Source organism: Sciurus carolinensis, chromosome 17 (assembly GCF_902686445.1).
Source record: "Sciurus carolinensis chromosome 17, mSciCar1.2, whole genome shotgun sequence".
Classification (NCBI taxonomy): Eukaryota; Metazoa; Chordata; class Mammalia; order Rodentia; family Sciuridae; genus Sciurus; species Sciurus carolinensis.
This window is the reverse complement of record NC_062229.1, coordinates 12,667,902-12,728,849: the sequence shown is the minus strand read 5'-3', so window position 1 is coordinate 12,728,849 and position 60,948 is coordinate 12,667,902. Positions and strand designations below refer to the sequence as shown.

Here is a 60,948-nt window from a genome sequence, read left to right as displayed (position 1 = left end):
TAAGGCCTAAATTTATTTCTCTCTCCCTCACCTAGGTGGATAGTATCTTTCCATGCTGAGCTGCTTAGAGATGAGGAGAAATGATGCTGGCAACTCTTTTTTGTATTTTCTCCAACCATCTTTTCTTTCTGTTCTACTAACAGCAGGCACTATGATCTCTCAACTAGGTTTCTTAACCCCCCCACTGCTTTCCTACTGGGGGATGAACCCGGGCTGGGAAAATGCCCTACTACTGAGCTAAATCTTCAGTTCGTTTTGGAAATTTTGATTTTTGATTTTTTAATTTTTTGTACCGGGGATTGAATTCAGGGGCCTTAACTACTAAGCCACATCCCCAGCCCTATTTTGTCTTTTTAATTTACAGACAGGCTCTCATTGAGTTGCTTAGCAGCTCACTGTTGCTGAGGCTGGCTTTGAATTTGCAATCCTCCTGCCTCAGTCTCCCAAGCAGTTGGGATTACAGGCATGCGCTCCCACGCCCGAATAGAAATTTTTATCTTGAGATAGGGTCTTGCTAAGTTGCCCAGGTTGGCTTTGAACTTCCTGTCTCAGCCTACCGAATAACTGGGATTACAAGGGTGCACACCAGGCTTGGTTTCCTCGGCTTTTCTGAAGGTGGTTGGGGAGCGGGTATAGCCATTCAACTTCCTATGTGTGAGCCTCAGTCGCCAGAAGAGAGTCGCCATCATTCTCGGCCTCTGCAAACGGTCAGATTCTTCTTTCTTTTTCCGCAACCCTGGCAAAATCCACCACTTGTCAGAAACAGGCCTCTCCCCTGCAGAGATGTACTACCCCAAATCCCCAGGCCCCGGGGCCCTGCCCCTTGCTTGTGGGCGGTGCATAAACCGGAAGCGGAAGTGTGCCTCTGCATAGGCACCTCGGGGCTTCCGGGTACATGGCACCCGCTCGGCGTCCCGCGGCCTGGTGTCTGGTTTACGTGGCGTTTCCTCAGTCGGTTTCCCACCTCTCCTGTCCCGAGTCCCCGGCCCCGGGAGGCGAGGGCCGGCCTGGGGCGCATCCCCGCCTCGTCCCGCCGCCCCTGGGCCTCCCTCAGCCACGCGGCCCCAGAGCCCTGGTGGGCTCCGCCGGTGCCGGGCTGGTCCCGGTGACCGCAGCGGGGACTCGGGGCTGCGCCGGCGGCTGCCGCGTCTCCTGCAGGCCCGAGCCCGAGAGCCGCGCGGCGGCGTCCTCTCCCCGCAGAACGCAGAGCCTCGCTGGCGTCGGGTCCCGGGGCCCGAGCCTCGCGCTGCCTCTGTGCTGGTCCTTTCCTTCCAGGCGGGCTTAATTATAATGGCCCGGGCACGTATATTGAAACCGATTTGTCATTTTATGGCTAAGGGGACGAGCCAAATAATCTTTCTCTATTAATGCTGTGAATTTTACTAATCAGGGATTCAGTTTTCTTGTTTGTTTTTGTGATGCTGGAGATTGAACCAAGAATCTCACACAACATCCCCAGCCTTTTTAAACGTATTTTTAAAATTTGAGACTGGGTTCTCGCTGAGTTGTCCAGACTGGCCTGGAATTTGTGATCCCCTTGCTTCTTCCTTCCAAGTGGCTGGGGTTACAGGTGTGCAGCACTGGCCCTGGCACTTGGGATTTTTATATTCAGTGCTTTATTCCCCATGACTGCATGTGATAGGGTGAGCATAAATATTACCTAAATAAATATGAAATTAAGGAGTGGGAAGTGAGGGTACTAAGGAAAACACCTTGCCAAAGGCCTATGGCTTAGTCGGGAAAAGGAGCTTAGCGTTTGCACATTTGAATAAGTCTCTCATCTGATTCTACAGTGCTCAACAGTGTTCTAGGTTAAATTCTGGTAATGTTAGGGGAAAAGGGCTCTATAACAACTAAATTGCAAGGCATGCTTCAGAAATGCACTCATTAGGCATTTGTGGGCGGTGCATGAATCTACTTTGAAGACAAGTAGATTTGCCATACCTTGGTTTGGCAATTTCGTAATTGTAATTCTCCTGCCTCCCCTCCCAAGTAACTGGGATTTCCGTGCCTACCAATGTGTCTGACTTTCTAGCTATTTTATGTATTTATTAAAAGGAAGATGTGGCTTTCAATTGAAATGTTATTACAAAGGTTTCACAGAAGAGGTTCCTGTTTTACATACTTGGCTTCATGTAATACATCCATTCTTCCATTAGCACTTTTCATTCATCAGATATTCAAGTGTTTTTATATTCTAGGCAGTGAGGAAACAATTCTGGTTCTTGTGATGGGTATTTTCTGGCTGGTTTAGAACACAGGTTGGCCATCTGTTTCTTTATTGGATCATGTAGTAAATATTCTAGGCTTTGATTTTGCCAAACCCTGGCCTAGAATAAAGAAAATATGGCCACTTGTGGGCCTGCCATACAGATGTGCCTGTGTAGGCTCCTAGGTCTCTCAAGTTTGTGAGGAGAAGAAAGGAAAAGTTCCCATTCCCTCAGTGTGTTTTTATTCATTAAAATCTCGTCACATACTTGTAATGCCAGGTACTTGGAAGACTGAGGCAAGAGGTTCCTGAGTTTAAGGGCATCTTAGGCAACTTAGGAAGACTGTCTTAAATTAAAATATGAAAAGGGTTGGGGATGTACCTTAGTGATAGAGCATTCCTGGATTCAGTCCCCAGGGAGGTGGGGAAGGAACAAACAAAAACACAGTGCAATTTAATCTTGTGTTTCATGTTGTGCAGAGTGCTATGATGTAAATAAGGTAGCAGCAGTTGAAATAGTTTCTGTAACAAGGAATTAATGGTGTCATTATGGAAATTATTTCTTAAGAGTATTTCTCTTGTTTCTGCCATATGTTCTGGAGTAATATGGAACTGGACTTGGTCACCTTGTGTGATGTTGTGTGGTCTCTATTTGGTCCTAGTCCAGTGTCCGAGCACAGAGTTTCTAAGACCTGTGGAATATCTGGAGTGATAAGAATATCTTTATTTGCTAATAAGATGACCGGTGACTGGTAGGCTCTAGATAATCTCAGGATTGGTGCTGGTCCAGAAATACTGAGGCATAATTAAAGGATTGGAACTTTCACACTCCCACACACCAAGCTCTGGGGGAGGGAGAGGGACTGAAATTTAAGTTGATAACCAGTGACTACAAGTAAAGCCTCCATGAGAGCCCAAAAAAGTGTGGGTTTGGGGAACTTCAGGATAGTGGAACATGTTGAGGTCCTCAGGCATGGAAGCTCTGCACCTCTTTCCACCATTCTGTGCCCTATCTATCTTTTCATCTGTCTTCATCTATGTACTTCATAATATCCTTTATAAGAAACTAGTAAACATAGGAAAGTATCTCCTTGCTTTCTTTGAGTGGTCCCAGCAAATTAATTGAACTCAAGGAAGATGTAGCCAGTTGGTCAGAGGTACATGTGACTGGCTTCTGGACTTGGGGAAGTGTTGTGGGACTGAGCCCTCAACCTGTGGAATGACACTATTTCCAGCTAGATGGTAAAATAGTTTTGTTGAATTATAGGATACTCAGTTGGTATCTGCCAAACTGCTTGTGTGTGTGGATCCCCCTGACATCTGGTATCACTCGAATGGTATGAATCTACATCGTGCACATAGAAACAAAAAATGTACCCCATTTGTGTACAGTGAATCAAAATGCAGTCTGTAAAAATAAAAAAAAATTAAAAATGTATTCTGTGCTACACTAGGTGATTAAGAGCGATTGTGTATGACCTCATTATCACACTGTGAAGAGATAAATTTACTCTTTTATAATTGCTAAGTTCTATCAGACAGAATTTGTTCAACCAGAAAGTATGCAGAAAGGGAGAGAGATCTGTTATCTGAGTACTAACTAATATAAATTTTGGGAGACCACAGAGTCTTCTGAACTTCTCTGAATTGATTCTCAGGTCCCCAGTGCTGTCAGCCTCACCCATCCTCTTGCACACATTGGAGGAGTTGTACCTATCTGAACAGAATTTGTGGCATCTTTTAGGACTTGGTGACATTTGAGGATGTGGCTGTGGACTTCACCCAACAGGAGTGGGCTTTGCTGGATCTTGCTCAGAGGAGCCTCTACAGAGATGTGATGCTGGAAACCTTCCAGAACCTGGCCTCACTAGGTAAGATGGGCAACATTAGTTCACATAGTGGTTTAGAAAACAATTTTATCTCACTGGTTGACCTTGTTCCAGGATTTGAACTGAGGAATGGGCGTGTGTTGGTAAATAAGACAGATGTGGTCACAGACTGCAGGGTGCTCACAGTCTGGAGGCTTCATCATGAAAATGAACATTGTTTTTTCCTTTTTCTTTTTGTGGTTGAAAGCCTTGAGGCTCATTAAGTGTTGCAAGTGTGGGCACTGAGGGGTCACTCTGGGGCACAGGGAGAGTTTGTGGTGTGAGACCTTTAGGATTGTACTGCTGTGAATGCCCTTTACTCAGAGGTCACCAGGATCACACCCATAAGTTAAACAAGTGGGTTTATTTTGCAGTGTATCATGGGAGAATGTACCCCATGGGGAGTGTAGGGCATCTTAGTAAGAGGGCATTAGAAAGTAGCTATTGGAGGATTTGTGCTTTGGTTGGATGATTTGGAGATTAGTCTGTGGGGTCGATTGTATTAGTTCCTTAGGCCTTGTGTGAACAAGTGCCACAGACTGGTGGGTAAAAAGCATAGAAATTTATTCTTTCTTTTTTTTTTTTTTTGCGGTACTGGGGATCGAGCATCAGGGCCTTGTGCTTGCGAGGCAAGCACTCTACCAGCTGAACTATCTCCCCAGCCCATTCTTTCTTATTTCTGGTGTGTGGGAGTGTGAAATCAAGGTGTCAGCGGACCTATATATTTTTTTTTTTTTTTTTGCGGTGCTAGGGATCGAACCCAGGGCCTTGTGCTTGCAAGCACTCTATCGACTGAGCTATCTCCCCAGCCCGAGCTATGTTCTTTCTAAAGGCTCTGAGGAAAAAGTCCCTCCCTGTCTCTTCCTAGCTTCTGGTGGTTGCTGGCAGTGCTTGGTGTTTCTTGGTTTATATATGCATCACTCAGTCTCTGCCTCTGCCATCCCTGCATACCTGTTTCTAATCTCTCTCTGTATAGGGACATTGGTCATTGGATTCAGCGTCCACCTTAACCCAGAATAACCTCATCTTAACTTGACTATATTGACGAAGACCTTGTTTTCCTGTAAGGCAACATTCTGAGATTCTGGGTGGATATTTTTTTGAAAAATAGTCAATCTATTTTTAGATGAAGTTTCAGTTAATAGCAAAATTGAGTGGAAGGTAGAGAGATTTTTCTTATAACCCCTGTCCCCAAACCTGGATAGCCTCACCAGAATGATAATTTTTTAAAATAATTGATGAACCTATGATGATATATCATCATCACTGAGAATTCATGCTTTGTATTTAGATTTTTTTTTTTGTACCAGGGATTGAACCTATGGGCACTTAACCACTGAGCCGCCTCCCAGCCTTTTTTGTTTTTATTTTGAGTCAGGGTCTTGCTAAATTGCTTAGGGCCTCACTAAGTTGTTGATGCTGGCTTTGAACTTTTGATCCTCCTGCCTTAGCCTCCTGAACTGCTGGGATTTTAGGCATGTGCCATCGCACCTGGTCATTCCTTTGTTAAGATTATTTTACTTTTATTTATTTATTTATATTTTTTATTCTTACAGACTGCATTTTAATACATTGTACACAAACGGGGTACCACTTTGTGTTTCTATGGTTGTACACGATGTAGATTCACACCATTTGTTTAATCATTCATGTACATAATACCTGTCTCATTCCACTATCTTTCCTACCCCCACCCCCTGCCCCTCTCATTTCCTCTACACAATCCAAAGTTTGTTCATTTCTTTTTAGTGCTAAATAACATTCTATAGTCTGGTGTGCTATCATTTATTTATCATCTCACCTATTGAGGGACATCTTGGGGATTTCCATGTTTTGGCAATTATGAATAAATGTATATGTATCATAAATATGTATGTACTTTTTTATGTGGACTAAGTTTTCAAATCCTTGCTTGGATAGCAAAAGTAATAATTTGTTGCTAGATCAAATGGAAGAATATATTTAATTTTATAAGAAACCACCAAATTGTCTTCCAAAATTGCTGTATCATTTTGCATTTCCACTAACAATAAATGAGAGTTCCTGTTGCTCCACATGGTTTCCAGCATTTGACATTGTCAATGTTCTAAATTTTGGTCATTCTAATAGGTGTGTAGTGGTGTGTTGTTTTAATTTGCATTTCCTGGGTAACATGTCATTTAAACCCAAGATTGCTTAACCACTAGGCTATATCCTGTGCCCTTTTTATTTTTATTTTGAGACATGGTGTTGCTAAGTTGCTTAGGGTCTCATTAAATTGCTGAGGCTGGCTTTGAATTTGCATCTTCCTGCCTCAGCCTCCTGAGCCACTGGGATTACGGGTGTGTGCCAGTGTGCTGGACCATCTCTTAATATGCTTATTTACCATTTGTACATCTTTTTTGGTGAGATATTTGTTTAGGATTTTGGCCTATTTGTTTTTATATTGTTGAGCCTTATGAGTTCTTTTTGTGTTCTGGAAAACAGCTTCACTTAACCCATAAGTCTATTGCAAGTGTTTTCTTTTACACTGTGGCTTGTCTTTTTATTCTTCCTTTCTTTCTTTCTTTTTTTTTTTTTTTGGTGGAATGCCTCTTTTCTAAAAAAATTTAAAAAAAAAATTTTAAATTTTATTTTTACAGACTGCATTTTGATTCATTTTACACAAATGAGGTACAACCTTTTGTTTCTATAGTTGTACACAATGTTGAGTCACACCATTCGTGTAATCATACATATACATAGAGTAATAATGTCTGTCTCAGTCCACTGTCTTTCCTTCCCCCACCCTCTCCCACCCCATTTCCCTCTATGTAATCTAAAGTTCCTCCATTCTTCTCTAACCTCCCCTGCATTTCCCCCATGATGTATCATCATCCACTTATCAGAGAAAACATTTGGTCTTTGGTATTTTGGGATTGACTTATTTCACTTAGCATGATATTCTCCAATTCTATCCATTTACCTGCAAATGCCATAGTTTTTAAATTTTTTATGATTGAATAACATCCCATTGTATATACATACCACAGTTTCTTTATCCATTCATCTATTGAAGGGCATCTAGTTGGTTCCACAATCTATTGTGAATTGAGCTGCTATAAACATTGATGTGGCTGTGTTACTGTAGTATGCTGATTTTAAGTCCTTTGGGTATAAACTGAGGAGTGGGATAAATGGGTAAATGGCAGGTCCATTCCAGGTTTTCTGAAGCATCTCCATACTGCTTTCCAGATTGACTACACCAATTTGCAACTCCACTAGCAATGTATGAGTGTGCCTTTTTCCCCACATCCATACCAACTCCTATTATTGCTTGTGTTCTTGATAATAGCCATTCTGACTGGGGCAAGATGAAATCCTAGGGTAGTTTTGTTTTTGTTTTTGTTTGCAGTGCTGGGGATTGAACTCAGGGCCTTGTGCTTAGGAGGTAAGCATGCTACCAACTGAGCTATCTCTCCAGCTCCCCTAGGGTAGTTTTGATTTGCATTTCTCTATTTACTAGAGATGTTGGACAATTTTTCATACATTTGTTGATCACCTGTATATCTTCTTCTGTGAAGTGTCTGCCCAGTTCCTCAGCCCATTTATTGACTGGGTTCTTTATATTTTGGGTGTAAAATTTTTTAAGTTCTTTATAAATTTTGGAGATTAGTGCTCTATCTGAAGTACACGTGGAGAAGATTTTCTCCCACTCTGTAGGCTCTCTTTTCACATTATTGTTTTCTTTACTGAGAAAAAGCTTCTTAGTTTTAATTCATCCCATTTATTGATTCTTGCTTTAATTTCTTGAACTTTGGGAGTCTTGTTAAGGAAGTCTGGTCCTAAGCTGATGTGATGAAGACTTGGGCCTACTTTTTCTTCTATTTGGTGCAGGGCCTCTGGTTAATTCCTAGGTCCTTGATCCATTTTGAGTTGAGTTTTGTTTAGGTTGAGAGATAGGGGTTTAATTTCATTTTGTTATATACAGATTTCCAGTTTTCTCAGCACCATTTGTTGAAGAGGTATCTTTTCTCCCTTGTATTTTTTGGCACCTTTGTCTAGTATAAGATAACTGTATTTATGTGGGTTTGTCTCTGTGTCTTCTATTTTGTACCATTGGTCTACCTATCTGTTTTGGTGCCAATACCATTCTATTTTTGTTACTATTGCTCTGTAGTATAGTTTAATTTCTGGTATTGCGATACCTCCTGCATCACTCTTCCTGCTCAGGATTGCGTTGGCTATTCTGAGTCTCTTATTCTTCCAGATGAATTTTATGATTTGTTGAGGGCCGTCTTGGACAAGATGGCGCCTGGCAGTGAGCCAAAGGGCACTGGATACCAAAATAAGGAAGTACCCAAAAAGGCTGCTTGCTTACTAGTTCCTTGGAGACTTATGGCGTGTTAACGCCAAGCTCGAGGATTGGCTATTTAATATCATGTTGCACGTGGACAGCTCGTGATATATATAGTATTATGCTGGCATTCCTCTGCATGCTCTCCTGCGTGAGAAAAAGCTTTGCTATAATTGGTTGATAAGCTAGGAGCCTGGGAAAGGAGAGAGAGAGAAGGAATAAGAAGGAAGATAGTGGGAGAACAAAGGAGGTAGGAAAACAGGAAGGACACAATAAACCTCATCAACTAAAGATTGGTGGTGTCTCTTTTCACTGCGCCGGTTCCACTGGACGGAACAAGTGGTGGCCCATACGGGGAACTTCTTTCTCCTTCTGTGTCCTCCCAGGTAAGTAACTTAAGGTAAGCTATAGGAAAACTAAGTAACTTAAGGTAAGCTATAGGAAAACTGTAGGATAACCTCCCGGGAATCTCTGGCCAGAGTGTATAAGGGGGAGGTCACATAACTCCGGTGAAGGGTCACATAACCCCGGGAAAGGGGTCACATAACCCTGGCGGAGGGGTCACATAACCCTGGGAAAGGGATCACATAACCCCGTTGGAGGGGTCACACAACCCCGGGAAAAGGGTCACATAACCCTGGTGGAGGGGTCACATAACCCCGGGAAAGGGGTCACATAACCCTGGCGGAGGAGTCACATAACCTCGGGAAATGGGTCACATAACCCCGTTGGAGGGGTCACACAACCCCGGGAAAGGGGTCACATAACCCTGGCGGAGGGGTCACATAACCCCGGGAAAGGGGTCACATAACCCTGGCGGAGGAGTCACATAACCTCGGGAAATGGGTCACATAACCCCGTTGGAGGGGTCACACAACCCCGGGAAAGGGGTCACATAACCCTGGCGGAGGGGTCACATAACCCCGGGAAAGGGGTCACATAACCCTGGCGGAGGAGTCACATAACCTCGGGAAAGGGGTCACATAACCCCGTTGGAGGGGTCACATAACCCTGGGGGAGGGGTCACATAACTCCAGAATGGGGTCACAAGTGTCTAGAAATCAGATGATAAGAATCTTGCAAGATGTGCTTAAGGCTAATGGGACTGCCGTAAAACAATCTACTGTAGCAGCATATGTAACCACACTGGCCAAGGTGACTCCTTGGTTTTTGGAAGAGGGAGTCCTAAATATTCCACAATGGGAACATCATAAAGAGGATCTTATCAAAGCAGAAAAGCAATCCCCGTTACCTAGAAGATACTTTTCCTATGTGGTAGCTCATTAAGGAATGTCTAACATCTGAGAAAGGCAGAATAAAAACTTTAGTAGAAGAAAAAAATGTGTTTGGAAGAGATAAAGGAACAACTAAGTGTAACTTCTCAAAAAGAGGAAAAAGAGGAGGAGAGGCTTACCTGGGAGGAATTAGAAAGAGCATCAGGGACACGGTCACCCCCACCAGTTATGTCAGGAAGGAACACCAATCCCTCCCTGGAGGCAGCAGCTCCCCCGCAAGCAGCCTGCCCCCTGTATCCCCCAAGGTATCCTTGAGAGGAGTTATCTCATGCTATAAATCAGATGGGTTTTTCACCATGGGGGAAGAAACCCCCATTAAAGAAACCTCAGCAGTCCCACAATTCTTCCCTGTGCTAGAGGACCTAAATTGACAAAGATTCCACCAACCTCTAGATTTCAAAACAGTAAAAAATTTTAAGGAAGCAGTGGCTACATACGGTCCTCAAGCTCCATTTACAATTAGTATGTTGGAATCAGTATTGGGACTAAATCTAGTGCCGGAAGATTGGAAAAGGCTATGTAAAGCTGTATTATCAAGGGGGCAGTACCTAGTGTGGAAAACTGCGTGGCAGGAAGCCTCATTAAAAACGGCATGCTGTAATGCTGCTACAGGCTTTCCCCAAAGAAATGTAGAAATGCTAACAGGAGAAGGAAACTATGAAGGTATTCAACAGCAGATTATTTACGATCTTGGGGTGTACGCACAAATTGCTGCTGCTGCCACTAAAGCCTAAAAATTAATTCAAGGGACAGGAGACTTAGAGACAGTTGTCCAAGGTGATTCAGGGAACTAATGAACCATTTGCAGATTTTGTTGATAGATTAATCCAAACTGCTGCTAGAGTATTTGGGGATTCAGAATAAGCAATGCCCTTAATAAAACAATTAGCTTATGAGCAAGCAAATAGATGGTGTAAAGAAACTATAAGACCATGGAAAAATAAAGATTTAAGTACCTATGTAAAGGTCTGCAGGGATATCGATGCAGTCATAACAGGACAAGTAATAGCTGCTGCTCTTCATGGGCCAAATCGGGGGCCACTGAACCATTAAAGATAACATGGAAATCCAATAATCCTATCTGGGTCCCCCAGTGGCCCCTTTCTAAAGAGAAAATAGAGGCAGCCCAGGAAACATTTAGTCAACAATTAAAGAAAAACCATATCATTCTTCCAGTTCCCCTTGGAATACACCCATTTTTGTCATAAAAAAGAAGTCTGGGAAATGGTGACTCTTGCAAGATCTGAGAGCCATAAATTCCAGTATGCAGATTATGGGCCCGGTGCAACTGGGCCTCATTAGCTGCTATTCCAAAACATTGTCATATCATCTCTATAGACATAAAAGATTGTTTCTTTTCCATTCCTGTTCATCCCGAGGATAGTCCTCAATTTGCCTTTTCCGTTCCTTCTTTAAATAATGAAGGGCCTAATACTAGATACCAGTGGGTGGTCCTTCCCCAGGGAATGGCAAATAGTCCCACTATGTGTCAAATATATATTGGTAAGGCTATATCACAGATTAGACAGAATTATAAAGAACTTCATTGTCTCCATTATATGGATGATATTCTTTTGGCTCATAGGGAACAGGAGACTTTATTAGGGGTATTTGATAATATTGAAACCCTAGAAAAATGGGGATTACATGTGACCCCAAAAAAGGTATAAACCTGCAGCCCTATTACCTTTCTAGGGCATCAAATATTAGATACCTGTGTTAGGCCACAAAAGATTCAATTAACCACAGAAAAGCTTAAGACTCTAAATGATTTCCAAAAATTATTAGGTGATATAAATTTGATAAGGCCAAAATTGGGAATCAGACCCTACATCCCCCAGAAATTTAACTCCTGAAGGTAGAAAAGTCTTAAAGTTAGTAGAATAAGCTTTAGAAAATGCTCATAGTGATAGAGTTGATCTAGCCTTGCCTTTTAATCTCATAGTATTAGATTCTAAATATACTCCTACAGGTCTGTTGTGGCAAACTGGACCCCTGATATGGATCCATTTGCCAGTGTCCCCCCAAAATGTTTCCCCGTATCCTGTAAGGGTGGCAAATCTAGTTGCATTAGGACTTAAGACTGCCCTTCGAGTTTTTGGAGTTCATCCTCAGACAGTTATTGTCCCGTACACAGCAAAACAGATTGAAATACTAGTTAACAATAATGAAGATTGGGCAATTGTCTATTGTTCCACCATGGCCACATTTGATAATCACTTGCCAAGTTCACCTATTGTCAGCTTCTTCAAAAGACATCCTGTTATTTTCCCTCAGGTTGTTAAGGCTCAACCTATCCCAGCAGCAAAAACAATCTTTACAGATGGCTCCTCCTCTGGTACAGCTACAGTAGTTTCTGATAAAGTACAGACTATTATTACTTCTCATAAGTCTGCTCAAAAACCTGAACTAGAAGCAATAATAACTGCCTTACAAACATTTCCTGAGGAACCTGTAAATATTTATACTGACAGTCTCTATATTGCCCAGCTTGTGCCCCGGCTTGAGATAGCTGGACCCATTAGTCCTCGATCTACCTTACAACAATGCTTTTATCAAGTACAAACTCTTCTGTGGGCTCGCAAAGAACCTTTATATATAGGCCATATCAGAGCACATTCAGGTTTACCTGGGCCTTTAGCTCAAGGAAATTCTACTGCAGACTCAGCTACTCCAGAGCCTCATATATTTAATATTGTAAAAGAAGCAATTAATTTCCATAAAGATTTTCATGTCAATACTACTACTCTCAAAATAAAATATAACATTACAAAAGAACAAGCCAGAAATATAGTAAAACAGGGTCCTGCCTGTGTGCCTCATTTATCTGTTCCTCATTTTGGAGTCAATCCTAGAGGACTCCTTCCAAATGATTTATAGCAGACAGATGTCACCCATATTCCTGAATTTGGTACTTTAAGATTTGTACATGTAACTGTAGATACCTACTCAGGATATATATTTGCTACTGCCCATACAGGGGAAAAGACAAAAGATGTAATCAGTCATTGCCTTCAAGCCTTTGCTACTATGGGAAAGCCAAAATCAGTTAAAACAGATAATGGACCTGCATATACTTCTTCATTTCAACAGTTTTGCTCAAAGTTTAATATCTATCATTCTACAGGATTGCCCTACAATCCACAAGGACATGCTATCATAGAAAGGGCTAATCAAACATTAAAAGTCTGCTTAACTAAACAAAAAGGGGGGCTAGGAGCATTAGCCCCTCCCAAGAACAGACTTAACCTTGCTTTATTCACCCTCAATTTTTAAAATTTAGATACTATGGACCGTACTGTGGCTAATAGACATTTTAGTGGAAAGTCTGGTGGTCATCCATAAGCAATGTGGAAAGACATCTTGACTGGGTCCTGGAAAGGACCTGACTCAGTATTAATTTGGGGGAGAGGATCTGTTTGTGTTTTTCCTCAGGACCAAGAACAACCTATCTGAGTCCTGGAGCGCTTGGTAAGAACTATCCATAAGAAAGAAAATGGCACTGAAACACAAAATGATGGTGGTGGTGGTAAGCCTGCTGTTGTTAGCTCGTCCTAAAACTTTTGGGGATATATCACTCATGGCACACAAGTTTTCCCTCAATTATTTCCTAGTACAGAACTTCTAGGTATCCCTTACCTACCAGCTGGTTCCACTGTAAAGCCACTTATTACTAGTCTGAACTTCAAGTTAAGAGATAGTCTTTGCTTCTTCTGGTTAACCACCTCAGAAACCGCCATGATACAGGGAGGCTATCTCTCTCTCATTCAATAAAGGTGCAATCAAGCCTATATAGAGGGAAGTTATACACCTGTTTATAGTTATACAGGGTGCAAGGCCAATTTCACTTCCTTTAATCAATCTTTCCCCCCTACTCCTGTATGTGTCATGTCTCCATTTGTGTTCATTCTGTCTAACAGTTCTAAGTTTAATATTAACATTACTAATAACAATGATAATGATACTGAGGTCCTTAACTGCACTAACCAAGAGTGTTATGTGTCTAGTTGTTGGGATGCTTCATTATTTCCTCTGGCTGTGATTGCCAGGATTCCTACACTTATTCCAGTCCCAGTGACCTTAAATCTTAGTGAGTGGAATTTCCTACCCGTGAGAGCAAAAAGAGATTTTGGTATCTCAGCCATTATAGCCATCGCTGTTGCTGCGGCGGCTGCTGTAGCTGCTGCCACTGCTGCTGGACTTGCCCTAGGAACTGCTATTCCTACTGCTCACGTGCTCAACAACCTGTCACGAGCCACTGCCGAAGCATTGACAGCCCAGGAAAACATCAATGCACATCTCACCACGGGAATCCTGATTCTAAACCAAAGAGTGGACTTACTACAAGAACAAGTGGACATGTTGACTGTTACCACACAGACGGACTGTCTGGTGCATGCCCAAGCACTACGTGTTACCCCTATACCCTATTCTAATATTACTGCTGCTGCAAATCTGTCCAAACAGCTTGGAAGCATGCTTAATGGGACATGGACTAAAGAGTTTACTAATTTGACTACCCTATTAAGAAATTCTATATTTGTGGTAAATAGTACTCAGGTCAAGGTCCCGGGTATGCCAGAAGTCATTAGTTTCTTACAGTCAGCATTACAATTTGGTAAACAATGGATGGGAAGTTTTGCTATGATGGGATTGTTGTTCTTGCTGTTATTATTGCTGCTCAGATATCTGTTGTCTCTAAGGAGTCATCAAAGACGGCAAGCCTTAGTGGTACGGCAAGCCCTTATGGCCATGGACCAAGGCTCTGATCTGCAGATTTGGCTCTCCCAATGACAGGGCTGGTAGTCAAAGACGGGTAAGCACAGGGTGGACTTTATACCAACCTAAGACAGGGATCAAAGCATACCAACAGCTCTTTGACTCCCAATGACGGGTAAGGATAAAGTCTGACTCTGGCACCTAAGACAGACACAGTCACTGTCCTTTTTTTTTTTATAATAAAAAGGGAGAGGCTGTTGAGGGCCGTCTTGGACAAGATGGCGCCTGGCAGTGAGCCAAAGGGCACTGGATACCAAAATAAGGAAGTACCCAAAAAGGCTGCTTGCTTACTAGTTCCTTGGAGACTTATGACGTGTTAACGCCAGGCTCAAGGATTGGCTATCTAGTATCATGCTGCACGTGGACAGCTCGTGATTTATATAGTGTTATGCTGGCATTCCTCTGCATGCTCTCCTGCGTGAGAAAAAGCTTTGCTATAATTGGTTGATAAGCTAGGAGCCTGGGGGAGGAGAGAGGGAGGGAGAGGGAGAAGGAATAAGAAGGAAGATAGTGGGAGAACAAAGGAGGCAGGAAAATAGGGAGGACACAATAAATCTCATCAACTAAAGATTGGTGGTGTCTCCTTTCTCTGCGCTGGTTCCGCTGGATGGAACAATGATTGCTTTCTCTATTTCTATGAGGGACGTCATTGGGATTTTAATTGGAATCACATTGAATCTGCATAGCCCCTTTGATAGTATGACCATTTTGACAATATTAATTCTGTCTCTTCAAGAACATGGAAGATCTTTCCAACTTCTAAGGTTTTCTTTAATTTCTTTCTTTAGTGTCCTGTAGTTTTCATTGTAGAGGTCTTTTGCCTTTTTTGCTAGATTGATTCCCAAGTATTTTATATATTTTTTTGAGGCTCTTGTGAATGGAGTAGTTTTCCTAATTTCTTTATTCAGAGGATTTGTCACTTATGAATAGAAATGATTATATTTATGCATGTTGATTTTATATCATGCTACTGTGCTGAATTAATAGTTCTAGAAGTTTTCTGGTGGAGTTTTTTGGATCCTCTAAATATAGAATCATGTTATCAGCAAATAGTGACAGCTTAAGTTCTTCTTTTCCTATTCAAATCCCTTTAATTTCTTTGGTCTGTCTAATTGCTCTGGCTAGTGTTTTAAAGATGATGTTGAATAGAAGTGGTGAAAGAGATCATCTCTGTTTTGTTCCAGTTTTTAGAGGGAATGTTTTCAGGTTTTCTGCATTTAGAATGATGTTGTCTGTGGGCTTAGCATAGATAGCCTTTACAACGTTCGGGTATGTTCCTACTCTCCCTATTTTTTCTAGTGTTTTAAGCATGAAGGGGTGCTGTATTTTATCAAACACTTTCTCAGCATCTGTTGATATAATATGATTCTTAACTTTTAAGTCTATTGATGAGATGAATTATATTTATTGATTTCCAGATATTGAACCAACCTTGCATCTGTGGGATGAATCCCACTTGATCATGGTGCACTATCTGTTAAATACGTTTTTGTATGCAATTTGCCAGAATTTTGTTAAGGATATTTATGACTGTTTTCATCAGGGATTGGTCTAAAGTTTTCTTTTCTTGATGCATCTTTGTCTGGTTTTGGTATCAGAGTGATACTAGCTTCATAGAATAAGTTTGGAAGGGTTCCCTCCTTTTTTATTTCATGGAATACTTTGAGGAGTATTGGAATGAGCTCTTCTTTGAAGGTCTCGTAGAACTCGGCTGAGAATCTTCTGGTCCTGGACTTTTCTTTGTTGGTAGGCTTTTGATGGCTTCTTCTATTTCATTGCTTGAAATTGATCTGTTTAAATTGTATATGTCTTCCTGATTCAATTTGGGAGGATCACATGTATCTAGAAATTTGTCAATGTCTTTGAGATTTTCTATTTTGTTGGAGTATGGATTTTCAAAATAGCTTCTAATTATGTTTTGTATTTCAGTGGTGCCTGTTGTGATATCTCCTTTTTCATCATGAATTTTTGTAATTTGACTTTTCTCTCTCCTTCTCTTTGTTAGTGTGGCTAAGGGTTTATCAATTTGGTTTGCTTTTTCAAAGAACTGACTTTTTGTTTTGTAAATTTTTTGAATTGTTTCTTTTGTTTCAATTTCATTGATTTCAGCTCTGATTTTAATTATTTCCTGTCTTCTACTACTTTTGGTGTTGATCAATTTTTTTCTAGGGCTTTGAGATTTAATGTTAGGTCATTTAATTGTTGACTTTTTATTCATTTCTTGAATGTGCTCCATGCATTGAATTTTCCTCTTAGTACTACTTTCATTTTGTCCCAGAGATTTTGGTATGTTGTATTGTTGTTCTCATTTACCTCTAAGAATTTTTTTTATCTTTTCCCTGATACCTTCTATTATCCATGCTTCATTCAGTAGCCTATTATTTTGTCTCCAGGTGTTGGAGTAGTTTCTGTGTTTTATTTTATCATTGATTTCTAATTTCATTCCATCATGATCTGATAGAATATATGGTATTATCTCTATTTTTTTTGTATTTACTAAGGGCTGTTTGTGGCATAACGTGGTATATTTTAGAGAAGGATCCATGTGCTGCTGAGAAGAAAGTGTATTTGCTCGTTGATGGATGCAATATTCTATATATGTCTGTTAAGTCTAAGTTATTGATTGTGTTATTAAGTTCTATGATTTATTTATTCAGTTTTTGTTTGGAAGATCTATCCAGTGGTGAGAGCAGTGTGTTAAAGTCACCCAGTATTATTGTGCTGTGGTCTATTTGGTTCCTGGAATTGAGAAGTATTTGTTTGACATACATGGATGTGCCATTGTTTGATGCATGAATATTTACGATTGTTATGTCTTGCTGATTTATGCTTCCCTTAAGCACTATGAAATGTCTTTATTTATCCCTTCTAACTAATTTTGGCTTGAAGTCCACATTATCTGAGATGAGGATGGAAACCCCTACTTTTTTTACTGAGTCCATGTGCGTGGTAGTTTTTCCCCCATCCTTTCACCTTTAGTCTGTGGATGTCTTTTCCTATGAGATGAGTCTCCTGAAGGCAGCATATTGTTGGGTCTTTCTTTTTAATCCAATCTGCGAGTTTGTGTCTTCTGATTGATGAGTTTAGATCATTAATATTCAGGGTTATTATTGAAATATGGTTTGTATTCCTGGTCATTTTGGCTTGTTTTCGGTTTTTAACTTGACTTGGTTTCTTCTTTGATTGATTTTTCCTTTAGGGTAGTTCTTCCCTTTGCTGGCTTACATTGTTGTTTTTCATTTCCTCCTCAATATTTTGCTGAGAATGTTCTGTAGTGCAGGCTTTCTATTAGTAAATTCTTTTAACATTTGTTTATCATGGAAGGATTTTTTTTTTGTCCTCAAATCTGAACGTTAGTTTTGCTGGGTATAAGATTCTTGGTTGTCATCCGTATTCTTTCAGAGCTTGAAATATGTTATTCTAGGCCCTTTTAACTTTTAGGGTCTGGGCTGAGAAATCTGTTGATATCCATATTGGTTTCCCCCTATAAGTAATCTGATGCTTTTCTCTTGCAACTTTTAAAATTCTGTGTTTATTTTGTATGTTAGGCATTTTCATTATAATGTGCCTTGGTGTGGATCTATTATAATTTTGTACATCTGGTATTCTGTGAGCCTCTTGTATTTGATTTTCCATTTCAGTTTTCAGTTTTGGGAAATTTTCTCATATTTCATTGAATATATTGTTCATTCCTTCTGTTTTGATTTCTGTGCCTTCCTCGATCCCAATAATTCTTAAATTTGGTCTTTTCATGATATCCCATAATTTTTGGAGTTTCATTCATGATTTCTTACCATCTTCTCTGTTTGGTCAAGTTTATTTTCAAGATTAAATATTTTGTCTTTGTTGTCTGAGGTTCTGGCTTCCAAGTGATATAGTCTGTTGGTGAAACGTTCTATTGAGTTTTTAATTTGGTTTATTGTTTTCTTCATTTTAAGGATTTTTTTTTCAGAATCTCTATCTCTTTATTGCAATGATCTTTTGCTTCCTGCATTTGCTGCTTTAAGTGTTCATTGAAGTGATCATTTATTGCTGCATTTGCTCACTTATCTCATCCTTTACTTTGTGGATCATTTTAATTAAGTACATTCTGAACTCCTTTTCTGACATTAGTTTTACCATACTGTCATTGGATTCTATTAAAATAGCAGCTTGGTTTGTTTGGGATGCTTTCTTCACCTGTTTTTCTTGTTGTTCCTGTATCTTCCCCTATAGAAGTGCAGGTCTGAGGCATTGCAGTTTCCCCCCATAGGCTTATAGTGTCCCTGCAGGTTTCTAGTACCTCACTTGTAAGGGGAAGATAAATATTAGCAGCACCCAATACAAACAATATGCAACCATAAATCAAATAGCCCCTATGAAGACATTAACAGTATTGTCATAATAAACAAAGAGGATGAGTTAGATTATTATCTGCAATATAACCAATGTGTTTGCAATGAAGTCTACAATTTCTAATAGTGGACAACAAGGATGGGAGGCATGTAGGATGTAATGGTTAATGAAATAAGAAGAGAGTATATAGACGTACTAGATCATAGGAAGAGTGAATGTGGAATCAAAAGAAGTTGGTTGTTAGCATGAGAAAGGGGAGAAAGAGACTCTGAGGAACAAACAAAAGGAAAAGAGCAAAAAAAAATAAAAAAAATATAGAGGAAAAAAACTATAATGTAATGGTCATATAATATTCAAACCTCTCATCTTTGGTAACCTGGTGCATGAGAGGTACCTGACAATGATCTTCCAGTCTCCAGCAGTATGGGAGTTGTCCCACCTAAAGATGGCAGCTTCTGCTTCAGGGATAATCCAAGATGGTTGCACCAGCTTCCAAACAGGTTGGACCATGGGTGTGGAGTTTGTGTGGGGCGCTTGTGGGTTGGGATCCTGAAGCAGCATTGGCTGCAGGCCATCTTTTTATTCTTTTGACATTGTCTTTCACAGAGTAGAACATTTTAATTTTAATAAATCTAATGTATCAGTTCTTTATTTCATGGATCATATGTTTTCATCTTGTTATCTAAAAAGTCATCACCAAACCCAAGATCAACTAGATTTTCTTGCTGTCTTCTAAGGATTGTCTACTTTTATATTTTGCATTTGTATCTGTGATCCATTGAAAGAAGATTCATTTGGTTTTGCATGTGAATGTCCAGTTGTTAAAAATCTGTGGGAAAGACCGTCTTTTCTCCATTGAATTGCCTTTGTTTCTTTGTCAAAGATCTGTTAACTGTGCAGTTTTTCCTTGATGTCTACAGAGGATTGTTTTGAAGACCTTCTCAGATACTGAAATCTGTGAATGTTCTAATATCTTTTTGAAATGTCATAGTATTTGCATGCACTCTATGAATACTGTCCTATATACTTTAAATGATTTCTAGATGACTTTTAATGCCTAATACAATGTGAGTGCTTCTTAAATACTTGGTATACTGTATTGATTAGGGAATAATGAGAAGGAAAAAAAGAAACCTATACGTGGTCAGTACAAATGTAACTTTTTCCCCTAGTATTTTCTGTCCATAGTTGGTTGAATCCATGTATCCAGAAGGCCAGCTGTATTTATGTGGATCTGTTTCTGGCCTGTTTTGTTCCATTGATATATTTGGAGAAAGATTTGAGGGGCATCTTTTTCAGCTTGGTATATAGGTGGTCACTCTACATTGTATGGGAACTGAAAACAGGCAATTACAGTATTGAATATTCTGAGAGTGGCATAGTGCCTTTTTAAAACACCCCTTCTGGGGCTAGGGTTGTAGCTCAGTGGTAGAGCACTTGCCTTGCATGTGTGAGCATGTGTACTGAGTTCGACCCTCAGTACCACATACAAATAAGTAAAATAAAGGTCCATTGGCAACTAAAAAAAAAAAAAAAAAAATTAAAAAAGAAATACCCCTTCTGTCCTTAGAATTAGGAAGTAGACTTATTTTCTTATGCTTTACCATGATCTCAGAGTTTTTGTCCAGATTGGCATTCTCCCATGAATTCCTGAGGAGAATAAAATGTTCTGGCTCTGTTGACCAGTTTATAATAATATTGAGGCTCAGGTGTGAAACTCAGGTCAGTTCTGGACATCAGAGGCTACTTTTATTTCTCTGCCTCTGCTTTTCCTTCTCCATAGATTTGGCATTTTTCTTGTAGTAAAACTACATTTGTTCATTTTCAGAGTATCAGAAGATCAAAGTGTTGGTCCTGCCTATGGAAATGTTTGTGATTCTTCATCATTTCCCCTCATGATATACCTTCTGCCTGTGTAGGATACCCATTATGTACATCCCCTCTGACTCCCCATTGGAACAAGAGGAAGACCTACAGACAGTGAAGAGGGGGCACATCCAGTGTGTCTGTACAGAGCAGCACCAGGAGGGCAACAATTCCTGGGAGAAACCAGCTTGGGAGGGGAAAAAATAGAAACAGTAGTTTGTTTTGTCTGAGGAAGCTGATTGTCCACAGACAACTCAGATACCTATTTTGACCCCTTATCAGTCCTCTCACATTCTCTTTGTTCTTGGTGAAGACCTCCATATTTGCTCCTTTTAAGTTAGCATTTGGTATGTGCATTTTATCCAATTACTTATTGTTTTGCTCTCCTGCTAGTTCCACTTATTGTACCATCAGTATTAGTCTTCACAGAACTATTTTTTAGTGAATTGCTTTCCATTTTGATCCTTGTGCCTATTAATAATGAAGTCCTGAAACAGATACACTGCTAAAAGTCCTTTGCTTGTAGGTACCTTTACTTTTATCACTTTTTTGTTTCAGATTTTGAGTCTTTACTTAATTCTATTGAATTAGTTGCTCCTCATTATAACAATGGAGAATAAAATATCCAATGAAAAGAAAATGGTGAGATTCAAAAGAAATGGTTCCTGGTCCTCTGTTTTACATGAAACCTTGGAATTTCATGGTACTGATGATTGGAATAAGAGCCATGAGACATGTTTGAGGTGAATGTCTTTTGTATAAGAACAGGGAATTCCTCAGAAGAGATTCCTAAAATGTCTTGAGATTTAGGAAACATGTTTTGACCATTAACCTATGTCTAAAATTATGCTTTCACTAAGAATTTTGTCTGGATAATTTTTGCTACAAATGAGACTGAGATATTGAATGTTTGACACACATTGGTTGTAAACATTTATCAGAAAAATCATGTATGTCAAAAACTCAGTGACAATTTTGGCTGTTGAAGACCCTTCTTTAGTACTTTCAGTTTATAAGTTGATGTGGCAGAAATCATACACATTTACTGAAAATGGTAAATTTTATTACTAATAATCTGTCTTTTACTTTTGAAAGTCATATGGTGGAGAACATCTGTGAATACAATGAAGAAAATCAACGTGGACAAATTCCAAATCTTATGCTCAAGAGAAGTACTGAAGTCAGATCCTTTGAATGCCATGAGTGTGGCAAGGCCTTCCTATTCCATTCATCCCTTGAGAATCACAGCAGATCTCATGCTGGAAACAAACCCTATCAGTGTAAGGAATGTGGGAAAGCCTTCCATTTTCTTGCTTGTTTTAAGAAGCACATGAAAACTCCCACTTGAAGAGAAACCATATGAATGTAAGGAATGTATGAAAGCCTTCAGTTGCTCCTCCTTGTTCAGGGCACACATGAAGATTCACAGCGAAAAGGCAAACTATGAATGTAAGGAATGTGGGAAAACCTTCAGTAGTTCTTCATACCTCACAGAACACAGAAGAATTCACAGTGAAAATAAGCCCTATGAATGTAAGGAATGTGGGAAGACCTTTGCCTGTTCCTCTCACCCTGTAACACATGTAAGAACTCACACTGGAGAGAAGCCTTATAAATATAAAGAGTGTGAGAAAGCCTTCTATGAGTCCTCAAGACTCAGTATATGTGTAAGGATTGTGGGAAGGCCTTTAATTTTTTCTTATCCCTCACCCCACATGAAAGAACTTATAGCAGAAAGAGACCTTATCACTGAAAAGAATGTGGGAAAACCTTTGTTAGTTCCTCTTATCTTACTGCACACAGAACTCACACATGGAGAAAACACTAAAATATAAAGGATGTGGGCAAGTATTTTGACGTTCTTCCTATTATACATGCAAGAATTCACACTGGAGTAAAATCCTTTGAATGTCTGGAATGTAGGAGTCTCCATTTTTCCATCTTTTGAAGACATGTGAGAAGCCACACTGGAGAGAAACTGTATGAGGTAAGGAAAGTGGGAGAACTTTATTTGCTCAATCTTCTTTTGAAGATGTGTAAAATTCACACTAGAGAAAACATGAATGTAAAGAGTACAGGAATGTCTGTCTGTAGGGCTTCCTTCAAATCTTAGGTAACTTGTAAATCTCATTCTCTGGAGACTCCCTATGAGTGAGACAAAGTAGGAGATCATTGCTTCTGATTTCAGAGATTTGAGGACACCTGAGAGAAACCATGTGTATGTAAGCCATGTGTTAAAGCCTTCCTAGATATCACTTCACTTATTCATACTAGAAAAGCAGATCAGTGTCTCATCCTTAAAGGGGATTGCCTGCTCATTGATTTCCATTGTTTTCTAAGAGGAAGATCTAAGGTGATGAAGTAACCTTTTACTTTTTGAAGGAGGTGAATCATTTTGGCTCAGATATAAATATTATTTTCATAATAAAATCTTTTGGACCCATGGGATATTTTAAGTATGTTTTCTCATATTCATATACTTTTAGGAGAGTGGTCTTTAAACAATTTAAGTGCCTGTTGTTCTGTAAGTAGTCATTATGTTATGTACAGTTTCAGTTTTGTTAATTTTTTTTTGGTCTATCCTGGTAGATCCTGGAAGTTGCTTACCTAGTAATTTCCTTCTACCCCTGTGTCCCCCCCTTTTTTTTTTAACTAAAAGAACTGATTTTTTGATAATATCAGTTTTTATTATTAAAAACTTTTCATGTATCATGTAATTTCAGAAATTATGTAGAAAAGAATTGCAAGATGATGGTCTTGTCTGATATGTGATTTTTAAATTTTGTTCTTTGTTCCTTACTCATGGCTAGGATTTCGATCCAATTTTTTAAGTTACAAAAGTGTCTTATTAATTTGGATGTGGCTGGGGACTACATTTTCCAGATCATTTATTTTTTCCAATTCTAGGTTAGAGTTGTCTATGATAAGAGTCTTCATGAGGTTTGGAAGGCTTTAGGGAAGAAGCCACTATTGTCCACTTATTAGGACCACCAGACAGGTAGACCGATGAGTAGGGACCCGGTTTTCAGCTCAATTTTCTGAGCATTGAACACACTGATCCACACTTGCTCAAGACTGAACATGAAGCACTTGACCTCAGTCACCTCAGGAGCTGCAGCTCCACAAACACCTCCGTAAACTCCCGCATCGTGGCCAAGCACAGCTGCTGGCTTTCTCTGGGAAGCTCTGGCACTGCCGTTCTCGCACTTTTGATTCTCATTGCACTCCCTCTGCCACCTTCGCTGCCTTTTTAGAGTTGACCCAGTTCACAGAAGGACTGTCTTCATGCACACAGTCCAGTTCCATGCTGGACTCTGCTCAGGGGGATCGGTGTCTGTGCAAGCCTACTGTGGTCTCAGAAAAGGTGAGAAGAGCTGTGGATGATGAAGTTATGCTGGCTGTCATTGAGGCAAGCTTCAGACAGGTGTCATCCCATTTTGGTAGAGGAGGATTTATATTTGATACCTTCAGGCAGGGAAGATTTTACTGCCTTTATGTGAGAAGAGGAATGCTGTGAGCTGTTTCAGGCACATTTTGCTACTCTCCTCCCCCTTTTTAAAAAATCATATTTTATCTCCTAAAGCATAGCTACACCATTTCCCTTAATCACTTTTTACTGTTTTATCAAGGTATATATACGCTAACATGCATGAGGTGCCAATCTGTGTACAGTTTGATGAAATTTCATCCTGGTGAGCACATTTCCAGGATTCCAGGAGGTTCATTCATCCCCTTTCTCAATAATGAATCCACAGAGGAAACCCAATTTTGGCTCTTATTACACTTGATTTGGTTTGCTTGTTCTTCCTTTTCAAATAAATGTTGAACTATAATATGTACAATTATGTGTTTGGCTTCTTTCACGCAACACAATGTCTGTTTTGTCATTTAGTTGGTCTCTTGGTAGACTTACACACTTATTTCTCTTGATATGTGCTCTGTTGGGGAATGCAATTACTGAATGATAGGGTAGACTTCAGTGTAGTTTTGCTAAGTACTTTAGTTTTTCAAAAATGTTGGTTCTGGGTGCTGGGGTTGTAGCTCAGTGGTAGAATGCTTGCCTATTATGTGTGAAGCACTGGGTTTGATCCTCAGCATCATGAATGAATGAATGAATGAATGTATGTATTGTGTCCATCTACAACTAAAAAAAATTAAGAAAAATATTTGTTCCAGGGACTGTGACTGTGACTCAGTGGCAGGGTGCTTGCCTTGCACATGTGAGGCACTGTGTTCAATCCTTAGCACTGCATACAAAAATAAGCAAATAAAATAAAGGCATGCTGTCCATCTACAACTGTGAAAAAAAATTAAAATGTTGATTCCACCAATAATCCCAAACAATGCATGTAAGTCTTGGCAGTTCCACATACCTGGCCCACACTTTGTAACTTTACCCTTTTAGCACAGTGTGTGGTGATATTGTTTGTTTGTTTTAATATGCATTTTCCTGGTATGTCATGATTTTGAGTACTTTTCTGTGTGCATATTGGTTATTTGGATATCTTTATGAAGGCTCCTTTTGAAACCATTCACCCATTTATTGTCCTCCCTTTTTTTTTAAAATTGAAGGCTTTCCTTCTGGGTATTTGTCTTTATTCTATGTATGTGTTATATGTATCTTTGTATCTTGATACATACATATCCTTATAGATATATACACATACCCATATATATATATAGACATGCCATGTATACATATGTAAAAATACATATATATATGCATATCAGATAACTTTTTCCAGTCTTTGTCTAGTCTCTTCACCCTTAATGTTTTTTCTATAAAGTGAATTTATTGGTTTGATTCCTAAAAAGTCCTTGGGTGTAATTAAGCTTCAGTCTGGATTCTCTTGCTAAAAAAGGTAGGTGAATAAGTTCTATCTGAGTGATTTGACTCTGCATCCACCTCCATTAACTTTTCTTCCAGTGAGGCTCTCTTCATAGTATGTGTCAGAAGTTCCAGACTGTTCTCTTCTCAAGTTAAATTCACCACACAAAATACAGTTCTAAATAGTAATTTATGATAGCGAATATTTGTTAAACATTTGTCATGTGCTAGGCATTCACAAGTGGAGAGATTTCTCTCTTCTCTTTCTCTCAAATATATACACACACACATACCAAATTTTCTTTATCCATTCATCTGTTGATGGACACCTATGCTGGTTCTCCAACTTGACTATTCTGAATTGCAAATAGCATTGCATGCATACTCATAAAATGTTTACATGTATTTGTATGGTATGCCATACATTAATTCATTTGGATAAATACCAAACAGTGGTATAGCTAGGTTATGGTGGTTCTAGACCTAGTCTTCTGAGGAATTTCCATACTGAGCTTCATAGTCGTACTAATTTACAATCCCACCAACAGTGTGTGTTACTTTTGCCCCAAATTCTCACCAGCATTTATTATAGTTTGTATTCTTTTTTTTTTTTTGCAGTACTGGGGATCGAACCCAGGGCCTTGTGCTTGCAAGGCAAGCACTCTACCGACTGAGCTATCTCCCCAGCCCTATAGTTTGTATTCTTGATGACTGATATTTCTAACTGGAGTGAGATGAAATCTCGATGTAGTTTTGATTTGCATTTCTCTAATTGCTAGGGATGTTGAACATTTTTTTTCATGTATTTGTTGGCCATTTGTTTTTCTTCTTTTGAGAAATTTCTGTTTATTTGCCCATTTATTGACTGGGTTGATTTTTTTATTTTAGTGTTAAGTTTTTTTTTAATTCTTTGCATATTCTGGATATTAATCCTCTGAAGAGTAGCATGAAAAGATCTTATCCCATTCTGTAGGTTACCTCTTCATGCTCGTTTCCTTTGCTGTACAGAAGTTTTTTTTTTTTTTTTTAATTTGATGTCATCCTATTTATTAATTCTCAGTATTATTTCCTGTGTTTTAGGGGTCCTAGTGTGAAAGTCATTGCCTGTTCCTATTTGTTGGAGTGTAGACCCTATGTTTTCTTCTGGCAGGTTCAAAGTTTCTGGTCTCTTAGGTAATTGATCCATTTTGAGTTGACTTTTGTGCAAGGTGAGAGTTGGGAATCTTGTTTTAATCTTCTGCATATTGATATACAGGTTTCCCATTTTCTGTTTAAAGACTGTCTTTTTTTTTTTTTTTTTTTTGCGGTGCTGGGGATTGAACCCAGGGCCTTGATGCTTGCAAGGCAAGCACTCTACTCACTGTGCTATATCCCCAGCCCCCAAGAGGCTGTCTTTATTTGTTTGTTTGTTCTTTTTTTTTTTTTTCAAGAAACACAATGAGGTTTTATTGCAAGCTTGAGCTTGGACTGCAACCAGCCTCTCAGACCACTACAATGGCTGAGGGGAACAGCCCCGAGGGGTGAGAAAGCACTCTATTTAAGAGATTTTCAAGCATTCACACACAAAGACCTGTATATTATTGGTTAACATTTGAACAGCTAAACATTTGTCCTCTTTGGTTGGGTCCCACCAGTCTATTTGATTCTCATTGGGTCCCACCAGAACTGAATGGTCCTGGAGGAAGAAGGGAGGAGGGAAGGGGTGAACTTTGCAGGAGATGAGTCGGGGCTAGGCCCCCTTGTCCTTGATAGATAAGGTTCCCAGGCAGCTGCCCATTTCTCGGACAGATATCTCTTAACAGCCTTGATGAACCCCGGGGGCCCAGTACATCCTGTTTGTCCTGTATTGGCTCTTGAGGGTAGCACCTACGTGCCCTTTCCTGGGGTGGGGTTTATGGGCCAGTTCCCAAAATGGCTTGTTCATACAACATGGCTGCACAGATGTCACCTTGTTCTCAACATTCCCCCCTTCAGTTGTTTGTAATGAGGAATCATGCTCATTCGGGCATCATGCATATTCATCCTCAGGGGCTGGTATTCTCTCGTATTGTTGCCTTAGCACCATCAGTTGGACTGTGCTTACATGGTCCTTAACAAAAGCTAGTCCAACTTCCAGAGACAGATGGCTTTCATGGCCTTCATTTCCTTGATTTGAACAGATCCCCTATTTCTACACTAACTGCCTGTCCCCAATTCTGGCTTCATTCCCTCCCTTTGCTTTAGGAACTCCTTACTGCTGTGAGGAAAGGGGGCGCCAATCGTTCTGGCTGCTTTGAAGCTGAAAGTGGGCAGCGAGGGGCAAACAGTTTGGAGTTCCCTTTTCAAATTGGGTCAATTGAGGGATCCAAGGTAGAAGTCTGGTTGGGGAAGAGCAGGTTGTAAAGTCATCTGGGAGTGAGTGCTTCATTACAGACAAGTTTAATCTGGAGAATAGCAGCTTGATAAATTCCCTACTTTAAAAACTTGTATACCTGTACATTGTTGGTTCACATTTGAACAGCTAAACATTCATCCTCTTTGGTTGGGTGCTGCCAATCTATTTGATTCTCATTGGGTCCCCAAGAGGCTGTCTTTAAATGTATGTTTTTGGTGCATTTGTTAAGGATAAGATGATTGTATACATATTGGTTTGATTCTGTTCCATTTCATTGGTCTTCATGTCTTTTCTTATGCCAGTACATGTTTTTGTTATAATAGTTCTATAGTATAATTTAAAATCAGATATTGTGATGCTTCTAGCATTGTTCTTTTTGCTAAGGATTGCTTTGACTATTCTGGCCTTTTACTTTTATGTATGAATTTTAGAACTTTTTTCTAGTTCATTCTTTTCTTTTTTTTTTTTCTTTTTTTTGCGGTGCTGGGGATTGAACCCAGGGCCTTGTGCTTGCAAGGCAAGCACCCTACCAACTGAGCTATATCCCCAGCCCCTTTTTTCTAGTTCAATGGAGAATGTCATTGGTATTTTGAAAGGATTGCATTGAATTTAATTGCATAGATCACTTTTGGTAATGTGACCATTTTTAACAATATTAATTCTGCCTATTCATGAACATGGGAGGTCTTTCCATCTCTCAGAATAAACAACAGTGGTAGGTGACATAAATATGTGTTTTAACTTTTTATATGTCAGTATAAATTAATTAGCTTAAATGAAAACAATGATGTCATTCAAGTTGGCAATAAATATTGTCAAGGGATAAATTCCACAAGAAATGAGAAGGGTTTATGTTAAAAATTTGCAGCTTTTCTTGAAGATACAAACATGTTAAAATATGGAAATATTTTCAGGTTCTAGCATAGGAAATGTTAATACAGAGGCCAATATTCCTGATATTATTTCATTATAAATGCAATTTCAGTGACTTGAAACCAAATTGAATTCTAAGCTGGAAACAGTCTAATCTTTATGGGAAGAGTCTTTTGAACACGTGACCACAGGAGGCCAAGTCAACTTCCCCTCTGGGAAGAATAGGTCCCAGAAGTCATTGTGCTAGTCCAAGGACACTGACTTTTCTCTTGTGGTTTCCACAAGACTGTGATGTCTTCAGGGAATGGAGCACATGGACCAATGTGGCTAATAGTGATCTCTGTGCGTTGTGCTCTCAAGGCTGCACAACTGTAAATCATCAACCTCTCTGCTCTCTGACTCCTGGTCCCAGTCCTATGAGTTCCATATCTGTGACTCCTCCAAAATTCAAAATTTTCATCAGGAAGCTCCAGCCTGGATTGCTTTCCTGCCTTCCTGAGCACAGAGCCTTGGCTTCCCTTGCTTTTTGAACAGAAGAGAAGCAGTGGATCAGCATCCTTGGTCATGCCCCAGCATAGAGGCAGCCCTGTCAAGTGAGTGCTGTGGGAGAGGCTGAGTGCAGCAGGGACTGTTGGACAGTGGTTCTTCAAACTCAGGACAAATGGGTAGTTGGAGTAGTTGGAAGAAGGGATTCTCCAATGCAAGTTCGAACTTGGAGGTCTATGAATTTTATGTTCTGGGTTCTGATGGTGGTCTTAGAACTCTCTTTCATGAGTTTTGTTTCCCTCCCACACTGGTCTAGCTTCTGTAGGTGTCTTCTCATGACAGCAGGAGGTAATTCCCTTTAAACATCCTTAAGCACTCCAACATGGTCATGATGGTGATGATGAGGATAAGGAGGAGGATGAGAACAGTAACCATAATATGAACATCCACTGAAGACTCCCTCAGTGCCAGGCTGGAGCTGAAAGGTCTTCATTTCATCTGCATAGTAACTGCCTACCTGCCCCCATGAAAGAGGAACGCACATTATTATCATTTTAAAGATGAAGAAAGGGACTGGGATTGTGGCTCAGTGGTAGAGCACTCACCTAGCATGCATAAGGCCCTGGGTTTGATCCTTAGCACCACATAAAAGAAAAAATAAAATAAAGGTAATGTGTCCACCTACAACTAAACCAAAATATTTTTTAAAAAAGATGAAGAAAGGAGCATGGGATTTAAATGTAATTTGTACCAGGTCATAGGATGAAATGTGGGTGAATACAGTTTTGAATCGAGGCTCCATCTCTTCTGACATCCCAGCCAGCCTTCCCTTCTCAGGTCAGTCAAGGCAGAGACACCTGCTCACTGTGCTCTTCCCTTTGGGAGGAACTTCTGGTTGACCCCAGAAGAGACCAGTGGGTACCCCTTGTTACACTGACAATACGATGGGGTCTGGGATCAAGATAGGGGGTCACAGGAGGGTCAGAACATGGTAGTTCAGGTCAGCTTTGTCTGGTTCTTGCTCCTAAAAGGAGACATTAAATCAGGGTGTTGGGTTTCATTCCTAGTCAGAAAACTGAAATCAGTTAAAATATGTATTTCAGATGTACCTTTGGTTAAGATCTCTATACCTTTGTATTAAACTTTCTAAGGTGTAGGGAAATAGTAAAAAAGTTTAGTTCATAGACTTCTAGACCAACACTTTTAAGTTAATTTTAAAATTTGTTTTGTTTCATTTTTATTAAATTTTTAATTTGTTCTAATTAGTTGTACATGACAGTAGAATGCATTTATACATTTTGATCATACATAAACGGAGTGTAATTTCTCATTTTTCTTATTGTACATATTATAGAATCACATTGGTCATGCAATCATATACATTAAATTTGTGTCTTATTTTTTATCTTATGTGATCTGCAGCAAGTTTTTAGTATCTCTAAACCTGGATATCTGAGTTGATCTCTAATTAATGCTACTGTATTGTTAAAAGGATTAAACAGAAAATGGAAACTACTTTGGCCATTAAATGTATGATGGATGCATATAGAAAGAGCAAAGTAAATCTTAGGTATTATTACTAACAGGATAGTTTCATACCATTTTATGAGACCATCCTATGACCTGAAGTTATGAGTTTCCTTAGATTCCTGACAGAACATTTTATAGGGACCATCCTATGACCTGAAGTTATGAGTTTCCTTAGATTCCTGACAGAATATTTTATGTTTTTTTCACCTTATACAAGTAGGCAATGAATGTTTGGAGATAAATGATTTGGTTTTATTCATTTCTGATTTCCCAGAGCCTGTATCATGCTTGGCACAGAGTAGGCAACGAAAAGACAAAACCAAATGTCTGTTAAGTGCTGAATGGGCCCATCCTAATTCTCAGGATCATAAGCAATGTTTTTTGCCTCACTGCTGTCAGGGTTGTCCTAGAGACGAGGAGGGCTGCTCTTTCTGTGGCTTGGGATTTTTATGAACCGTTAGTTTTCTCATTAAATGCTCTAATTTAGCCTCAATTCAGTTTTAAATAAATTGCAGACATTTTTAAATAATGAAACTTTTAAAGGACCAAAAAAGAGAGGGTTTAAAAAAAAAACCACTATTTTAAAACTGAACAGTTTAAAAATGGACTGAGACATCTTTAAAAAAAATTTTTTTGGAGTTGTAGATGGACAGAATGCCCTTATTTTATTTCTTTTTATGTGGTGCTAAGTATCAAACCCAGTGCCTCACATGTGCTACGCAAGCGCTCTGAAACTGAGCTACAGCCCCAGCCTGGGACATCTTTTTGAATTTCACATGCAGGAATTCTAGTCATTCCATGCTCAAGTTCTGTGTGATTAAAAAAAAAAAAAGGCTTTGACTTCTCTGCCATATAATTAAATAAAGCACATCAAATATTTCCTGAGACTTAAACCTAGTACTGCAATCGTAATTCAATTCTGATTTATATATCATGACCGAATATCTACTGATTGCCATATTGCCAACCTTCTGGGGCCATTATTTTTCCCAATTCTAGGTAGGGAATGTCATCTTCATATACATTCTCTTTAAGTATGTGAGAGATGTGGAACTAGGACCTTTGTCTCTTGACTCTTACCCCAAGGATCTATTCCTTCCACTAGAATTAATGAATATTTTTTAAAAAGCTTACTGCTTTGTTTTAAATGAGTAAATGGAGGCAGAATAATTGATTTCCTCTCTTGTGACTTCATGGAGTTGACTTTGAATTAAGGGAAAGGCAAAGTGAATCATAGGGATCTTTCTGGGATCAATATTGTATTTTGTAGAGTTTCCTATGAATAGTAATTTTTTCCAGCCTACTTTGGAAATCTGAAATTTCCACGTACTATCTCAATGTATTAGTGAGATATGAAATGACCATCACTAGACACAGATTTTATGGATGTTCCTGATTTTATATTTCATCTGTAAGAACAGGTAGTTCTGATTTTTGTGTCTGATTTTTGTTGGGAGAAAATGTTGGCAACTAATAATATAATTTCTTGTGTATTGGCTTTTATTGTGCAAACGATTATACTTTATATATACCTATGCCCCCCACCCCTCTTTTTGGTACCAGGATTGAACCCAGGGGCACTTCACTTAACCACTGAGCCACATCCCCAGCCCCTCATTTTTTTTTTTTCGCATTTTATTCAAAGACAGGGTCTTGCTGAGTTGCTTAGAGCCTTGCCAAGTTGCTGAGGCTGACTTTGAACTCTCAATCCTCCTGCCTCAGCCTCCTAAACTGCTGGGATTACAGGCATGTACCACTACACCCGGCCTCTCTCTTTCTTATAGATATTCTCACTTAGTGTGATATGGACAGGTAAAAGAATTTGCATAGCAAAGTCATAATAGAATAGAAAAAAAATGAAATATCTTCTTCTAGTAATACTATGCATCACCTAAACCATTTGAACTAGATGTTTGTACATTACAGAAAGACTTAAAAATTTTTCTGTTTCTTGGAAAGTTACCAATTGATAAGTAATTGTATGTATTTAAAACAATGTTTTAATGGGAACACTTCAGAGACAACGTATAGGACAATACTCTTCAGCTCAGGAAGTTCTCAGGAAGGCTGAGAACAAAATCAATCTTAACCCATGGAAACACTGGCAGGAAGATATTTCCACCAAGTTCATGATAGTTGGTTGCTTGTGGGGGCAGGTGTGTAGGGGAGTGGGATCACCAAGGGATAGCCAGAAAATGGAAATTTTATTGTTTATATTTAAGAGCTCTAAAAATGCAAACTCTGGAGCAAGTAATACTGAACATTCATATTTTTAATATGACAAGTATATATTAGTGACATTAATAATAAGTAACATTAATGGAACATTTTAAAGTGTCTGGTAATATTCTAAGATAAAGGTTCTCAACCCTGGCTATATATTAGAATCACCAGTAGATAAAAATGTGGAAATTCTGATTTAACAAGATCCACAGGCAATTATAATGGCAAATCAGTAATGGAAATGACTGGTCCAAGCACTTAATTATTTAATTTCTTACAATAATCCTATTAGTTGGTTCAATTTGTATCCTCATAGCTGAAGAAACTGTACATGTTTTAAAAAAATTATTATTTATATATTCCTCATTTTCATTTTTCTCAGAGTAAATCACATTATTAACTGCCAGGGAAAATGAAGACCTGGTTTGTCATCAGGGAACTAGGTGAGGGCGATTTGTAATTTGTGTTAACAGGATGGACGTGAAAAGTTTGTAATTAAGTTTTGAGAAGACTGGATTTCAGATGTAGCTTTGGGACTCCCTTTGGTTTTAAATTTATTACACAAAGAGCTTCTGCAGAGGAGTTGAAGTCTGTAAAGCCATAAAGAGGTCAATGAGACGGCTCCGTTCTTGATGATATATAGCCATTGGCAGTAGTAAGGGAGAGGTAGGGCCCTGGCACTCCTGTGATCTCTCCAGGTGGAGTGGGTTGATAGATGTTTTTAGTGCGATTGTTTTGCTCTCTTCCTTCTGTTGTGTCTCCCTAGACAATGGCACCTTCTCTTAGTCTCTTTGGAAAGTGACCCTTCCCTTTGAGGAAGAGGCAGATACCTTTGTGTTTCTCTCCTTTGATGTCCCAAGCATAATTATTGTCCCTTTTTCTCATTTCCTGAATTCAGGATCCTTATCAGCTGGTCTTGGGAGCTGGTTGGGTTGTTTTTCCAATGGTGCTAATGTGAATGTTTTCTGAGGCTGAGGGTAGATTATTAATTCTTGCTTGGTCTCTTCCCTTGTGCACTGGCAGAATGCACATAATCACTGCTCACCAGTGCTTGCCTTACATTGTTTTCAGTGCCAAAAATCCAGGCTTGGTACATACTTGAGGGTGACCTCTTTGTCATGGATCATTAGATTTCCCTGGTTGGCCTCCATGCATCCAGTGGCATCTTCCAAGAGTGAAAGTTCCATGTAGACACAGCCATAGCTATAACCTGTGTCATACCCCTTCAGCTGCAACCCTATTTACAGGCATATCAGTGGTCCAAAAGGCATTCAGAATCTCTTCTTTTGTTGCATTTTTGGGCATCCCAACTAATCAAATAAGCTTGGTAGGGTTTTCTTTACTTGGGTCTGTACTATAATTTTTTTCCCCTGGTACCAGGAATTGAACCCAGAAGTGCTTAACTACAGAGCCACATCCCCAACCCTTTTTATTTTTTGAGACAGGGTCTTTCTAAGTTGCTTAGGACCTTGCTAAGTTGCTGAGGCTGGTTTTGAACTTGTGATTCTCCTGCCTCAGTCTCCTGAGTCACTGGGATTACAGGTGTGTGCCACTGTGCCCAGCAGTACTATAATCTTGATGCTGAATAGCCTATTGGGCATCTTGGGCAGTTTTGCTCTCTGAGCTTTATAATAATGCATAGAACAACAAGGCATTGGCCTCTCACCTTAGCTGGCAGGTGAGCCATTGGCCTTCACCTTCATTGTGCTGTGACAAAAGACACTCTGGCTATCGCCATATATCTGACTTCCTGGTAGCCTGTGATCCACATCGTGGCATTTCATGCTTCTGTAATCGGTGTCTTTCTGGCAGAAATCACCTTTAAACAGACCAGCATCTCAGTTCTGTTGTTCACCTCCAGAAAGTCGTGAATTGTCTTTTTGTTTGTTCTTTGCTTAAAACGTTTAATGACTGCATTTCAAAGGACTCTCTCATAATGCTAAGGACATTTCCCAGGGGACCTCTTGGTGTAATAAAGATGAAGTCTCAGGTGGACAAGAGAAGTCTCCAGACAGTTTGAGGATGAAATATTTCTAACCAGACTGGCCTACCTATGTGACTTGTCTTAGTCCTGAGTTGGACTTTGACTGTTCTGAAAGTCTGATGGAGTCTCATGTTCTACACATTGTTTTTCCTTCTCTTTATTCCTGAGTTCTCAAAATTCTCCTTTCTGAATACCTTTAAAAGCAGGCCTTTCTATTGTATGGTCATGTGTGTATTCTCATTAGTTTACATTAATACCAAGAGTATCCTCTATCTTGTATAGAAGACTGAATGTAGTAAAAAATTTTCAGATTCACCAACCTCTGAATTTCTTTCAAGTAAAGGGATTATGACATTTTACAGTGTTCATGAATTTATTAACTCTAAATCTACTTGCTCCTCTAACATATTTCAGCTCAGTGTCTCTAAAGAAGTTATGAACAGAAATGGATAGATAGAGATTGATTAGGTTATGTTGTGTGCATGTACAAATATGACATAATGAATCCCACAATTATGACTAATTATAATGCACCAATAAAAATAACAATTAAAAAGATACCCCCTCAAAAAAAGAGAAATGAGTAAATATCAAAGAAACCAATGAATAAAAAGTTCTGAGGGAATGGGTTTGCTATGATAAATATGACCTCAAATAGAATGCTCCCCACCTGTCAAATCCAAATCCAAATCCAAACTAGACACGAGACTGAGTGCCTGTCTGCTTGTTTCACTTATTCCAACCTTTCTCTTTTCCAGAAAGTGTCTCAGCTATGTGGAACCACAAAATTTAACACTTGTATCAGAATTCCTCCTTCTGGGCTTCTCAGAGGATTCACAAATGCAGCCCGTCCTCTTTGGATTGTTCCTGTCCATGTACCTGGTCACAGTACTTGGGAACCTGCTCATCATCCTGGCTGTCAGCTCTGACTCCCACCTCCACACCCCCATGTACTTCTTCCTCTCCAACCTGTCCTTGGCTGACATCTGTTTTACCTCCACCACCATCCCGAAGATGATTGTAGACATTCAGATTCACCGCAGAGTTATCTCCTATGTGGGCTGTCTGACACAGATGTCCATTCTTATTCTTTTTGGATGTTTGGATAGTCTGCTTCTGACTGTGATGGCCTATGACCGGTTTGTGGCCATCTGTCACCCGCTGCACTACTCAGTCATCATGAATCCCCACCTTTGTTTCTTGCTGGTTTTGGTGTCTCTTTTCATCAGCATTTTGGACTCCCAAGTGCACTGCTGGATGGTGTCACAACTGACCTTCTTCTTGAATGTGGAAATACCTCACTTCTTCTGTGACCCTTCTCAGTTATTAAACCTTGCATGTTTTGAAATTCCCACCTACAACATATTCATCTATATATTCGGTGCCATCTTTGGTGGTATTCCAGTCTCAGGGATCCTTTACTCTTACACTCAAATTGTTTCCTCCATTCTGAAAGTCCCATCAACAGGTGGGAAATTCAAAGCTTTCTCCACCTGTGGCTCTCATCTGTCAGTAGTTTGCTTATTTTATGGGACAGGTCTTGGGGTGTACCTCAGTTCAGCTGTCTCACATTCCCCCAGGAAGGGTGTAGTGGCCTCAGTGATGTACACTACAGTCATTCCTTTGCTCAACCCCTTCATATACAGCCTGAGGAACAGGGACATCAAGAGGTCCATAAAGAGGTTTCTCAGAAGAAGAGCATAATGTTGACACCTGGCCATCTCTTTTGGTGTTTGTATTGGATAAGCCAGTGAAACCAAACATGTGGAACCCCCAACTCTGCTTCTATAGTTTTTGTAGCTCTCATGCTTTTCTATTTTCTCAGTATCTCATATCTGAACATTGCTTCTTTTGATAGATCTGTAATGGTATTGATGGAGTATTGTGGGATCCTATCTGCATTAGAGTCAACTGCATAACTGAATTCTGTAACATCTGTAGCACCTTTTTTATTTTCATCTATGACTCAAGCATCTTGGAGAAATGTACACATGTTTTACAAATCATTTCAATCCTCATTCCTTTCCAGAATTCATGTCTCTTTTCTATACTACTTTTATACTTTTTAGATATATTTAGGCATGTTATGTGTAAGGATAAATGTAACTGGTCCTTAGCCTGGGTGCTGTGGTTTGGATATAGTGCCCCAAAGCTTCATGTGTTGGTAGCTTGGTCCCCAGAGTGATGTAGGAGGTGATGGAACCTTTGAGCAGTGGCACACTAGAAAGTAAATATGTTATTGGGGCGTGTTCTTGCAAGGGATTAATGCTGGTCTCAAGGAATGAGTTAGTTCTCATGAGAGTAGTTTGTTATAAAGAACAAGGCTGGCCCTTCCCTGCTCTGGGATCCTGCTCACCATGTGATCTTTCCCTTTCTGTGTGTTTCTGATGCCATCTGCTAAGACATGACATGGTCAAGGGAAGCTCTCAACAGAGCTGTTGTCATGCTATTTGAACTTTCTGCCTCTATAACTAAGCTACATAAACCTCTGCTTTATAAAGTGCCCAGCCTCAGGTATTAATTTTTTATGTTGGAGATTGAACACAGGGGTGCTTTACTACCAACCTACATCCCCAGTTATTTTTTATTTTTTGTTTTGAGACAAGGTCTCACTAAGTTGCTGAGGGTGGCCTCAAATTTGTGATTCTCCTGCCTCAGCCTCTGGAGTCATTGGGATTGTAGGTGTGTGTCACTGTTCCTTGCTCAGGTGTTTTGTTACAGCAACAGAAAAACCACTAGTACATAGTGTCTTCCTGTTGAGGTCTGTGGTGACTGTGGTGTGGCCTTAGCATGAAGATTTTTATGTCATCTAGGTTGGTTCTAATGTACCATTAAGTTTGAGAACTACAGATCTAACCCTATGATTAGTTCAAAGATGATTAGTGTGTTTGAGTCTTTTACTAGTGAGAATGTACTGAAGATATATTTTTTTTGGTACTGAGAATTTTTTTTTTGTGCCCAGGCATGCTTAACCACTGAGCAACATTCCCATCCCTTTTTATTATTTTACTTACACTCTCACTGAGTTGCTGAGACTGGCTTTGAACTCTCAATTCTCCTGCCTCAGTCTCCTGAGCTGCCAGGATTACAGGTATACTGAAGACCTTAAAGTGATCTGAGTCTACAAGAGGGCAGATTGTTAAAAAAGCTCCACTTAGTAACAGAAAATGCGATTTTTACCCAATATTTCTAATATAGGTAAATAATATGTTAAAGCATTATTTATATTATTTATTTATATTTATATTGTTTATTCACCTGTATTCTCCTCCTCCAACATATATCTGGTCATCTGTGCTGGTTAATAAAATATCATTACCTTGCCCTACATTTATCATCGTATCCTTGCAAATGGAAGCCCTTTTCTTTCATTAGTAACAGTGTCTTTAGGACTTCACTTTTAAACCCTGCTTCTGTACCTCTTCTGTTGGCAAAATCTGTCTTTGATGTTTGGTCTGCATCTATGATAGGGGTATTCATCTTGCTTTTAGGGATGTTGATGAATACATAGTTTCTGAGGTTGTTATCTGATCTTGACCAACAACTAATTTATTTTTGTCTTTTTGTTACTAAGCTTAGTCATCTACCAACTTCACTCATCAGTAACTTTGATATCAGAGAAGGGAATGCCATTTATGGAGGAAGAAGTCATGCCAGCCAGTGAGAAGAGATATTTCTCATTAAAAATGGGTAAATTAGAGTTCTGGTTCACTGGCTATAATGAACTGCAATGAGACACTTTGGTATCTGATCCACTCTGAAACAAAAGTAAGTGATTATTAAAAAGTCTTGGAATTTACCAAGGTATTGTTGCCTTATTAATTTATAATTATGGTATACAACACAATAAATAACTGTTTTAGCCATTTCAAGTACATAATTCAGTGGCATTAAATTCTTTCACAATGTTGTGCAACCATCACCACTATCTCCAGAACTTTTTACATCTTCCCCATGTGAAATTCTGTATCTATTCAACATAATTACCCATTTCTACCTACTCCAGTCCCCTGACAATGACCACTTCATTTCCTGTCTCTATGAATTTGACTACTCTAGAGATATCACATGAGTGGAGTCATACAATATTTGTCCTTTTGTGACTGGATAATTTTACTCATTGTAAAGTCTTTAAGGTTCACCCATATTGTAGCATGTGTCAGAATTTCCAGACTTTCAAGGCTAAATAAAATTCCCTTGTATGTATATACTACCTTTTGTTTATTGATTCACCTGCCAATGGATACTTGGGTTCTTTCACACTTTGGCTATTGTGTGTATCTCACTTTCTTTATCCATTCATGTGTGTCAGCAGACATGTTGCTTCAATATGTTGGCTATTGTGAATAATACTGAAGTTAGTATGAAAGTACAATATTTTATTTCTTGGGATATATACTCAAAAGGAATTGCTAAATCACATGGCTCTATTTATTTTTTGAGGAACCTCCATGTGGCACTCCATAATGGGTATACTAGTTTACTTTCCCACTGGCCATGTACAAGGGTTCCTCTTCTCCATATCCTGCCAACATTTGTTATATTTTGACTTTTTATTAATAATCAGCATAAAAGATGTGAGCTGATATCTCATTGGGGTTTTGATTTGCAATTGTTTGATAATTAGAGCTGTTGAATATTTTTCATATTCCTGTTTGCCATTTTGTGTCTTCTTTTGAGAAATGTCTGTTCAGGCCCTTTGTCTACTTTTAATTGAGTTATTTATTTTTTTGCTATTGAGTTGTGTTCTTTATGTATTTTGTATCTTAACTTCTTATCAGATAAATATTTTCTTTGCTGTGCAGATTGTTTTTAGTTAGATGTGATCCCATTTGCTTGTACTTTAGGCTAATACCCCAAAAACATCTTCCATGGGGTGCAGTGTCACATACCTGTAATCCCAGCAACTCTGGAGTCTGAGGCAAGTAGATAGTGAGTTCAAAGCCAGACTCAGCAGTTTAGCAAGACCCTATCTCAAAATAAAAAATAAAAAGGGCTGGGATGTGGCTTAGGGGTTAAGTGCCCCTGGGTTCAATCCCCAATACCAAAAACAAACAAAACTGTTTTCCAAGACCAGTGTCAAGGGGTTTTTCTTCTCTGGTTTTCTTGTAGTAGCTTTATAGTTTCAGATTTTATGATTAAATCTTTTAATTCATTTTGAGGAGATTTTTGTATATGGGGTGAGATAAGTGTCCAGTTTCATTTTTCTACATGTAGTCAGAAGAATCTATCTGGTTTCTCTTTGACTACCTCTAGAGTCCCCCCACCCATTATTCAGTCTAAGTCATAGCTATTCTGTGCCTGAAGTCAACCAGTGTCCCAGTGAATTCTCACTTCTGCTTAATTAGAAAGACTCGTGTAACTGTGGAATATACTTGCATTATACGTGTTCATATTTGTAGTTCTTGAAGTCTTCAATAAATGTGTTCTTCACCTATGATAAGTATTTATATAGTTGATAAAGTGGAATTTATGAGAATTATGGTGTATGGCTTTCGATTTGTATTTCTCTGATAATTAGAGGTTATATACAACCCTAACCATGCAGCCCACTTGAGATATGTGTTCTGAGGATAGAGAGATTGGTTTGTCATTAACTGACATGAGGAAAACTCAAATCTATACCCAACTAAAATGAATACACAAGAAAGGATGCTATGTATTTGTGTGGGCAAATGGCAGAGAGTAATTTTGGGAGAACAGATGACCAAATGGCATGTGTTTAGAGGTTAGTTGGGAAGGGAGAAATTGAATATTGAGAAAATTTAGAATGCTGGGTCAGTAGCAAAAGATGTAATATCAAATTGCAATCCTGATGGGTAGATCCCTCAAACTGTAATACCAAATTGAAATCATGATGGGTAGATTCCTTCTGTGATTTCAATTTGATATTGCTCCCAAAAACTGAGGTTAGATAATACCGTATATGAAAATTAGAGATGATATATGTTCATCATATGTCTAAAGATTCCATTTGTTCTTTTAAGAACTTTGCTCTTTTCCTGATTACCCATCACATGATGAATGACCTTCAGGCAATAAAAAGACCACCTCTGTGTATTAATCTTTTGGATGGAGAAACCCAGAAGAGGGAAGTCATAGACACAGAAAGAGCCATAGTAGTTGCCAGGGGCTGGAGGTGGAGGAGCATGGTGAGTTATTATTTGATAGAAATAGAAGTTATATTTAGGAGATCAAAAGCCTGGGAAATAGTGTTGCTGCTGCACAGCATGTGAATGCACATGGTGCCACTGAACTGTGCACTGAAAACTCGTTACAATGGCATGTTTTGTTATTTCTATTTTACCACAATATAATTAATAAGAAGTGTGGAAAACACTGGTAATATTTAAAAAAAGTAGATTCTGAGATCTTTCCCTGAAGATATTGACAAGGTAAGTCTTGGATAGAGTGGGATGTTTTATATTAGCAAAGTCCCAGGAGATACTTTTGAGAAACCTAAATCCTGGGGCAGTGTATCTCAAAAGAATGTTTTGGGGATATAAAAATTGAAACTTGCCCAAGATGCAAATCATCAGATTCAAAGTTAGACCTACTGAGACAGAAACTGGTGGTGAGTGGGTCTCAGCACTTTTGCATTTAAGCAAGTCCTCATGGTTATCCTGGTGCAGGCCAACTTTTGAGAATCCCTACCCTAGTGAATCCTGGGACCCTTTGCTACTCAATCATCTGCCTGATTAGGAAACCATTAAGTCAGAAAACAGTGACATTTGTTACCAAGAGGTAATCTAGTAAGACTAGTGACTCTTCCCAGAGGAGAAGAACACAGGAGAGAGGAATCCTGATGGACCCACAGTTAGTCTCTCTGGAATAAGGAATTGATGAGTTAGAGACTTCTTCCTGTGTATTCCTGCTCTTAAGGAGCCAAACTGATCAAGGAAGGAACAGACCATTGATCAACTTATTTAATAAACTTCAATGGGGATATAACCCCCAGAGTGCAACTTGTAACTCATCAGCTTATAGTCACCAAGGCCTTTAAGTGCCAGGCTCAAGACATTTATGCCTTCTCCTGAAAAAATCAACCAGGCTCCATACCATATACCTGGCTCTGTCTCTCTGCTCTTTCAGTGGACAAATCTTCTGTCTTCATCAGAGAACACTGTTCAAGGAAGTTGGTCCCGTGGTGGGTCCATGCTGCCAAGCCTTCATAGCCTAGTAAGTGTTGAGGGAAAACAGATGATATTCATGGAGAGGGAACTCTCCAAGATATTTGGTTGGAAAGTAGAATGACTAGACTAGTTGCTTAAAGTTGCCTTTGTGTAGTGAAGTTTTACTGTAATTATATATTATTTGGGTGGACAGCTGAGGAGGTTTTGGGGAGGGCTAGTCCTTGTTGGCCTCCAGGGCACTCTGACATCACAGAATTGCTGTGGACCACACAATTCAGTGATATAGTTACTGGTCTGAGTTTTACAAATGAATGCCTCAGGGTATTGATAGAGTTGTAGGTGCTTTATAGTAAAGTCTTGGTCTTTTCTACTCCTTTTCTCTTGTTGTCTGACCCCAAAACTCTAAAGTTTCCATTCTTCCTTAGCCTAGAAACAAGCCTTTCTGAATTCTGCTGTCACTGTCCCTTGCTTGGGGACACCCCTGTTTCTCCTGACAGACCTGTCTTTCTTCCCCACTTCACCTGTACCCATGGTTATTAGCAGACATACTTCAGGGAGAAGAATCTACTTGTTTTCATCAAAGCACTTTGTAAAACCTGAATGTTTGTAGACTACATATCTTTTTCTCAGGGGATATAATACACAGCTGAAAGTAGATTCCAGCTTCAGAGGTCAACCCTCTCATTAACCATTCCTCAGATCAGCAGAGGTCACAAGAATATTTTGGAGTACTCTCCTCTCTGGTGCTCATTAATTTCTTGTAGAAGACTGAAATCACACCAGGATGTTCTCATAGGTGCCTGTATGGATGGGGCAATGCTTGCCTTAGCACTGGGGAGGAGAGGTGGGGCATTTTCCCAATACTGCTCTTTCCCTCTCTATGTTCTGAAGCTCCTGTAACCACACAGAGGAGGGAATGTCATCATCCATTTGCCTTTATTGCTGTCTTTGGGAAAGTGATGTTTGAGGAGAGAACACAGAGAGAGGGTTTCCTCACTCAGAGATAGAAAGTATTCAGCTATAGCACATGCCAAGTGAAAGGACAAATATAAACACTGAGGAACTTCCAAGAGGGGAATGGAAATGATGACTCTCCTTCTCTATAATCCCACCAGAACAACTGTTGGGACAATTAATCCTTTGTGAATTTCATATAAATGTGTGATTCCTCTATTTTTTTCCCTCTATTTATACTTCCACCTTTTGTTTTCATTGTAAAAGAGGAGAAAAACCCAGGGACATGTATGTAGTTGACACAGATAAAGCCTGTGGAGAGGAAGTTGCTGGTGCTTCCATGGGAAAGGATTCCTGGTGAAAGAGTAAGTAGAAAGGCAAAAAAGGATGAGTTACACTGTTGGAAGTTGGGATGTACTAACTTGGGATGAGGGCCTGGTTATTTAATGAGTGAAAACATATTCCTCTTCTCTTTCCATTTCCTCCTTTGAAAAACTGATTCCTTTTATCACATCTCTGTATATTAACTCTCTTGAGGGTAAAGGCCACTGAAGATTTTGGAGTAACAGACACCCAGGTTATATTAGATGAGTTACAGAAATGGAAAAAAATTGTTTGCTAATCCATTCATTAATTTAGCCCCAAACAATATGAGTTATCCTCTATGTCAAGAAATCAGTTGGAATTGAGGATGGATGGGATTGGGAATAGCCTAAACAGGGGAGAACCCTGCCAAGTATAGAAAAACAGGAAGGAATTAAGAGGGAGGAGCTTTTGAAAATTGTGGCTATATAAGAGAATCTGTCCCATTTTGACAAAGGAAAGCTTTTCAGTATGTTCAGAATTTAGAGTAGCAGTTGAGAAGTGCTGAGAAATGAGGCTGTAGGGTCAGAGTAGATCCATGATAGATCAGGAAATCCAGATATTTTCAGAAAGTAACTAGTCTGAAAGAAATTCATGTGTTGAAATCCTAACCCTCAAAGCCACAGTGTTAGGAAGTGGGACCTCTTGGGAGCTAATTAGGTCTTGAGGGTGAAGCTTCATGAATGGGATCAGTGTCCATAAAGAATAGGCCCAAAGGAGCTTTCACCCTCTTCCGCCATGTAAGGACACACCAAGATGGTACCATCTATGAACCAAAAAATGGGTTCCCATCAGACACTGAGTTTATCAGTGCTTTGATGGTAAACTTCCAGTCATCAGAACAGTGAGAAGAAATAAATTTCTGTTGTTTATTAACACCCAGTTGTGATACTGAGGTATTTTGTTGTATCATCCTGAACAGCATCAGAAAGACATCTAAAAATTTCAGGCATGGAAATGAAATGACCAGTTTTTCATTTTAGAAATATTGGTTAGGAGTCTGTGTGGGGAATTGAAAGTGAGGCTGACTGCCAGGTAAGGAGTCCTTGCAATAGATGTAGTAGGAAACAATATCATTTTCCTTTTCTCCAAAGCAGTTGATGACATTAACAAGCACAGTGCACTCCAGTAACACCTACATGCTCCTTCCTAGTCTGTTCAATAAAATAAATCAGAATGCCTGAAAGTCTGAAAGTCACACTTTTTGGTGATGAAGTGAACTTTTATGAAATTCTGTAGCTTAAAGATAAGTCTTGACGATTTACTATCTACTGAGTAGAACCCAGCCGAATGGTTGCACACTGTTCCTAAAGTGTCAGAACAATGCTGCTCACTCATAGTTAAACAACTACTTATGATGTGGACTGTTTAAAAAAAGTCACTCCAGAGGTACTCTCTGCTTTGGTCTGCTATAGCTTAGAAGACTGGCAGTGATGATAGCTAATGGCAGTATTTCTGCCTTGTCATTGGGTGAAGTATAGAATTGCATTTTCAAACATCCTGGTTGAACATCCAGGAACAGAGTGAATCCATTATTGATATAAGATGCAACATTTGGGTGTACATGGGTTCTGTGTCTGTGGATTCCACCAATCACAGATAGAATACGATTGAAAAAAATTTCATCTGTACCGAAAGTGTATATTTTTTTGGTCATCATTCTTTAAACAATACAGTATAGCAACTATTTATACAGAATGTTATAAGTAATTTTACAAGTAATCTAGAAGTAATTTAAAGAATACAAGGGATCTCATATGTTATATGTGAATACCATACCATTTTTATAAGGGACTTGAGCATCTTAGATTTTGGTATGCATGGAGGTCTTGGAACTAATGTCTTTCAGATACTGAGAGATGACTATATTTAAAATGAGGCAAAAGAGAACACTAAAAATAATTTAATGATTTTATTTTATTCTTTTCCAGAATATAGGGCCTAGCATTCCTCTGCCTAGAGGTGCTGGAACTTCAGACCTGGAGGGAAAAGAAAAGAAGGTAAGTGGGCATTTAGAGTGCTATTCTAAGCATTGCTTTAGATGTGAGTGCTGTATCTGACCCCCTTCCTTTCAGGTTCCTGTGTATATATTCTGGTGCAATTTTCCTCTGAACATCAAATGATATTACTAAAAATTCTCTCTGTGCTGGGTGTGGTGGTGTGAGGCTGTGAAGTGGTGAGGAGACTATGAGGCAGGAGAATCACAAGTTTGAGGCAGCCTGGTCAACTTATTGAGAACTTGTCTCAAAATAAAAATAAAAAGGGCCAGGGTTGTAGCTCAGTGTTAGCGTGTGTGAGGCCCTGTGTTTGATCCCTGATACAAGCAAACAAAACAAGACAGAACAAAAACAATAAAAAACCCCAAACAATAACAACTACCCATTCCAAAACTCCAGAAACCAAAATGAAAAAACCAAACCAAAAATCAAAACCAAAAAACCCCACTTCCCTTTGTAACCTTTTTGTGTCTTTTTTCATGGCATTGCAATGGTTTAAACCTTGATAATTATGTTTTCCCTTGACCATTTGACCAATCCATTGATTTATTATAGGTGAAGATCACCTATGTAATATCATGTGACAAATATTCAGAAAGCACTTGTTTCTGTAGAATGTTGATGGTCACAAGTACACTATGTACTATGCATTTGTCAACATGGTTTATTATTTGTTGAAAACATTTTCTCTTTCTCCCTCCTTCCCTCCCTCTTTTCCTCCCTCCCTTCCTTTCTCTTAGCCTCCTCTTCCTTCTTCCTTTCCCTCAGAAAGTGAACTCCTACTCATCCTGCAGTATTTTGTTCAAATATTTCCCCTCCGCTCAAATTTTCTCACTGTTCAAACAAAGTCATATGATCCCTCCTCTGAATCCCAGTCCTGCTACATACAAGGAAGATGACTCAGAATTTTCTTTAGGTCACTGGGCCCCATATGTATTGGAGCAAGTGTGGATCATTTTAACCCTAAGATCTAAAATCCCTCCTAACTCTCTGTAGTTATTGATTCTAAGATAAAGAAACTGGGTGAGTATCCCAGAGGCCAATGGACATGGATTGGTCAATATCATGAAATGTTGCCTATGATGAATGACAAAATGTAGGTTTCATAAGTTCTGTAATATTAAGAATAGTATGCCCAATTTTTTACCTCAGGAAATAAAGAAGCAAGATAGTGTAGAGCCTGTCTGCTGTCTATTTCATGTTCTTTCTCTTTAATTGTTTAGCTGATGTGTCAACAACATGGGACCAGGAAATCAAACAAATGCTTTAGAATTTTTACTCCTGGGATTTTCCCAAGACTCAGAGCATCAACTGATGCTATTTGGATTGTTCCTATCCATGTTTATAGTCACCATGCTTGGGAACTTGTTCATCATCTTAGCCATTGTCTCTGATTCCCATCTTCATACACCCATGTACTTCTTTCTCTTCAACCTGTCCTTTGCTGACATTGGTTTCATCTCTACAACCATCCCAAAGATGCTGGTGAACATCCAGACACAGAGCAAATCCATCAGCTATGCAGGCTGCATCACCCAGATGTACTTTTTTATGGTTTTTGGAGGCATGGATACGTTCCTTCTCACTGTGATGGCTTATGACCGGTTTGTGGCCATCTGTCACCCCCTACACTATCCAGTCATCATGAACTCCCATCTGTGTGGCCTGCTGGTTGTTACATCCTGGTTTATCAGCCTGTCATATTCTCTGATCCAGAGTCTGTTGATGCTGCGTCTGTCCTTCTGTACCAGTTGGGAAATTCAACACTTTTACTGTGAACTTGCTCAGGCCCTCACACTAGCCTGTTCAGACACACTGGTCAATCACATAGTACTCTACATAGTGACTGGCCTTCTTGGTTTTGTTCCCTTTTCAGGGATCCTCTTCTCCTATACCCAGATTGTCTCTTCCATCCTGAGAATCCCATCAACATATGGAAAATATAAAGCTTTTTCTACCTGTGGGTCTCATCTATCTGTGGTTTCTTTATTCTATGGGACAGGTCTTGGTGTGTACCTCAGTTCTGATGCATCATCATCTTCCTGGAAGGGCATGGTGACCTCAGTAATATATACTGTGGTCACCCCCATGCTGAACCCCTTCATCTACAGCTTGAGGAACACAGACATTAAGAGTGCCCTGAAGAAACTTCTTGGCAGAACATTCTATGTGCAGTGACGAGAACACTGGTCTTGGGCTTTTGAGCTGGCAAAAGTACCAGCAGAGGGAGGGCGGGTATGAAAAATGGTAGAATGAGACATCATCACCCTGTGTACATGTATGATTACAGGAATGGTGTGAATCTACATCATGCACAACCATCGAAATGAAAAGTTGTATCCCATTTGTGTACAATGAATCAAAATGCAGTCTGTAAAAAATAAAAAAAAAAGAAATTCTGCCTCTAAATCATAAAGGATTTTGCTCCTCGCCCACTCTGTTTCTGTGTCTTTGATCAAGATTTCCCTGTGAGTACTTTGAGACTTTCATGGTGATCACTGAATTGCCCTCAGCTGCATTCCCCACCTCCCTTCTTTTACATCACCGCGTTTCAGCTTGATGTTTGCATTCCTGCCGATCTATACAGCTATTCAAGAATCAACTTAGAAACTCTTGGATTGAACATTAAATAGTTCATTTTTATCAACGATTGTTAGTTCTTATCAAATTGATTCATTTGGCAATATTTAGTGTACCAGCGTGTTCTAGGTGCTAAGGGTATAGCAGTGAAAAAAATTCTTACCCTTATAGAGCTTAAGTCCATGTTCAGGCATATAATACCTAGTGAACAAAAACAGATTACTACTCTGGGCATGGTGGTGCATACCTGTAATCCCAGCTACTCAGGAGGCTGAGGCAGGAGGGTTGCAAGCTTGAGGCCTGCCTGGAAAACTTAGTGAGACCCTGTCTCTCAATAAAAAATGAAAAAGGAATGGGGATGTAGCTTAGTGTTAGAACATCCCTAGGTTCACTCCCCAAGAGGAAAAAAAAAAGACTACTAATTAGTGTCAGGTAAGAAATCTGGACTACTGGTATGCACAGAATCTGTATGAAAGCCCCGAGGGGAGCTCAGACTATAAATTACAGCAAAAGCTTGTGATTATTAACCCATAATGACCACTGGAATTTTAGTCCTAAAAGTTTTCCATTTGAGAGATAATTACTGTCTTGCTAGTAGATGTTAATTGAAATGGTCTGCTGTGGTCTTAAGATTTATCCACCTACCAATTCATATGATGAAGCCTTATCACCAATGTGATGGTAGTAGAAAGCTGAATCATTGGGAAGTTATTAGAGTATGAGTGGTGCCCTCATGATTCCCTTATAAAAGAGTCCCCAAGGGAATTGTCTTGCCTTTTCCACCATGTAAGGGCACAGTAAGAAGATACCATCTGTGAAAGGGACCCTGATCAGACATGAAATCTGTAATTCTTTGATATTAGACCTCTGGTCTCCAGAACTGTGAGATAAGATTCTATTGATTATAAGCTACCTAGTGTATGGTATTCTTTATAGCACCCTGAAAAGACTAAGACACTATCCCTAAGGCTAAACGGCTTAAAATAATATTGAAACCTGAAATATCCATAATGTTTTAGGTAATGTTAGAGAAATGCACAAATGGGGAGGGGAGTATCTAGAAAGGTTCCATAATGAAATGGAAATGGTTTATACGGGAACATATCACTGGAGAAACGCAGGAAGGTACTTGTGAGCAGGTAACCTTGGCAATCATACAAGAAAATGTTCACTTCCATTGTCACTTGGGCAGTGCTCTCTATGGATAGCTCTAACCTGAGAACTACTTGGTTTATGGATGGCAGTGCCAAGCTGAACAGATGGTAGGCTGTCACTCGATTGAAGAAGATAGAGACAAATCATCTCAGTGAGCTGAGATGCATGCTGTTTGCCCATCTGTTTGTGTTTTTACTACCTCATTGGTATTTGCGAATGGCTGGGCTATGTGGGGCAAAAAATCACTGGGAAACTGACCTCTTAAAGGTATGTTTATATGGGGCATGACCCTGGGAAGTCCCTGTTGGGATTTAAGAGAGGTAGTAGTGTAGGACATGTTGGTGCTGATCAGAAATCCTTTTCCAGGAGTGGAAGATGATTGGAACCAGCAAGTAGATGTCCTTGTATGCTCCATTGAGGTGTCTGCCTGAGTCTATGAGATGAGTGGTGTTGGAGGAGTTATGGTTTAGATGTGATGTCCCCTAAAATCTCACAAGAAGGTTTGGAGGAGAAATGATTGGGTTATAGCCTTGACCTAATCAGTGAATTGATTCCTGATGGGATTAACTGAGTGGTAATTGGAGGCAGGTAGGGTATGGCTGGAGGAAGTAATTCATTGGGGTGTGTGGCTATGAGGTATATATTTTGTATCTGGAGAGTGAAGTCTCTCTCTCTCTGATTCCTGATCACCATGTGAGCTGTTTCCCTTGACCACACTCTTCCTCCATGATGTCCTGCCTCACCTTGAGCCCCGAGGAATAGAGCCTGCTCTCTATGAATTGAGACCTCTGAAACTGTGAGCCCTTAAATGAACTTTTCCTTCTATAAAATTGTTCTGGTCAGGTCTTTTAGTCACAGCAGTGAAAAAACTGACTAAAATAGAAATTGGTACCAAGGAGTGGGGTTGTTGCTGTGACTAACCTGACCATGTGGTTGATAAGTTTTTGGAGCATTTTGGAATTGGTAGGAGGAATTTTGAGTTGTTTAGCAATGTAAGCTAGAAATGCTTTAGGTTGTTGTAAGCAGAGCTTAATGGTTGATTCTGGTGGGAGCTCAGGAGACCAGAATGCCAATAGGACTGTGAACAGTGAAGACAGGGCTTAAGAGGGTTTAGAGGAAAAGGAGGACACTATTGGTAAATGGACTAGAGGTCATTCCTGTTATGTTCTGGCTAAGAAGATATCTACATTTTGCCTGCCATCCTGAGACTTTTTGTGAGGCTTATTTTAAAAGTGATGGACTTATTAATCTGGCAGAAGAAATGTTCAGGCAGCATAAGATTCAGGAAGTGGCATGGACATTGCTGGCAGCTTTTAGCCAAGTTTATTGTGATATTCAGGAGCAGAAAGCAGAGCAGAAATAGTTGAAAAACTTGGATCTGAAAGGCAGGAGTAAAACTGGGGCTAAGGAAGTTGTAGTTGTTAAAGACATTACTGCCACTAAAGAAATGCTAAATACTTTGCCCAGAAACAATAAGAAAGATGGCTTGAGGGCATCTCAGGAGTTAGCAAGATCACACCCATTTCAGGCTCAAGGGAGTAAAAATGAAAATTCTCTTGAGAAGAGACCAATGGGGAATCCTTGCACAAGTTTTTTCAATGTGCTCAGCCACCCCAACACTCAGAAACTGGTGCAGCTATGGTACCTGGAGGCTTAGCTGCGGCTCAAGATGGCAGCAGACCTTGGCATCAAACACATGGTGCTGGTTCTGCAGAAATGCAGGATGCTGGAGTTAGGGGGTCCTGGAGGCTTCCACCAAGATTTCAAGGGAAGGCCTTGGGATCCAGGCAAAGTGCAACAGGGTTGGAATCCCTGCAGGCACCCCCTGAGAAGGCAAGGTGTGGAGATTTGAGGAGGAAGCTGCAGTTGCAGTGGAGATCGCTGAGATTAAGAAATACCAGTAACGTTGGATATCATCCTAGGAAAGTCACAGGAACTGAGCAAAGACAAACAAACAGAGAGGCCATTTGGGCTGCAGTCAACAAGGTCACAGGGGTAGAGCTACACAAGCCCTTTGGAGAGGACATTGTACCATGTGCTCCAGATGCTGAACACAGAAGTACAGGACTTGTTTGTTCATCTGGATTTGGGTCTTGCTTTGTTCTCATCCCTTTTTTCTATGCCCCTATTTTTGTGAATGGAAATGCTTACTCTGTAACTTTATATATTGGATACTTGTAAATTGCTTTTAATTTTACAGGAGCTCACAATGCAAGATTGCCTTGAGCCTCAGAATACTTTGGACTTGAACTTTGAGCAATCTTGTAATAGTTGAGACTATGAGAACTCTTGGGAATGGACTAGATGTATTTGCATTGTCAGATGAGTGTGAACTTTGCGGAGTCATGGGTGGAATGTTATGGTTTAGATGTGGTGTTCCCCAAAAAGCTCACATGTGAGATAATGCAAGAAGGTTTGGAGGAGAAATGATTGGGTTATAGCCTTAACCTAATCAGTGAATTGCTCCCTGATGGGATTAACTGAGTGGTAACTGGAGGCAGGTGGGGTATGGTTGAAGGAAGTGATTATTGAGGGTATGGCTATAGGGTATATATTTTGTATCTGGAGAGCAGAATCTCTCTCTGTTTCCTGATCACCATGTGAATTGCTTGGCCACACTCTTCCTCCATAATGTCCTGCCTTACCTTGAGCCCCAAAGAACAGAGCCTGCTCTCTATGGAGTGAGAGCTCTCAAACTTTTCCTCCTTCACAATTGTTCTGATTGGGTCTTTCAGTCACTGCAGTGAAAAAGTCGACTAAAATGGGGCATCAGCAGTATAGAGATGAGCTGAAGGTAGATATTTTTCTTGCATCCTCTGAGGCACAGAGTGCCCATATAAATGTTTTGTGTGTCAACAAGAGAGAAAGAGGTTGCATATGGCTAAGGGACAGAATCATTAGGAGGAAGGCCCTGTACATGGCTGGTGAGTTGGACTTATGTCAGTAGCCTCTGTAGACTCTAAATGATCCTGACAGAAATAGAAACTTAACTCTGGACTGGGCCTTGCTTACTAAATAGTAAGAGTGAATGTTCAGAGTACCATAAAAGAACTAGAACAGAAGATAAGGCACCAGTTTGGATCCCTTTGTCTCATTTCCGCATACCAAGGAACACACTTTCATCCTCAGACTAACGGTTTCATGTTAGTCAGTTTTCCATCACTATAACAAATACTGAGATAAGCGACTTGTAAAGAACAAAAGTTGATTTTGGTTCACAGTTTTGACAGTTTCAGTCCATAATCAGTTGGTCCTGTTGTTTTGGAATTATGGGGAAGCAGCATATCATGGCAGGAGTATGTGGTCAAGTAAAGCCATTCACCTCATGACTAGGAAGTAGAGAGAAGAGGAATGGGTGGGGTCCCACTGTCCCCTTTGTGGGTGCACCCCATGAAAATTTCCCATTAGGCTCTACTGCTTAAAGATTCTACCACCTCCCAATAATGCTACCATGGGGACTGAGCCTTTAACACATGGGCCTTTGGGGGACACTTATCTAAACCACAGTAAGTTTAATAGAAAAGTAGAATGGGCAATTGAAATAAACTTGAGTTGTCTAAAATAGGCAGGGATGAAGGCATGAAGGGCCTTTGTAAGTATGTACACACATTCAACAACAGGGACATCGAGGTTTGTTCCTAGCTGGATAGAGTCACCTGCCTTTCTTGTGGATCTGGGGAAGAGGAGGTAAGGAAAGAATGCTGGCACAAATCTATACTTCTTCTCCATATCACCTCAACTTCCCTTTTTTTACCCAATGCAGTGACCAGGACCAGGATCGAAACCTTGGGCACCAGAAGAAGGGGTGGTTCCAAGGAAAAACTTTTAGCATAGCTTTAGGCCTCTGTGTTAGAATTCCTAGGGCCTGAGTAGGTGGACTGTGTGTTCACTCATCTGACAGAGTTAGGGTTCACAGTGAATGGACCTTATTGCCTACTAGTCCTGAAAGCTCTCAGGTTTTGTACATGTGTAACTTTCCCTTGTAGAATGGGAGTGGACTTAGGGGCAGGAACTTGCTAGACTAGTATTAGTGCTGGCAATCTGGACCAGAATACTGACCAAAAGTAATGTCCCTTACAAAGGTGGAAAAATATGAGTAAAAATAAAAGTGGGACAGGGCCAGGAGGAGAGGGAAAGGAAGAAAGAGGTAAGGGTAGAGGAATGAATAAATGGAGTATTTAATGGAGGAAATCCATTACTACCTTAGTGCCAGGATTTAGAATGCTTTGAACTGGATTTAGTTAACTTTCAGCTAATCTAGTTTTGTACAAGTTTATTGCAGCTACAAATAGCATTAAATTAAGGGGGGAAAGTACATTAGCACAAACAAATGAAAATGTATATAAAATATTTACTCGACAGGTTAGTTGTTATTGTTCTTCTCCTTCTTACCTTCCCCTTCTCGTTCCTTTTTTTTATCTTGGTACTGGTGATTGAACTCAGGGGCATTTTACCATTAAGCTACATTTCCAGACCTTTTTTTTTAAATTTTGAGTCAGGGTCTCACTAAATTGCTGAGGACTTCACTAAGTTGCTGTGGCTGACCTCAAACTTGTAAACTTCTGCCTTAGCCTCCTGAGTCACTGGGATTATAGGCTCAGGCTTAGATTAGTTCTTAAAAAAACAAAACTATCTCAACTCAGTACTGTCTTCTCCAAATGATAGGCACACTCAGACTAATACATTTTATTTGTTTCATATAAAAGGAATGCTGAAGGTAGATGTTCCAACAGCTATGCTCATTTTGCTCCAAGAGAGCTGTGTTTGAAGGCCAGGTTTGTGATGTGTATAGTGAAAACTTAGTCATATCCAAGAGATTCAGGTCTTTGTCCTCAGCTATTAGGAGGAGTCCCATGGAATGTTCTGCCTTATCGGGGTGTGTTTGCAAGGGGGCTTTGCTTACTTGAAGTCTAATAATGTGATTGCCGTGGGAGACACCTCTGTCAGTTCATTCTACAGGCAGAAGTATTAACTTGAAAATAGATTATGCTGATTCTTGATACCGATCTAATTCTCTGAAAATTTCTTGGTAATTTGAATGCTTTTAATGACATTAAACTCACCTATTGATTTTAAATTTAAAAAGTGAGTTTGAATTTTATGTTAAGATTTATGAAGTTTTAGTTTTAGAAGAGGGGAGTAGCCAACTTTTCCTATGCTTCTGTTCCATTAATATTAACGAGTCCTCAGAGATTAGGATAACATGAACCAATCTGGCTAATTATGAGCTCTGTTTATGGAGCTCTCAGATCCAGACAATCATAAACAATCAGCCTGTGCCCTGCAGCCTCTGGGTCCCAGTCCAGTTGGATCTGTGTGTCTCCTCTTTCCAGAGTCATTGTCTGCATTGGAGGTCCATGCCTGAGTCTGTCCTCCTGCCAGTTCTGAGGACGGAGCCTGACTCTCTGCCACTTACCAGGCAGGGGAAAGGCAATGGATCGTCACTCCTTGGTCATGCCCCAGCATAGAGGCAGCACTGACTGGTGAGTGTGGTGGGAGAAACTGGATGCAGGAGGGACTCAGAGAGCATCAATTCCTCATTATCCAGACAAGCAGCTGAAGTGTCCAGATGGAGGGCCCCCAAATGCAAAGTTTTAACTCAGAGGTCCATGAAATAAAAAAATTTAAATTAAAAAATAAATTGACACCATAATTATATAAATATGTATGTGGGATAGAGTGTGATAATTTGATACATGGATACAATATGTCATGATCAAATCTGGGTAATTAGCATTTTCATCTCCTTAAACATTTATTATTTCTTTGTGTTGGCAGCATTCAAATGCCTCTTTTCTAGTTCTTTATAAAATATCTAATAAATTGTTGTAAACTTTACCTACCCTACTGTTCTATAGAACACTAGAATTTATTGCTCCTAGATAACTGTATTTTGGTACCTGTCATCAAATCTCCCTCTTTCCCACTTCTTCCTACTTTTCCCACTCTCTGTGGCCACTATTCTAGTTTGTAGTCTTGGTTCTGATGAGGATCCAAGACCTCTCATTCAGACTTCTGCTCTCCTTCCACACTAGTTCTAGCTCTGGTGGGTATCTTTGTCACTAGGGCAAGAAATGGATCTCTTTAAACTGTCTCTTATGTGCTCTAAAATGATTGCAAAGGCCATCATGAGGATAAGAATGACAGATGACTGTAACTATGATGTCATGAATCTTTATCAAACGTTCCCAAGTGCCAGACTCTATGTAGTTAATTTAATTTCATCTGCAATGATCACTCCCAGGTGTAAACATTATTGTTCCTTTACTTGAAAGGAATGGAAAACTTCTTATGTAACTTGCACCATATTCTGGGATGGAATGGGGTGAATTGAACATTTTGACTCCAAACAGGGACCTATCCAGGATTCTCCTGCAGCAACCCAAACAGCCATTTCTCTTTCTGTAGCTCCCAGCAGAACCCTCTTCTCACTCTGTTCTTCCCTTTAGGGATTCCTGGTAATCTCTGAGAGAACAGGGGTGCCCCTAGCTGTACCAACCACAGGAAGGATGACTGAGATTGTACGTGGGCAATCACAGAAAGAGCTCATGAACATTCAGAAAAGCTCTCTCTCTTGCCCCTTCTCCTGAACTGGCACTTCAGTTATCTACTTACTCTTCCACTCCTGAAACTTGGCTCTTCTCCATCATACTTAGGAAACTGGAATCTGTTAAAAGATGTGCAAGAGAAGTGCCATTTTTTTGAGACCTGTGGATTTTTGCTTTAAGCCAGACTGAAGAAATTTATTGTGTCTCTGAGGAAAAAAATAATTTTGAAACCTTTGCTCTGCTCATTATTTGTGTGATATGAAGCAAGTTATTATTTCTGAGCCTCAACTCAACCTGTACCTCAGAGTCAGTTCCTAGGAGTTGAGAGACTCCACTGAGTCAAGATTAAATAGATTATCAAGGGCAAAAAATAAGGTATTATTTTTGTTGTTAAAACTAAGCCTCACAGTATTCAACTAAAATATCTTGTGACATGAAGATTGGATTTTCAATAGCTTTTTGAAAAAAAAAAAGCTTTTTATTTTTGTTCCTGTATTAGCAGATACTAGGAAGTTGGAGGAAATGACTGAATCTCATTCATTTCTGTTTTCCTAGAGCATCTTTGAAACAAAATTGCCTAGAAAAACAACAATGATAAAAATCTGTTAGTGTGGCCAATATGGCATGCACATCCTGGGGTGTATTCCTACCTGTGCCTTTATATGTTTAGGGATGTCCCATAGGAAAAGAGACAAGATCAAATTGCACTTATTTGAGTTCGTTTCATGACATTTCCATGGAACCTGTTGTTTTCCATGTCATTGCAACTATAGCATTCAATTTCCCCCAAACCATTGTAGAGATTATAAACACAAAAAAAGAGGCAGAAAGAAAAGGGGTGGGTAAATCTAGTTGCATGGGCTGAGAAACCTACCAGGATTTCAAGTCTCCTGTGCTCCAGTGCTCTGAGACCAGAGAGACTTATCTTCTCTACCACAGAAGCAACAAAAGGGCTTAAAACTGTGTAGGATTGTATTTTATGAATAAGTCTAGAATAAATTCCAAGATGATTCAGATTCTGATTACAAAACAATGGACAAATATTTATTAAGTTTAGGGACCCTACATCTCTAGAGTTTAGTATTATTCTCCCCATTTCCAGGTAGGGAGAGCTAGTATAGAGAGGTGGAGAGTTTTTTCTTTTTATATGTAACACACCGTGAGTGTTAAGACATGAGTCTTAGACCTTGGTCTATTGACTGTAGTCTCAGGACTTTGTCTCCTCAGGAGATATAAGTTAGTTTTCTTGTCAAACCTACTTGAGCATGAACCAAGGCAGAAACATTGATTCTTTTTTTTTTTTTTTTTTGAAACATTGATTCTTTCTCTTGCAATTCAGTGAGTTCATCTGTGAAGTAGGGGAATGAACCGGTGGTTTATATGGGCATTTCTGACATGAGTATATAACTTTTAAAGTGAATAATAATGAATTTTACAACCAAGTTTGGACATCTGAGACATGGAAATATAATTCCCTATGTAAGATGAGAATTCTCACATGGAACTCTCAATTACATTAGACACACTTCAAGGATATTTCTTATTGATATCTTTTTTGTTGTTGTTTTGTTTGGTATTGGGGATTGAACCCAGGGGTGCTTTGATTTTTTATATAGAGACAGGGTCTCACTAAGTTGCTTAGGGCCTCACTAAGTTGCTGAGGCCAGCTTTGAACTTGTGATCCTCCTGGCTTACTCTCCGGAGTTGCTGGCATTACAGGTATGTGCCACTGAGGTTGGATATCCTAAGAGAAAGTATTTGATAGCAACTGATTTTTTTCTAATGGGAAAATAAATGTAGGCAATAAATAGTAAAAATTGAACATATATCTTTTTTACAACTCAAACAGCTATCTTCCATGCACACATCATATACAAATTCTCACTTCTGTGATGAGAGAAGTGTGAGAATTTTCATAGGATTGTTGTAATGAGAAATTGATAAATAAAATGAAATCCAGTCCTCAGGCAATATTATGCATCAAAGTGTTATATCTAAGCATATGTACTTTGCAGAAAGACTTTAGTTCAGTGTTTTAGTAAAATGTTAGATGTAATATAGAACAATACATTGGTTACATAGATTTTCAAGAAAATTACACATAAGTAAATCAATACTAATGTTATAGAATCATTGACAAAATATACTTACCAAATTCATGACAGTGTTTGCATTTGGGGGACAGATGTTCAGAGGAATGGGATTATGCATAGATATAAGAAAACTAAAAATTTATTGGTAATATTTCAGATCTCTATAAAATAGAAGTTCTGAAGCAAATATGGAAATGTTTATACTTTTAATACAGGTAGTAGGTATTATTAATAACATATATACTATTAATGGAGCATTTTCTGTGTGTGGCAATATTCTAAGACATTGATTCTTGACCCTGGACCACTAAGAACCACACGTGTAGAGATAATTATTTAATTGGTTCTAAACTGTGGTAGAGCATCAGTATAGTTTAAATACCCACAGGTAAATATAATGATCAAGAAGGATTGATGACCACTGGTCTAAGCACTTTGTTTCAGTTCATCCAATTTCTTAAACACACCACTGTAAGGTAAGTTCAACTATGATCTTCATTTTACCGATGTGGAAACGTCCCTGGTGTTTACTACATTAGCCTGTCTGTTCTTTTTCTTTTGTATTTTTACTGAAATTAAGTTGTACCATATGCCAAGAGAAACAAGGAATACAGGTGCTCTCAGGGAGCTGGTGAAAGAGAACTGAAATTTTCATATCAGGAAAGACTGATGTGAATAGCTATTAATTAGGCATAAGAAGGCTAGGTGTCAGGCTTCGGTTTGGAGCACCCATGGCCCTAAATTCCTCAAATGTCAGCAAGGGGGTTGAATTTCATGAGGACGCAACATGCTTAAGATTAGAAATTCATTTAAACTTGATCCAATTACTCTACACCGGAGATCTAAGATGGTGGACTAGAGGGTGACTGCATCTCCCATCGCTCCAGAACTCAGGATTCAAGAAGGGGAGGTATTGAGAGGCTCGGACCAACATAGAGCCACAGGGTGAGTCTCTCCCACCGGGTGAAGCTTGGCCCAGGCAGCAGGCCCGGACAGAGGGCAGCTTCTTGGAGCAGGGCAGGGCAGCAAGAGTCTTCCCCAAGCAGCCCTGTTCCTTCCGGCGGCAGGTGCGATCCACAGTCAGCTTCTTGGAGCAGACCCGCTCAGTGACAGGATTTCCACACAGAACCAGCCCCCAGCCCTGGACCCAGTAGCAGGCTAGGGGCAGCTTTCTTTGGAAGCACTGCATTATCAAGTTCCTCCAAGACTTCAGGCTACTGAAGGCTGGGAGGTGATATACTGGAAATCTACAGGGACACTACAAGCCAATAGAGGAAATCTTCAATATCTCAGAGTCTCACTGATATTTGACCAATATAAGAAAACAAGGGAAGAAAATGTCCCAATTACTCTACACTATATACACATATCTTAATATCACTCTACATCTCCAAAACATGACTGTAGTTTGTCAGTGAAATAAAAAAATCCCATTTAAGTACTTTAACCAAGCCAAACAAGTATGAAATACCTGATGTTTCCTTGAGATTGTGTAAGATTGAGAATTTAATACTGAATAAAATGAGAATTATTAGAAAGAAAATATTTCTTAAATGCTAATTATTATTTGTTTAATGATTTGGATGTTTATTGTACACTGATGACATCTATGGGATCAGTGATGCTGTATGATTTAGTATATTTAACCAACACGTTTGTCAAAATCTGAAGTACATTAGACCAAGGTTAGATGTAATATTAAAGAAGAATTAAAAAAGATGTCCTACATTTTTGAGTGAGTGTTCAATTCTATAAAGGAACAAAGTCAGAAGAACAAAAAGGATGAAAATTCATGAAGATAACTGGTAAGATAAAAATGCTTTATGATTATGAACATTTGACTTTGAGTTAGAATCCAGATAATTTGGTTATAGCACTTATAGAGCTTGTCAATATTATTTATTAAGAGAATATCTTGCATTGTATTTGAATAAAATAGGACTGCTTTTTACTTTCTTATAATTAGAATGGTCTTTTTCTTAAAGTCAAAAGGATATTTATCTTTGTTTTGTCTTAAACAAATATTTTACCATAATTATGTATTTCTCTCTAATGCTTTTTGATTTTAAAACATAACTTTAGTTGAGTGTTTCCAAGGGTGTTGTGTACAGAAAAAGGTGAATAGCACAAAAATCAGTGATGAAAGAGTTCTAAGATGTTTGGGTTTGTCACAACTAAGAAAGAATGCTGAGGGTATATGGCCCTCATATGAAAAGACTTTACTAGTGAATTACCTTAATCCAAAATAATAGACAGTGCTGCATACTGGTTTGCTTATTTACTTTTTCTAATCTTCTTTTCATTTTCAACAGGTGTCCATCCAATATAGAACCACAGAATGTAACATATGTCTCAGAATTCCATCTCATGGGACTCTCAGAAGATCCAGACCTGCAGCCCATCCTCTTTGGACTGTTCCTGTCCATGTACATGGTCACAGTGTTTGGGAACCTGCTCATCATCCTGGCTGTCAGCTCTGACTCCCACCTCCACACCCCCATGTACTTCTTCCTCTCCAACCTGTCCTTGACTGACATCAGTTTCACCTCTACCACAGTCCCAAAGATGATTGTGGACATCCAAACTCACAGCAGAGTCATCTCATATGCAGGCTGCCTGACGCAGATGTCTTTTTTTATGCTTTTTGGATGTTTGGATAGTCTGCTTCTAAGTGTAATGGCCTATGACAGGTTTGTGGCCATTTGCCACCCACTACACTACCAGGTCATTATGCACCCTTGCCTTTGTGGCTTCTTGGTTTTGTTGTCAGTTCTCATTAGCCTTTTGGTTTCCCAGCTGCACAATTCAATGGTGTTACAACTTACCTACTTCAAGAATGTGGAGATTTCTCATTTCTTCTGTGACCCTTCCCAGCTCCTCAACCTTGCCTGTTCTGACACGTTTACCAATAACATAGTCATGTATTTTGTTGGTGCCATCTCTGGTTTTCTTCCTATCTCAGGGATTTTTTTCTCTTACTATAAAATAGTTTCCTCTATTCTGAGAGTTCCATCATCAGGTGGGAAATATAAAGCCTTCTCCACTTGTGGGTCTCACCTGTTAGTTGTTTGCTTATTTTATGGGACAGGCCTTGGGGTGTATCTTAGTTCAGCTGTCTCACTTTCTCCTAGGAAGGGTGCAGTAGCTTCAGTAGTGTATA

General features: G+C 39.5%; 3 protein-coding genes across 3 annotated transcripts in view; all 3 read left to right on the top strand.

Moving 5' to 3' along the window:
- Positions 1-913: 913 nt before the first annotated feature.
- LOC124968072 (olfactory receptor 18-like) lies at positions 914-36,669 on the top strand. The gene is made up of 4 exons (XM_047530444.1): positions 914-1,643; positions 3,954-4,080; positions 21,763-22,654; positions 35,724-36,669. The coding sequence occupies exons 3-4, from the start codon at positions 22,650-22,652 to the stop codon at positions 36,667-36,669; spliced, it is 951 nt and encodes a 316-aa protein (XP_047386400.1). The 5' UTR covers positions 914-1,643; positions 3,954-4,080; positions 21,763-22,649.
- Positions 36,670-46,651: 9,982 nt separating this feature from the next.
- LOC124968526 (olfactory receptor 7D4-like) lies at positions 46,652-47,590 on the top strand. The gene has a single exon (XM_047531072.1). The coding sequence runs from the start codon at positions 46,652-46,654 to the stop codon at positions 47,588-47,590; it is 939 nt and encodes a 312-aa protein (XP_047387028.1).
- A 6,990-nt stretch (positions 47,591-54,580) lies between these two features.
- The window catches only part of LOC124968998 (olfactory receptor 18), a 6,463-nt gene continuing 95 nt past the window's right edge, over positions 54,581-60,948 (top strand). Inside the window, exons 1-2 of the mRNA XM_047531836.1 lie at positions 54,581-54,630; positions 60,101-60,948. The exon at positions 60,101-60,948 is cut by the window's right edge and continues 95 nt beyond it. Of these exons, the coding sequence (XP_047387792.1) occupies positions 54,581-54,630; positions 60,101-60,948 (898 nt within the window). The remainder of the gene's footprint in view (positions 54,631-60,100) is intronic.

What these genes read in the sequence shown, in the direction of transcription:
- LOC124968526 (XM_047531072.1), top strand. Translation starts at nt 46,652, where the DNA reads ATGGGACCAGGAAATCAAACAAATGCTTTAGAATTTTTACTCCTGGGA.